The 60,948-nt window shown below is 42.5% G+C and overlaps 1 protein-coding gene across 4 annotated transcripts; it reads right to left on the bottom strand.

Moving 5' to 3' along the window:
* Nucleotides 1–8,217: 8,217 nt before the first annotated feature.
* On the bottom strand, nucleotides 8,218–36,542 carry LOC106610328 (CXXC finger 4). Of its 4 annotated transcripts, none has more exons than XM_014209621.2 (4): nucleotides 35,683–36,542; nucleotides 32,671–33,666; nucleotides 30,229–30,306; nucleotides 8,218–9,848 (listed from the first exon to the last, which is right to left on the bottom strand). In XM_014209621.2, exons 2-4 carry the CDS (start codon nucleotides 33,532–33,534, stop codon nucleotides 9,804–9,806), a joined length of 987 nt encoding a protein of 328 aa, XP_014065096.1. In that variant the 5' UTR covers nucleotides 33,535–33,666; nucleotides 35,683–36,542; the 3' UTR covers nucleotides 8,218–9,803. The 4 variants fall into 4 exon arrangements, with proteins under 4 accessions (XP_014065096.1, XP_014065095.1, XP_014065097.1 ...); XM_014209620.2 differs by having other exon boundaries at nucleotides 35,679–36,542; XM_014209622.2 differs by lacking the exon at nucleotides 35,683–36,542 and adding an exon at nucleotides 35,070–35,565.
* Nucleotides 36,543–60,948: the final 24,406 nt, after the last annotated feature.

Consider the following 60,948-nt stretch of genomic DNA (forward strand, 5'->3'; position numbering starts at 1 on the left):
GGAGGAAGTGGTACTCGCTAAGCACCATGACATCCGTTATACTAACACCTAATCCCTGTAAAGCTGTTTGTGGCTGCTGGGACAGGAGTCTTCTAAATGTAGCTCACAGCAGTAGCACCCACTAGGGCTTTTACTAGCAGTTCCACTCTTGTGTTGGCAACCCTTGATTGCAGCCAGGTGTCAGGGCTCCACAGCTGCAGTCAATAAGATGATTAATTCACCAGAAAACCACACCCCTGGCTACGTCCCAATTCTCCCAAATAGTGGTTAAGGAGGGTGTGAGAGGCACTTCCCTATCCACACGACCCCTCAAGATGCCACAACTGAATGATGAATAAGGACAATTCTATTTGATCCGGGAATTAGTGCGCTTGACATTTACAGGTAATTTCAGATTGAGCCGACATATGCAGTGTTTACCATGAATGTGGTCTCCACGAACGCGGGAACATAGCCTGTAAAAGGTGCGTAGCCGAAAAAGGGGGATATCGGATTAAATACCGGCCTAAATGTATTAACTGAGTCACTATAAATAAGGACATCTACTAAATATTATTGCCGTTATATTTTACCCGACGTTGGGATGTTCCTTCTCCGTGTTATTTTGCTTCTTTTAATATGCTGTCATCCAGCCAATTATCGCGTTAAGACAATGAGACTCTGTGACCTTTCCCCCCCCCTCTTTTTATTCCCCCTTTTCTTTCTCACTCTTTTTCTTGCCCTCATGCCCCTGGGGAGCCTACGGTTCACCGGCGTAAAGCATCCCTCTCTTCTGGATCATCAGTCTTTACTTCTGTTCCCCCCACCTCCTTATTATCCTCCCCCTCTCCTTCTCTCCCCCTTCTTCTCTTCCTTCCTTCCTTCCCTCCCCCTCCTCTTCTCCCCTACTCTTCCTCCCCTCTCCTCCTCTCCCCTCTTCTCCCCCTCCCCCTCTCATCCACCCCCTCTTCTCCCCCTCCACTTCTCTTCCTCCCCGCTTCTCCCCCTCTTCTTCCCACATATCAGGAATTCAGCAGCCTTCCACCTCCAATCACATTTTAATGGGATGCCGATATCCTTTTCCAGAAGAGGGTATCTGGGTCAAGATGAGTCTTTCCCACACACACATACAGAGACACACGCATGCACACACACACACACACACACACACACACACACACACACACACACAGCCCAGTGGAGCTGCCATCAGTCAAAGCGGCACGGTGGGTCTGGGGGCATTTACATAGATAGATGATGGAGCGATTACAGGGCACCAGGGTTATTAATCATGCTGGTGGGGAGAGTGAGAGGCCCACTGTGCTCCTCTATAGGGGGGGGATCTCTACCTAGGGTATAGTCTCTACTGTAACTCCTGAGCCTGGGTCTATGTGCCTAACCACTGTGTTTGATATAAGGCCTAGAAATGCCCTGTTTCCTTCACCATTAACAACGTTTCTATCCAGAGTTTTATGCCAGTAAAGTCATACCGTATTAAAAGAAAATCACGACAGCTATGATGGAAACAGGAAGTTTCGGTACAATTGTATAAACGCCGACAGATCATTTGTTTGTTCGACATGGTGGGATCTTTTAGTGTCGGTAAAATGAATTACGTGAGAAGTGGTGGTGGAAATGCCTTTATGCCCAAATATTGACATAAGAGCCATCGTATGGAAGTAAAGTTGGAGTCACGCGATGATATGGTGTGTGGTTTTCTCCTAGGGAAACCATGCAGTTTATTAGTCTACATATGAAATCATTTATGATGAACTTCCCAGGGGGGTGAAAGTGCACAGGGATGATCTTGATGGTCCTTTCCAATAAATATTGAGGGTCTGATTCTGGTCACATGATGATAGATGCTATGACTTATCCATAATAATGTCATCATGTAGACTAGCCTTTCAGCACAGCCTACCTGTACTGTATCTGCCAGCTGTTGGCTAGAGCGCACGTGGCAAGACCAGAGTAGGCACATCTGCTATTTAACGCAACAGTTTCTGTGACTAAACTAGAGTTGAAAATGTGACGGAAACATATTTAACTTTACATTTTTACTCGATACATGAAAACTTAAGCAAAAAAACACATTTTGTGTGCACTACATCTCATCTCACACGGATTTTTATCCGCAACATGTTCGTGTAGAAAATGCGCATATTTTCTTTTTGCGGGTTCTAGAATATTCACCTGAAAATGTGTCGCCAATCAGAGGGAAACCTAGCTATTGAAGTACTTAAATGTCAGTTTAATTTAATGTCAGTGACAATTTTTTTATGGACATTCTGAAAATTCTGAAAGTTGTCATATGTAATGTTTTCACATGGAGCGACCCCATGCTTACTGTAAGTGTACTAAAACATGCAATCTTCAGCACTTTAACATTTCATACCACCCTAGTTTCTGGTGATTTTATGAATTTTGAATCGTTAGTGGTGGCTCTAAATATGACGGGCTGGGCGGACGATGTGATGGCCTAATCTACAGAGACAGGTGAAGTACTCCGCTCCTCCTGGCCGTTTGCTTTGGTAAATGTATCTGCCATCCCGTGACCTCAATGGGACGTGACACATCAACCCCCACCACCACCACTATATCCCACCACCATGTTTCTAAGAGGGAGACCAGTGTTTTGGCTATACTGCCCCTGATCATTCTTTAAATGGTCTAGGTCTTTATCTCAACCATGTTGTGAAGCCAAAGGCACATTTTCACATGTGGATAATTTCGTTATTCAAATTCCAATGTATTGAATCCAATTTATTGTATTCTAATAACTTATTCTATCTAGTCAAAAATGGCTGCTAGGCCATGCCTTAACAGACATTGATAATGTTCTGAATATCCAAGAAGGGTTGTCTAATATAGACGGACAGATAGATGGATGGATGATAAACGAGTGGATGAATGGATGCATGGGTAGGTGGATATAGATGGATTGACGTATATCTTGGTAGATCAGTCACAGTGACAACGCTCTGTGAAGAATGATGCATATGGGCTTCTGGAAATGAAAATATGATGACTCGGAATTTACATTTGATCCAGCTGGCGAGATTATCAGTCTAGGCTGCTGTCACAAACCAGCGTACGGTCTCCCCACAAGCACAGCTGTGTCATGCCACAACAAGTCAACACATTCATATAAACATAGAGGTTTGAGGTGTGTGGGAGTTATGCGGTAGCCGATTTCATTATTTTAAATTAGTCGGATCCACATCCACAACGACTTTATCGCCACGTTTTAAAAAGATTGCTGTAAATAATTGAATACGTTTCTTGGGGAATTTTTCTAATTTGATGAGTGTAGATATGCGACTTGTCACTCTGCCAATCACTCCATTAGCTCTGAGCCTTGGTAGCGTTGCCCGATGACATCATTCTGTGTCCTTTTGACACAAGTCAATTTGATTACCCTAGGAGGCTTAAAAAGATTGGAAACAACACAATGGTCTCAAATGATATTGTTTTAGAACACACAGATGGACCATTGATCTACTTAACACCTGCCTTCCTATTACGTAAGATTAGATTTGAGTGGTTAAAAACAGAAAATCAAAACTGTGTCCAACCTCAAGCAAGGCAACACTTTGTCTTGTCTACAAGATACAATATGAATGCTATATGAGCAGTTCCTTTACTAACTGCAGGACATTCAGTAATACAGAAGAAACATAAATACATTTCTTTGCATCCTGCAAGGCTCCTTTCCTGTCTTCCATGATGTCCAGTCCCGGTCTCTATCCCAACGTCCACAGGCCACACTAACATACAAATGAGTATGAAACCATGTATCAGAGATGCATTCTAAACCGCGGACATTGGAACACAGCCTCCGTCTGCATAGCGAGCCTCAGTGCTGCCGCCCTGAAATACACCTCCAGTGAGTGACTTTGATTGGCTGATTCCTCAGTGGTCAGTCTGGGGCCTGCCACCGGGGGGAAAGGAGGGTTTAAATGATGTGGAGAAATGTCAGTGGACGTCAGGAGGCTCACCACCCCGATCAATCAATCAGGCTGGCCTGATCCCCCTGTGGTGTGTGTGTGTGTGTGTGTGTGTGTGTGTGTGTGTGTGTGTGTGTGTGTGTGTGTGTGTGTGTGTGTGTGTGTGTGTGTGTGTGTGTGTGTGTGTGTGTGTGTGTGTGTGAGAGATGGTGGGGGACGTACCCTAAACATATTAACTTTCCCCATTCATCAATTACCCTGGAAACTGGAGTCTGTCAGAGGGATGAGCAGATGGTGTGTGTGTGTGTGTGTGTGTGTGTGTGTGTGTGTGTGTGTGTGTGTGTGTGTGTGTGTGTGTGTGTGTGTGTGTGTGTGTGTGTGTGTGTGTGTGTGTGTGTGTGTGTGTGTGTGTGTGTGTGTGTGTGTGTGCGCGCAGGAGCAAGAGAGAGACAGCAGGGTTCAGTACGCTCACTCAGGAGGCTGCAGGATAACTAATCAATCTACCTGCCTCAGAGAGCAGGAGAGGAACAGGGAGAGCCGATGAGCAGAGAGCAAGCCAAGGAGGTGCCTGCACATTCTTCAGAAAGGGGGTGAAAATATGATTCCCTGCATCCTTCTCAAAACACATTGGAGAAGGTCTGCGCTTCCTCCCTAATTTTCTCCAATGTGTTAGAAGGAGAGGAGAGAGAATGCAAGGAATTGAGGCAAGACTTTTGAGATTCACTCAGCATCTAAAGAGTCTATTAAATCAAAACAGAACGGGAGCCTTCAGAGGTTAAAACACAACAACATTTCTTCTGACGCTGCATGAGTACACATCAGATTAATTGAATTGATAAAATCATGTTTATTGTGAGCAGCAAATAGCGAACTGAATATTAATTCAATCAATCAATCACACAGCTTGGAAAGAGAACTGAATGGTCTCCATACATCTGGAAATCGGTACTGATTGAATATAGTAGTCCCCAACACTGTAGAATCCCTTTGTCAGTTTTCGGCCAAACTCTCTCCATCTATGTCTTGTACAGTAATACAGCTACAAATAATTGAAAATGTTAATGCATTTATGTGTGTGGGCTATAAAACATTCAAGAATTTGGAGGCCTACAATCAAATGCTGAAACATTCAGGCAAATGGGTAGGACCCAAAGTAAGTAGTCTCTCCAAGTGCCTGATTTCAACCACTATGGTAAGCAGGAAATTAACTGGCCTTCGAAAGTCCTACCTGGTACATAAAGGCTTGACCTTCTAAGGTCCTTCCTGTTACACCTGCATACGGGTAGCTGAATCTTGTCTTGAGGATACTTCATAACCTCAGACAATATGAGCCCAGGTGATTTTCCTCCCCCCCAAAAAACGTTTTGAAGTTCCTTAAAAACACTTCTCACCCTGAAGACTAAACTACAAACTCCTTTCAGAGGGCAGATGTGTTTTCTCTCTCTCTCTCTCTCCCTCCTCCTCTCCTCCTACCTGCTCTTAAATGTGTACCGGCGGCTCTAGGCCTGTCATATAGCATCAGCGCTCCGCTGATTACTTCCACCTTGTCTCCCTCGTCAGGGAATGATTCTGACACGCACTCACACCCTGCTTTCTCTGCATCAATATGCGTGCGACGGAATAACTGCAGACAGTAAATAAATAATGAAAGAGGAGAGAGAGAGAGGGAGGGAGGGTGGGAGAGTGACACATCGAGCTTCCCTCTCTTTTTCTCTCTGTCTCGCTTTCCTCTCCTGTGTGGTGTGACTCACCCAGAGTGGCCAAGTGTTATGTCGTGCACTGGGGAAGGCGCGCGCACGTGTGTGTGCACTGTGCATACATGAACGATCGCCTCACAGACGGAGTTGGATGTGAGGGTGTAGGTTTGATGGGTTTTGTTTGGAGAAAGAGCCCATTTAGAATACACATTAGGATTAACATAAAACGGGTAGAAAACACAGCAGCTGCATACTTTGAAATGAATAGCTAGCTAGGCCCATCCGTGTACATACAGTACATTAGAATGACCACATGACCTGGTCAGGAAAAACTCTTGGCCCTAAACCACAGCCTGTAGTGATAAACAAATGTCTGGTCAGATCACGTGATGAGGAAAAACACCAGGCCCTAAACTAAAACATTATTTTAGATGAGGTGGCAGTTAAAGATGCACTATGCAGAAAGCACTACGCCAATTTCTGCTTGCTAAAATTGTAATAGTTCGCCTAATTTCAGTTTATGTGAAAAAAGTAAGTATAGTGTAGAGAATCATTGTACCATCTAACCGCTGTGAAATATATTTTCTATAACCAACAATATAGCATTTTCAGCTGTTTGTGGCTGGTGTACAAAACCGAAAGTAAAAGATGCAAAAATATAACTTAAGAACGGGAAGCATAGAAATAATGCATATAGAACAGCTCTACTGCTTCTTATACATGCTTTCAATAAGAATGAATGATCTATAAATCGCATTTCTATGTGAATTTGGTCAGGTCGCCCAAAAAGTGACATATTTCAGCTTTAAAGGATGAAAAAACCTGCACCGTCAGGATACTGACGCATCACTCCCGCCCAACTGGAAACTCCATATTTCCCATCAACAACATTCCCATTCCCTGAGCAGCGTTCCAGTATTCATTCATTCCAAGAAAGTGACTGTGCATTTTCCCTGTGCTAGTCCTGTGTGCCAGGGATAACTCCTTAACGGTGTGAGCATCCCTCCCTCCCCTGCAGTCAGAAATCCCTAAAGGGATTACCAGGAGGACCACAAGGACTCCAAATCTCAGTGAAGGGCATGGTTGGGGGTAAGCATCTAATCTCCTGGATGTATTCCCCCTAGAAGATAAAAGGGCATCACCATAGAAATAGAATCCATAGAAAGGGCTTGCAACGTCCACTCATTGTGCCATCATTTCAATGGAGAAGCCTGTTCTATATTCTGTTTCTATGGGCATCACACAGTAAGGCAACTCACTAATTAGGTGGTGTAGGTTTGTTGTTTAGGGCTGGTTTCCCAGACACAAATTAAGTTTGTAGTCTGGACTAAATTGCATACTGGAGAATGGAATGTCCTTTGTGTATGTTTTTGGGCCCTTGGTCTAGGTTTAATTTTGGTCCGGGAAAATGGACGTTAGAGTTTCCATTCTATGACCCAACTACCCTAATGAAATCCTATGAAGGGGGATGGAAATTATTTTGAACTTTGTAAAACCAGATAAAAAGTATTTAGAAATGATAATCAACCTACATATTTTTAAACACCTGCACTTTTTCTGGCCCGCAAATTGCTTTTGACAAACAAAAAGGTCCGGAATTTTTTTTTTTAATCCCCATGTGGCCCTCGAGCCAAAATGACTCCCCACCCCTGCTGTATAGAGTACTCCTGGCACAGCCTGTCCCACCAAGTCCCCCTCCCCAGCCCCATCCCCAGCTCCATTCCCATCTCCATCCAGATGAGATGAGCGCTGCACACATTTCATGGGAGAATACTCAGCTCATACATCTTCATCCCCGTTTACTTTACCATTTTTCTCCTTTACCCTCTCCCTCCCACTCTCAGTGCAGGAGGGGGAAAACGTTACCACCCGGGCCTGAGGATTTTAAATCCCAGTTTCCAGACTGATCCAGGAGAGGAGAGGGAGGAGAAGAGGGGGGATTAGAAGAAGCCAATCTCTGATATGGTTTAATCTCAGCGGCCAAGCAATCGCCGGCGCTCCCGATGCACGTTATTTATCACCTTCCCATCACCGGCGGTGGCGGGGATTTGCCACACAGACGCATCTGCCGCGGAATGCACGCAGAACGATTTCCAATGTAGCTCTCCTCTCTCAGGCCTTTTGCCGCCAGCAGCTCAAGACGCAGGTTACGGCTGCGTGGGGTTTCGTTACCGAGGAGGAAAAAGTCGGTCCCGGATGATTTCATCTTCCTCCGTCTCCTCAGCGACCCCAGTAATCCACAGCAAACCCAAATGCAACCCTCTATCCCCTCCTCCACTGTCCCCCTCACTACTCTCGCCAAACCCCCCCCAGACCTGGAAATCATTCGGGCTGCACAAGCCATCTCAGGCGCCCCCACCCCTTCTCCTATCCCCCTCCTCCTACCAGTGTGACAAACCACATGGGATTTCACTAGTTCTTTAAAACCTGCTGCCTCTGGGAATGACTCTCTTCCACCATGCGACATTTTAGTATTCCGGGGGAGACGTGACTAGGGATGCAACCAATGCCGTTTATATATCCTCTCCTCGTTGTTGTTTGAGTGATGCTTCGCAGCAGCAGCAAATGAGAGGGGAAAAAACATTGCAGGTGAATCATAATCCAATATTTAATTGTACAATGTGAGGATAAAAATGTTGCGTTATTCGTCGACATTCAAAATATTTTTTTTTAGTCCTTTTTTTATTTGAACACATAAAAGCATCACAACAACAATATACAAATTCTTGTTAATCTTTAAAACCAAAACACATTTACACATGCAACAATAGGGTTTTGAAGACAATGAGTAATTTATTGAATAATTTTTGTAGTTTTTGGAATGTGTTCACTTTTTGCTTCAGCTCAACAGACTACTGCATTTGTTATTGTGGTCTCTGCAGGAGAAAGGTATGGAAAGTCCCGTACTTCCAGAATAGCTGTAGTCAGACATACTCACAGTGAACATATATCAGTTATATTGTATATAACCGTTGTCAGATATGTAAACTGTACTGTTGACTTAATATTCAATTTTAATGTTAATTTAACCTCAGAATTACTTTACTAGTATTATTAATGACCTTTTAGACAGCTTGGGTGTAATAACGGTAACACTTTACTTAGTCCGCAAGTATATATCATAAACCTCAAGACATTGTAACGGATATTACATGCTTATAACAAGTAATAAAGCATTATACCTGCTAATAACAAGCAAAAGCATTATACCTGCTTATAAACAAGCAATGAAGCATTATACCTGCAGGATATAAGTAATTAAGCATTATATCTGCAGGATTTAAGTATAGTGTTACCCATAAGATGACCTTCTGTATTTCAAATAAAAACCAGGAGGTGGCCAAACAGTTACATGAAAAAGCTAATCATAACACCATCTTTGAAGCGTATCGAAACCACAGAGAAACGCAGTCTGGCTCGCAACCACCACTTTGTGCAGTAACTGTAACACAACGATGCTCCTTTTTGTTTTCCAAAAAAGTACAACTCGCTACACAAGACAATGTGCCCTGTTTCGTAACGTGCTGGACAAAAACTGAAAGAAACCCCAAATGAAAGCATCTAAATAATAATGCCGTTCTCTCTGGCATTGTGTGTCACTTATATGATACATCACATTTACCAAAGAGGACCTTATAGTTTCCCTCAGTCAGAGGCACACACACAAACAGGAAATGCAAGCATTAAACAAAAATGACATATTTAATAAAAAATTATTCAGCTTTGATATAATAATTTGAAAACGGAAATAACGGGAAAACACAAGCAGAATAATCAACATTAAAGATTATTGCTCCAAGGTTGTGTGTGACGATCACATGATCAATCCCAGCAGCGGCCATCTTTGTTGTTGACTTATTGGTGATGATTGTCTATTGAGTCCTTTACATAAGATTGACTGTAAACTTTACAGCCAAATGACACTGAAACACATTCATATACACCGAAAATAGACATTATGATACTGTCAAAAGGTACAATAATTACACAGGAAAGGAAATTACAGAGTTAAACCAACACCATAATGTTTATCGTTTCATCTTTTTAGAGTTTCTTCCTCTTGGTTTAAAAACTGCGAGGTTGTTTGGGTTCTCTGAACCCCCAGTGCTTCCTGCAGTGATGTCATCAGAGTTCAAACTGGACCTCTGACCGCATGTTGATGTCACTAAGGTCGGGCACTCTAAAAGAACCACCGGAATGCCTCGCCATTGTTGACTGGTGTCCTCTGTAGGAGAAACGAAAAGAGCAAAGGCAAACGGTTAGCAACAGTTACCAAGGCAAAAGCAAAAGTGCTACATTTCTCTTTTTCTTCTTTTGAGCATTTTAAAACCAAGGAAAAAATGTGAGTACAGTATACATGGCCACTAGGGCACCAGGAGACCTACTGTATGTTGTCTAAGGTGGCCCGGGTTTCACCTTAGAATCTTAATTTTCTCTCACAATGAACACTTTGTTTGTAAAAAGACCACAACAGCTGAGCAGTCAAACCACTCACTTCTTCAACCCAAACATACCTTAGATATCCCCGCGTCTAATTTCCTCTAAGAGCGTCCCAAGGTTAAAGACACCTCCAGTACCTACCACCCACCTCCCTACCAAATACCCACCTACATCCAAATAACCACTACACCATGATGAAATATTCACCACAAAATTCCCATGATGCAACAATGAGGCGCATAATTACGGGAAGCTCCAGCCGCAGTGAGGGGGAACCAGCGCGTCATTTCAATTTGGGGCCGCGCCAGCCCCACTACACTGGAGTGACAGCCACTTCCTTTTTGGAAACCAACTATCATTTATAATTCACAACATAAAAAAATAGTCCACGGAAATCCCCATAACCAATTAGCTGTTTTTTTTTGTGGTTTTTTTTCAGCTCGACAGAAACGGTGGTGTCTGATTGAAACCAAAAATCACTTTACTCTGAGCAGAGAGGAGTGGAAGAGAGAGGAGGGGAAATGTGATATTTCAATATGAGTATAATCACTGACTCTTCACAGAGGAGGTGGATGAGTGTCTTAGGGCTAGGTACTCTGAAATAACCAAGATGTGGGCTGCATTAAAAACAAGTAGCTAGCCAATTCTGGTGCTATGATACAGTATGTCATATAATCCTACGTGGGATGAGCTTAAATATTGGTACGCAAATTATGTATTCATTCAATCACCCGTTCATGTATATAACAAAAGATCCAGCAACATACAATTTATTCAACTTTCCTTCTCTATTTTAATCAGCAAAACTGCCATGTGAGATATACCAGGTACACAACATTATATTGCAAGGATACAACATTATATTGCAACATTATAGTGAAACAATACAACATTATATTGCAACATTACAACAATACATCATATTGAAACAATATAGTGAAACAATACAACATTATAGTGAAACAATACAACATATTGCAACAATATATTGCAAAATTAAACAAGGATGCAAATGTACATTTTCCCACCGCAAAACAGGTGTTTCACTAGAAAGTCACACAGATCTGACCTCAAGAGGGAATATGGGTAGAGATCCAGCACTGTGTTAGTGAACCAGGTGATGGGTTAGCGGCCAAGCATACCGCTACGCACTTGTGTAACAACAACCAACTAATTGATGTACCAGCGAGTCAGTCAGTGAACCAATGACGCAGAGGGAGGGAGGCTACAATTCTATCAATACGGCCAAACACTAACATCACTAAATACAGGCCTACTCATCCAAATATGGAATTACAATACCCCCCCCCCCATCGCCTACATAGTAGAACAGCTTGTAATATATTCTGAGAGAAGCTCACTAATACAGTACGTTGTCTTAGAGGCCACAATAACAGGAGGATTGACGTCCTGTAAACGCTAATACTAGACCAACCGAGGCAATCAAAATGGGTTACAACTGCACAATGGTTTCATCATAACCTCTCTGGTCCGTTATGTCACCCGCCCCTTTCCACTCTACCAAACCCACACAAACACAGTAATGTCTCAACTAATTAGACGGAAAGCATTCATACATTAAATCGCAAGACACTACTTTCCTACAGTATGAATTCCTATAGTACATAGAGAAAGTAAGCAGTTGTACAATTAGAAAATACATATTTCATTCCTACAAATTCCTGCAGTATTTAAGCTGGCTAATTGAAAAAAATGCCACTTTACCACTTTAGTAATGTAGGTTAATTTACAGGCCCAGTTAATGGAATTTACAGACTACCACCCCCTCAGTGTAACCGTCAGCCAACCAGGAAAGCATTTAAAGTACAACTTATGGCAACATTATTCAATTAGTAAGGTTCAACACAACCAGGTATTTATTTATTCAATTAACACACTTTTTAGATGTTTTTTTTCTCTGCTCTTTGGTTGAGTGCTCTGTTTACCATTATTTCAAGTGGGCTAAAACGCAGGATAACCCCACACTTACAGGAACCTATTCCCCCACATCTACTTCCCACTATCTCTGTACTAGCAAGCTAACACTACTGTCACCTGTTGGCTATACAAAAAAAGCTCAATGAAATACTGGACATCACAACACGGTATTGACTGAATGTCTATCCAGAAGAGAAGCTTTGAGGAATCTAGGTGGGAATGGAAGTCAGGACGTGACACAGCAGAATCCAGGAGAATGGACCAGGTCCAGAGGCAGGTAGCAGAGAGTTAGCCGACATCATGTGTCGCACTTCAATATTTGTTATAGCAACATATTGAAAAGAGAATATAGCAAGGTTGTGAAGGTTACACACACACACACACACGGTTCCACAAACGTCTCAAACTATCTATGAATGAAGGCGAGTGTCAGAATAATGTCGGCTAATACAAACTGAAAGAGTGAAAATGTGTGTGAAATTTGGAGTGAAACATGGAGAAAGGGAGACAGAGATTCTTGGCAACAGAAAGAGCTACAGAGCTGAAGCAGACAGCTAGAGTGTGAGAGAGAGAGAGAGAGAGAGAGAGAGAGAGAAAAGAGTGGGAGAGGAGCCTAAAACTAATCTGCAGTACGAGACGCATTTCCATGTTCACACGTAATTAAGAAGCGGCCCAGCCATGGGAAAGAACCTCCACCAGGAGCAGATCCTTGAAATTAAACCCCAAAATAAGAATGTGAAAGAAATAGATGGGAGTGCCGCACTGTATTAGCCCAATAACCAGGATCTACATTCTAAGAGCCAGAAAAAAAACAATACGCAACATGGAACCCTGTGCTGAAGCTCACTCCAACACCACACTCCTAAAACATGATACTTTAACAGAGGGAATTTCACATGACAGAGCCCAACGAGCCATGCCAAACCATGCTGTACTGAGCTAGCCGGGGTTACACATCCACCAAAGTCGCTTGAAACCATGCTAAAAAAAGGACACTGCTAAAATAAATGATCGAGCCAACACTGTTTGCTTTGGGTCGGCACGATAGTGTGCAAAAGGTAGAAGCTTCCCTAGTCCAGAAACATGACAGTTTGTTAGGTAGAAGGCTGAGGCGGTGAGAGAAAGGAGGGTAAGGGGAGGATGTTTATGTTGATCCATATATTTGGTCATTGATCAGTCCCTGGATGGAAGTTTGATGCTCCACTCTCCACAATAATGACCCTGATGTGGGCGCTCGCCATGTCTCCGTTTTGTTAAGTCCTGCGCTATCGATCTATTTGGCGGTGGGGACTCTTGAGTGCTGCTTGCATTGTGTGTCTGAGACTGAGTATGTGTGTGTTCTCAGATTCCCTCGTTCTCCCAGGTCCCTTGCCTTGGCTCACTGCAGTGACCAGGCACAAAGGCAGCTCAATTAGCACAGCTCCACGTCTCCTCGCTCCCCCGCCTGCCTCCGCAGCATCCCATCGAAATCACTCCATCAACCCACCGCCAGAGAGAAAGGAGGCAGAGAGCGAGAGGGGGGAGAGTAGATAAATGGAGAAAGATAAGAGAAATAAGATGGGGGAGGGAGAGAAAGAGAAACGAAACAGAATGACACAGTGTGTGAGAGAGCAGAGAGAGAGAGAGGAGAGCAGAGAGAGAGAGAGGAGCGCAGAGTAGAGAGAGAGGGAAAAGGAGGGTGAGGACGTCTGATAGTGTTGCTCCCCTGTCGTAACACTGAGGTTTCACCTCATATCAAGTCAGGGTAACGCAGCTGCTCAGCCTCACGTCAACACCACTGGCACTCTGACGCCGCCAGCGGAGCATGCATAACTACCTAGCTACAGAGACACACAGGTAAGGAACACAATGCGAGCCACTACTGGGTTAGAGTTTAACCGAGTGAAGAGATTCACAACTCCCCTGAAAAATCCAATGACTCCAACCCCACCAACCAGAAAGGCCCTGACATTTAAAGCAGAGCCACAGAGTTCAGGTAAATATCTTTAAAAAGGGACATGGGGGAGACAGGAAGTCAGAGATCACACGGACTGGGATATGTTCCGGGTAGCCTCAGAATAACACTGAGTTCATGAGGAAGTGTCTGGGGGATGTTGTTCCCATTGTGACTATTAAAACCTACCCTAACCAGAAACTGTGGATAGATTCGCGCAAAGCTGAAAGCGTGAACCACTGCATTTACCATGGCAAGGTGACTGGGAAGATGGTTGAGTACAAACAGTCCAGTTATGCCCTCCATAAGGCAATCAAACAAGCAAAACGTCAGAAAAAGTGAAGTCAAAGTGAGACAAAGAGAAGTCGCAATTCAATGGCACAGAAACAAGACGTATGTGGCAGGGACTCCAGACAATCACGGATTATAAAGGGAAAACCAGCCACGTCGCAGACACTGACGTCTTGCTCCGAGACAAGCTAAACACAGTCACCCGCTTCAAGGAAAACACAGTGCCGCTTGCGTGGGTCACCACCACTCCCGAGGATTGTCAGCTCTCCAACTCAATGGCTGATGTGAGTAAGACATTTAAGCGTGTTAACCCTCGCAAGGCTGCCGTCCCAAACGGCATCCCTAGCCGCGTCCTCAGAGCATGCGCAGACCGGCTGGCGTGTTTACGGACATATTCAATCTCTCCCTATCCCAGTCGGTTGTCCCCACTTGCTTCAAGATGTCCACCATTGTTCCTGTACCCAAGAAAGCAAAGGTAACTGAACTAAATGTCTATCGCCCGGTAGCACTCACTTCTGTCATCATGAAGTGCTTTGAGAGACTAGTTAAGGATCATATCACCTCGACCTTACCTGACACCCTAGACCCACTGCAATTTGCATACCGCACCAATAGATCCATAGATGACGCAATCACCATCGCACTGCACACTGCCCTATCCATCTGGACAAGAGGAATACCTATGGAAGAATGCTGTTCATTGACTACAGCTCAGCATTCAACACCATAGTACCCTCCAAGCTCATTATTAAGTTTTGGGTCCTGGGTCTGAACCCCGCCCTGTGCAAATGGGTCCTGGACTTCCTGACAGGCAGTCCCCAGTTGGTGAAGGTAAACAACAATTCCACTGATCCTCAACACAGGGGACCCCCACAAGGGTGCACGCTCAGCCCCCTCCTGTACGCCTTGTTTACACATGACTGCGTGGCCATGCATGTCTCCAACTCAATCATCAAGTTTGCAGAGGATACAACATTGGTAGGCCTGACTACTAACAACAACGAGACAGCCTACAGGGAGGAGGTGAGGGCCTCCCCCTCAACAAAACGAAGGAGCTGATCATGGACTTCACGAGGCTGAAGAAATTTGGCTTGGCCCCTAAGACCCTCAAACTTTTACAGATGCACCACTGAGAGCACTCTGTCGGGCTGTATCACCATGTGTTAGAGCAACTGCACCGTCCGCAACCACAGGGCTCTACAGAGGGCAGTGTGGTCAGCCCAACGCATCACCGGGGGCACACTGCCGGCCCTCCAGGACATCTACAGCACCCGGTGTGTCACAGGAAGGCCAAGAAGATCATCAAGGGACTCCGCCACCCGAGTCACGACCTGTTTACCCCGCTACCATCCAGAAGGCAAGGTCAATACAGGTGCATTAAAGCTGGGACAAAGTGACCGGAAAAACAGAGACTGCTGCCCTATGTACATAGACATGGAACACTGGTCATTTTAATAATGTTTACGTACTGTTTTACTCATTTCATATGTATATACTGTATTCTAGTGAAGGCTCATCCTATTCAACTATTGCTGTACATATACCATTCAATCCTATGTATTCTACAGATTTACTACGTATTCTATCCATAATGTCTATACATGCCATGACATACATGTAAGGGATAAAAGCTGAAGTGGAAATATTGGATGACGCAGGGCCTCGTCCCTTTACAGAGTTCATTTTTCCAAGGTAATGTACAGAACAGAGGAGTTTATCCCATTTATACCACAGTTGCCCAAGAAAACAATATGAAAGCACACATTTACCGGTAGAAATACAAATGTATACTTTCTCATCTTTTGGTTGCTAGAAACGCGACGCAGTCGTTCGTTCGTCATTTACATGAGCGACCAAGTCGTTCTTTCTTTATGTTCCGTTGTCATGCTCAGTGGCAACATTCTTATCCCTTGCTTGCTGCTAACTAGCTACACAGTCACGACTTCTGCAGCCAGAATAACAGCAAAGTAGCTGTTTTCTATTGACATTCATTTGGATACATCCATAACAATAAGCTGATAATGCCAGATTTTTCCTGGCTGAGCTAGAAAAGTTTGCCTTCGTCAGGACACTCGTCAACACTGATGTTAATTATGAGGAGACCGTATTGGATATCAAAGACTACGCTAAAAGCTAGCTAAATAGTTTGTTGGTGGCAAACTTGCCAATATGACAATCGAATTCAAAAATATCAGTTGCTGAAAACAGCTGGTGAAACTAGAAACATGTGGGAGGATTTGACAGCTTTAATGGCGGAGAGGACCGGAGAAATTAATTCATGTTCATCAGATGCTCCAAAAAAATGTGTCTCTAAAAACAAATCAATGCTAGCTAGCAAATTTTTTTCCTCGTTGGACCTGCATTTACAATGTAGTTTTATGTAGTTGTTGGTTTATCGTTCTGTGACTTTGTAGCAAGTATGGTCTGAATGTGTAAGTGCATATTGCATCATGATTTAAAGGTGTCCGTTATCTGGTTTTAATGTCCATACTAGAATACCCTTCTAGCCAATCAGAAACAAGTATTCAACAATGCTGTGGTAAAAATATATGTATACTCCAGACTCTTCCTAATATTTCTTTATTTCTAATTTCCATTATTTTACTTTATAGATATGTGTATTGTTAGATATTATTGCACTGTTGGAGCTAGGAACACAAGCACTTCGCTAGACCTGCAATAAAATGTGCTAAATATATGTATGCGACCAATAAAATCAGATTTGCACTAGTCTGGCCTTCCTCTCCTGGAAGGACACAGTGAGGTCCTGACGACAGCTGAAGCTGTTTGGCCATGGCAGTGTAGTTAATGGTGGGGGTCTGGCGTGTCCTGATTGAGGAGGAAGAGTGAGGGCGAGAGGAGGATGGTTGAAAAGGGGATGAGGGGGGATGAGGGGGAGGAAGAGAGTTGAGAAGGAGAGGAAGAGGGGGAGGGGAGGAGGGGGGTGAGAAAGGTGGGATGAGGAGGAGAGGGCTGCTGACTCATAATCAACCCCCCTGATCTGATAGTCTGTCAGGGCTGTTGTGATAACACACACCAGATAGCACCCAAACACATCCCTCCTCCCTTTCTCATTTCTCTTTCTCACATTCTAATGTGCCCCCCCCCCCCGGGCAGGCAGGCAGGCTGGCGTCACACAGAGCAGAGCGTAGCATTGGTAGGGCCCAGAGATAAACCACTCAAGGCGATGAGGACGATAATGGGCCACGCCGCAGCACCTCAAATTCAATCAACGCCCGCACGTCAATGCGAATGAGCGTAAAAGTGAAATATGCTCGCCGGCATGCGGTAAAAGACGCCACCCAGGGCCGGGCTTGAAACAACAACATCTAGGAGAGCCGAACAGAGGGGGAAAGAGAAAAGGGGGAAAAAAAGGAGAGAGAAAATGAAAATACTGTCTGTTCCGTCTCTCCCGCCCTCCAGCTCTCTCTACACGGCTCAGCAGCGGCGGCTGCTTCCAGGAGGAAGAATCCCACTGGCATTCAGAACAGCCCTACTTTAACCACAGACGGTGAATAAATTACCCTTTTGAACTTGGGGTGATTGCAAATGTGCCCTGGTTCCCTTGAGACATGTCTGGTACTAACCTTCTCTTACAATCTCCCCTTCTCTTCCCCAAACACACACACACACACACACACACACACTTTTCCCCACCGCTACAGTCATGAAACTTAATTCAGCCGTAATTACGCCAGACAATTTCTGAGCAGTACTAACTCCCTGCTCGGCCATACACTCTCTCTTTATGCTTCTGACTGAACAGAATATTCAAGGAACTTTACTACTTTCTCTCCCTCCCTCTCGCTCAAAGAAAAAGAAACTGCGCTAGGGATGGAAAAAAAAAGAGGCTGGGAAAAATGTGTGAAGTGTCTGAAAAACCAGAGCAGAGGGAGAGAGACAGACAGACACAGAGAGAGAGAGAGAGAGAGAGAGAGACACAGAGACACAGCGAGACAGAGAGACACAGAGAGACACAGAGACACAGCGAGACAGAGAGACACAGAGAGACAGAGACCCAGCGAGACAGACACAGAGAGAGAGAGACAGACACACAGAGAGAGAGAGAGAGAGAGAGAGAGAGACAGACAGAAGCTTCTCAGGAGATACACATAGTTCATTGTCACTGGGCAGACCTCCTTCCCCTCCACACTCTCACCAGGGGAGGCTGAACTGAAGTGAATAGCAGTCTGGGGAGAGTGGTGTTCTGCTAGGCTGCCTGATGTGCTCTGCTCCAGAACGCCTCATTATAAACACACAGCCCCATCCATACGTTACCCTGACACAGCCATTATTTATTAACGGCTAGACTGACTGGGAACCAGGCCACCTTCCAACAACTGCTGCAATCCTTTGGAGGAGTCAATCCTGACAGCCCTGGTGTTCTGCTAATAAAATACAACACACACAAAGCTATGGATACACACGTGGGGACACACACACACGCACCCGCTCGTTGACACTAGGCTAGCAGTCTCTCCCAACGCGCTGCCTCTCAAATGTAATTAAAAACACTTTTCACACACACCGTAACAACTGCAACCCAAACTGAAACTCAAGTACAAGCTAAGGTCAAACAATTTGTTTTGCTTTTTTTCCTCTCCAAAGTTCCTGCTGCCACAAAACACGGCAACGCCACATCAAGGCAAAGCAGGCTGCTACTGTCTAGATAGGCCCCTTCATCATGTCGTAACATCTTGAAATTAAACGGTTAAAACGGGAGAAAAAAAATTACCTTGATGAATTTCTTCACACTCTTAAGTGGAGGCAGACAAAGATAAAGGATATGAAGAACAAAAAAAAGGAATGAAACTCAAGCTGTCAGAACCAACCAAAGTGTAGCCTAGGTAGGAGAGCCAGTCACGGATTCTGGGCCACTCTCCACGGCTGTGTCCCAAATGGCAACCTATTCTCTATATAGTACATCGCTTTTGAACAGGGCCAATTGGCCTCTAGTCAAAAGTAGCGCACCAAGTAGGGAATAAGGTGCATTTGGGACACAGCCCAGTTTTCCCTGCCTGGAAAAAGAAAGTTTCAGCAGCGGTGCAGTCAGCCTTAACTGATGGGTTATATATTGCCTGTCACGTCATTCTGAGGGAATATTGGGGCGTTGCAGAGGCTCACACCTGGACGGTACGGCAATCCATCACCACCTGCACTCTGAGGGGTGTGGGTGTGTGAGTGAGACGTGTGTGTGTTTACGTTCGTGCTTGAGATCTCATCGACGCTTCTAGCCAATATTCCAGCCACCCAAAGCCTGCTTATAACCCTCCTCCATCCATCCATCCATCCATCCAAGGCCGCCATCACGGACAGACCACTCACCTATTCACCCACACGCCATTGCTCCCCTCCCAACACACACACACACACACACACACACACACACACACACACACACCCAACCTCGGCCGCCTTCCCTGCATCAAACATCAGCCATAACGCAAACACCCCCCTTCTACATCTATCTTTAGCCAGAGAGAATATTACCTATGCAACGATAACCATCAAAAAGTGTTGGGTTGGTCTGTTGGTACTGCTGGAGATAAGGTAAAGGGGGAGGGGGGGGGGCTGGGAGCTGAGACGTAGCAAAGGGAATAAACCATTTGCGCTGAGATGAAATCCTCCTCTTCCTCTCCAGTATCAGATGCATCGCTCTTCCTCGTGGATTAGCAGTATGGTTTGTGGCCGAGCCCGTTTTCTCCACTGCACTAGATACACACGTTCACAGTGCAACAGATGAACTAGTGTTAGCCAGAACGGCTGTGCAGCAGCAATAGTCACAGTGCAGCAGCAATATTCTGGCATGTTAATCAAAGACAGTTAGGCTTTTACTTATAAATCTATGAATCATACCAAAATAATGCTCTAACATGTAATTTAACCACAATGACTTATCCTATATTATAAACTGGGTGGTTGGAGCCCTGAATGCTGATTGGCTGACAGTCATGGTATATCACGGGTATGACAAAACATTTATTTTTCCTGCTCTTATTACATTGGTGACCAGTTTATAATAGCAATAAGTCACCTTGGGGGTTTGTGCTATATGGACAACATACCAAGGCTAAGGGCTGTATCCAGGCACTCAGCGTTGCGTCGTGCTTAAGAACAGTCCTTAGCTGTGGTAAATTGGCCATATACCACACCCCCTCGGGCCTTATTGCTTAAATAACATTCTTAAATTCTAAGAGGTGCATGTTTCTGCTAACCCATCTGCTAGTCAGGGCATAAGGGCAGTAAAATCCTTGTCGAGTGCAGCTCAGCTATGGGAATGAAAAAGTCAGGCCAATCCTATAGATAAACTCTTCTCTGTTCAGTATCCATGAGTCCTAGGCCTATCAGTACAGATAGCCATCAGGACATCAACCCCCATATTTCTTCAACAGATGTCCTCAACACCCATGATGACTAAGTGTAGCAACACAACTGTAAAGATCAGTCAGATAGACATATCACCCAAGTAACAAAAGCCTTTTAAGATCTTTATTTCAAATCAAATAAAAAGACTCATAAAATGGTAAATAAATATTAACAGGTCATGAATATTTAAACAATTAAGAGCTCTTGAAATTGAAGCAGTCGAGATTTAAAGCCTCCAGGCAGGTCTTAAAATGGCTGCAGACCGTACAGGTGGTGAACACACACACTGTTATGTAACGTTGTACTTCTATAATGATCCTGTAAGTGCTATAGTCAAACCCCTATAGGACACCTTTAACAAGCCTTTTGAGAGAAGTGTCTCATAAATGTCCTTGAAATGACTTTAGCCTCTTATTAAAACAGGTGATAAAGATTATTACAATAAAACAAACTGCAAAGCGAGACACATGAAATAGCATATTAATAAATGACAGGTATGCAAGTGTCAAACTATTCCATTGGCCCTTGAATAGGCCTTTCCCAAAGCAGCATGTACAGGAAGCAAAACGTCGAAATCAAGCGTGTTATTTTCACCTGAGCCAGATCTTTCTTCCACACCATCTGTCTTCCAATGAGAACGCACGACAGACACCACCTCAAAAAGACATCAACCAACCAATCCCCATCTCAATCTGCAACACTGCACTAATACGAGCAGACAGAGAACCCGAGTTACCCAAGTCACTCCTCTAACAGTATAACAGTGGGTTAAAGGTGCCCCGGCGCGCACCGGGCGAGCGCGCACGTCCCACGCTCCAACTGATCATGCATCCTCGGAGCAAATCAAGCTAAGTGTATTGCGGATGTTTCGTGAGTAATGAGGAATTTGGGTGATTTTTGCTGACCGCTCGATACGGAGCGGAGGGGTGTATGTTGGCGTGCTTAAGAGAGCTGGGGGGGGAGAGTGGTCACAGGAGAGGGATTGAGAGGAGAGCGAGAGAACAGATAAAAAGAGATTGTGAGAAGGAAGAGAGTATGAGAAACAGAAGGGGAGAGAGAGCGAGCGAGAGAAGGAGGGCAATTAGCATAGATGTAATACTGGCGCGGTCCTCCGACTTGATATTTGACCTTCTGCGAGAGCCTTGCCAAATATCGCCCTGAGAGACCCAGACAACCATATGGCAAAGTGCCGCCGGAGGCCCTGCTCAGTTTGACTCTCCTGGGCCACCGTATGCTAATGTGGGGGAACGTAATTACACTACAGTATTCCTATAGGAGCTCTACTTTACGGCGTCACCATAGCAGCAGATTTACATTGAGATAGCCATTGGGACTAATGTCGTCTTGGGGGACGAGTGGAGTGGAAATGTACAGTTTTATCCAGTTTAGCATTGGGCTGGCGATGGAATGGAGGTGGAACCATCGCGTTAGAATGACAATAACAGACATTCCCATGAGTGTACCAGTCAAATTGCCAAGGTATAAAAGGTTGTTTTTACCATTCTAGGGATTCTATTTCTATCAAGTGACCCAGTAAGAGTAAAACCTGGTCTAAACATGGAAAGGTAGTCCTATTCTTTATGCTATATATATATTTTCACAGTATAGCTCTACTGTCAATGCTATAGTCAGTCACACTTCACTGCCATAATGTGTTTTAACGTCCGTAATATCAAAATGGGTATTATTTCAAATGAAAATAGCCTAGTGTAAAATAAAAATCAAACACTCACAGTCCAACATTGATTACCAATGTACTGGCCTGTATCAACCTAGAAACACCACTCGTCATCAAAATCCAATACAATGAAGGGACAGAAACCTTTGAAAGCAGGATTTGTACATATTTTATTCCTTCTTAGTCTGAAGAATGTATTATTTTGAGCACTGTAAAGAAACTAATTCAATATAAGAAGTACTCGCTATTCAGCCTCCCTGCCAAAGAACGAACGAATCACACAGAATCAAACTGCTCCCACTGTTTAAAAAGGCACTCACCGTCTGTGATACATTAGAAAGATATTTAGGTTCAAATTAAAAAAAGTCCTTGTTGCTCTCGAACGCTGCTCAGACAACCACCCCCATTTATCACGGATGGTAAAACCCAACACATACAGTCAGAGGGGGCTGACCCTACTACAGAGGGGGTGGGGGGGTTAGGCCCCTGGGTCAGTCAGACCTTTACGTCTGCAGCCCTACAGAAGATAAGATCACATTGGCTGTGTTCAGTATGGAGAAAACATTTGGAAACAGGGAAGTGCTAGTCTGGAATTCTCCAATAAGAAACTCAATATGTTTGTTTCACAGACCAAAACATTTCTAATACTTTGTACCCTACTACTGACCACGACCCCGTCATAGAGCCACAGCAGCACAGGACTCCATTTACATTAGCCTCACCTAATTCCCCTTGTGAAACTAGCAGTCCGGCCCAGCCTTTCTGAAGAGAGCTATCCAACACTCCACTGGGAGAAAACCCTATCTGGGGTACTTTGGGTTGACAGAGGTTTCCAGAAAACAAAACGAAGACAGAGCGAGAGGGTGAGGTCATTGGCGTTCTAAAATGAAAAAAACAGACAGATGAGAGACACAGAGAGACACAGAGAGACAGAAAGCAAACAGGGAGAGGTTAGATGGGAAGTAAACCGAAAACTAAACTCTGGGACACACGTCAAGTGTGCAGGCGCAGGGCACCTGAGGGATCTGGAGTATAGGAAACTTCCAGCCCTTTGAACGAGCGATGTCAGTGAGCGCCTGTTGGCGTGGCGGCCAGAAGAAGCCATATGTAGCTGGTGGAAAGAGGGCCTAAGGGAGGCAACATATTGCCAGCTCCTCTGAAATGTTAAATCAAAATGCAAAGTAGGAGAGCTGCGTGTGTGCGTGTTGAGTGAGAGCAGCTCTGAGCAGATTCTCCACAGCATCCAGAAGAGGAGGACTGGCTCCAACATACAGGTCTGTACTGGGGGGGGGGCTAAATTAGGAAGCAGGGATATTTATGGAAAAATCTACATATTATAAAGCGTAAAAGGTACAGTTTTAGTTGTGAAAACCCTGATGAAGGCTATGGGCAGACAGTTTCATCAATAAAGGACTGCTGAATAGCCGCTTCACGGTAGTTGAGATGTGAATTATACTGCAGAAACCGGGTACTGTAACACCACACATTAGAGAGGAGGAATATTCTGGGAAAATTAACCAATTAAAATAAGCCCAAAATGTGATATCCATTACCTCTCAATTATGTGTTCAACTATTACCACTAGTTAGCAGACACTATGACCATACAAAAGCTACAACAGCATTTGACCTAACAAGCATTAACACATTCCCGGGCGCCAAAGACATGGATGTCGATTATGGCAGCCCCCTGCACCTCTCTGATTCAGATGGTTTGGGTTAAATGCGGAAGACACATTTCAGTTGAATACATTCAGTTGGACATCTGACTAGGTGTCCCCCTTTCCCTTTCACATGTTTGTGTAACCCAACACGTGGCTAACACACGCTAAGCCACTATTAGTATAGCCCATGGCTAATTAAACGCAGAATCATTCAGTATGCTTAATTATTTAATAGTATTAATATATAGATACATTATCAAATTCAAGACTGAAACCAGAAGACATTTAGACCGTAGACTACAGTATAGACCAGGGTTACTCAACTCTCACCCTACGAGATCCTGAACCTGCAGGTTCTCCGTCCTACCTGATAATTCAATTGTACCCACCTGGCGTCCCAGGTCTAAATCAGCCCCTGATTAGAGGGGAACAATGAAATAAAATGCAGTGGAACTGGCTTCAAGGTCCAGAGTTGAGTTTGAGGGGTGTAGAGACTAAAAATACTTAAAACATTGAACTATACACATTCACAGTGTTGCCAGCCAACAAGACACGGTGATACACTAACGTCATGATATAGGAGAAGCGGTTCAAAACGGACACATTTCGATTGACACCAAGACAGGCAAACTACTAAAACAGACACAGTCGCAGCGTAGCCAGAAAACAGCCAGCCAACGGTGCAACGTGATACGCTGAAGGCAAAGCGTTTAAAACAGAATCTGAGCAGACGAACCCCCCTGCTCGGTCATCCAGCTCCACACCGATCAGACACAGAAAGTGGTCACACCACGTCAAAATAAACCAGCTACTATCCAGATCGTCCCACTGCTCTTCACAGTGGAACTACTCCAACCAGCTCTCTCAAAGTGTGACAACCATAGAAGAATTAATTATATAGTTGGATTCTAGTTCTATGGTGCCAAAAACAACTTCCTTTTAGAATATGAACAACATTCAACAGTTCTATGGTGGATTCTAGTTCTACAACCATAGATATATAATACGTTTTTCATTGAATGGAAACAGCAAAAAGTGACAACGGCTCTATATTTCAACGGACAAGGTTCTTCCTGGTTTGTGAATGGAAAATACGCCACCTGATGTCAGAGGCACCATACATTCTACCCTCTTTGCTCGGGGGGCAGAGATTGACTTCACTCCTCTAGTGACATTCTCTAACCCCGAGGGGTTCTATCACAAAAGAAAAAGCCTTAAAATGTCTCGCTGCACACGGTATCAGATGCTTGGCATGAAATATTCATATTTGAAAGCAGACCCGGAGTAAAGGGAGGTGGTGGTGATAGGCGTGGATCTGACTTGCAGAAATTGAGACGCTTTAACCGCACTGACCGATTTCTATATCCACCACAAATAGATGTCAGAAGCTCACTTCCTTGTCAATTCCCTTGGATGAGAGAGAGAGAGGCAGAGGGATATTGGAAAGTGTTTTGTCAATGGCTGTGTTTGAAATGTTCCCCTATCCTCTACAGTATATTGTGCCCTACTGGTAAATAAGGAATAGGGGTCAATTATAGTGCACTACATTGAGAATAGGAAGCCATTTCAGACAAACAGGTTTTCTCCTGATTCTTCCCGAAAACAATAGACACCTCATCATAGCACCTACCGTATTATAAACGATTAACTATCTGCAATGATAGCTGAGGAACACTATATTACAGTTAGATGAATACCCTTCTGTCAAGCCATGTGCTAAGATCTAAACTGCCATGGTTGACGCAGTGGCCTCGTTGCACTTACTAACATCCGCTCTTCTTCGCTTTTTCCCCCCTCACACAGGTTCCCAGTAATGACGAGATACCTTTAAGTTCTCTGCCAGAGCCGACCATCCATAATTTACCATCTGTTTAAAATTTAAAGGTGCCACACATTAACGTCCTCAGCACCTGCACTTTCACGCTGTCCACCCGCCACGCTCCGTTGCGCTCCCTCCCCCACCTTCTTCCCCGCTCCCTCATCCCTCCTCTCCTATTATTCAGGCCAATGACAACGAGTTCCCCTTCTCCACCGAGCCGTGGGATGTTAAATCAAACGGAGGCAGAGGGAGGGGACTTGCCGCGGGCTGTAAGGGCACCTCCGATTACACCCCAGACTTAATTGGTGGCAGTGGCAAAACTATCAATTCTTTAAGAGCTTTTGTGCTAGCTGCTGGCAGGACTGGGAGTATAGCCTAGCAGCCTAGCCGTGTTGCAAATGAAAGCTGACAGAGCCACCGCTGCTGCAAGACAAATCTTGATAAAAAACATTTTTTTTTTTAAAGACAAGACGGGAACAAAGACAGAGAGACCCTGGCTTCTCATGAGTAGCCCAGGGTAGCATGCAGGAATGCTGCAGGAAGGAGAAGAGAGGCTAGATATGTATAATTAAGCGGTCTGCGTGGCAGCTCGGTTGGCAAAATCCTATTGTCTTGACAGAAGCTTAAGGTTGCCCTTCAGGTTGAGACCACACGCTTGTGAGGAGGCGTGAGAGCCTCATCCCCCGTCTTTTATCCCCTCGCTCAGACCTCCGTCAAATTAAATCGGTGGTTTGAAAAACTCAAATAAATCCCACAAGATAGAAGATCCGCCGATCTAAAAGGCCGTCTGTCCCTCAGGGTTATTTTATTCTCGCCACCCTCCACTCCACCTCGCTACTCTCTGCCTGAAGAGATTGGCTGAGGGGGGGGCGACTCTTCGTTATCTCCAGGGAGGCAAAGGTTGGGGGAGAGGGAGAGGGAAGAAAAGGCCACAGATTGGTCCTTATCTATTCTGAGCACACCTAAAACAAATTAGACCCGGGGCGCAGTCCCGCCGACGCGTCCGGCGATTATTTGGCGCGGCCTCTCTCTCATTAAGAAGCTTGAGATGGATCCCTGGCTCTATTTTCTTCAAGGTCCTGCCTCCCACCATTTTAGGGTGTCTTATCACAATAAAAAGGTTGTTTTTTTTATGCCAGAGGATGTTGTGCCGCTGCTAACCGCCGCCGTTTCATCTCGCCATTTCATGTATATCACAACACGCCACAAAGAGAGAGGAGGACGAGAGAGAGCGCTGCATGCACGCCATTTTCCGTGGCACTCTGTTTTTCCTGGGGCCAATGCCATGGCGGTGGCCTTTCAGATTCGCTAATTGAGAAGCGGTTTTCTATTCAATGGGATTGTGCTCCATTTCTCTCTCTCTCCTGCATGTTAAGACAACCCACGGTATCAGAGATGGCCTGTAAACACCTTTCCAAGGCTAGCTAATCATCTCTTTTCAGTATATAGTGTCGCGGTGAAGAGTGACTCTGTTTACAAGATACAAGGATACATTGGAAGTCTCAAACTCAATCAATAAGATATTACTTGAAATGTCTGAGGAATTGTCCCCTTGTCTCTCAAGCAGGCTAGGAAGACATGCTCTTGCTGTTGACATCTTGCAGTAAACGTGAGCCTTATAACATCTGTGTACAAATCTCAGATGTATTGAATCATTTTAAATGGGATAATATTGATTTATTGGCAAGAGGTTAGATTGTACGACAGAGCACCCAAGTAAAGTGAAGAACTAGCAGATAAACTTGGAATAAAGGAAAACGTAGCAGACCGTCGACCTCCGAATTTGTTTGACTGAAAAGGATACGCTATAGATCTGTACCATGTACTACAATCTGAATGGGGAGTCTTAGGGCCTCACCCTGTACTGAATAGAAAAAGATGCTGTTGAACATTTCTCTGGTCTGCGACATCGCAAAGCACCACGATACACCAACTCACTCAGGGGGAAGAGAGTCACGCACAATGCCTTTACTTCTCAGTGCACAACACAGCAGCCATCTTTAAAACGATCAAGCCAACCATCCATAATCACAGTTTGTCGTCGTCCTAACTCACGTATTGTACTCGTATGAATTTGTGAAGATCGCTCAATGAGCAATAGTAGCTTTAGCACGTGGGGGAAATAGAGTATCTCCTTCCCTCTGACAGCCCCTAGCGATCTTTCAATAATTCATGGTGCATTTAAGCTGCATCTCTCTCACACTTTTAAACTGTTTATGAATACAACCTCTGAATCGGGCTGGTAGAGAAATGGATACACATTAGTCCTGGACTCTGAGTCCTTCCCTAAAATCAACTATAGTGGAACAGTGTGCTAGCGCTCTACAAACTAAGCAGTAAAACTGAAGTAAAAGAAGGGAAGAAATGAAAAATAACATATGGGTTCAGGAAACACTTCAGTAGGAAGGTGGCATCCTAAAGACGCTACAACAGATTCATACCCAGTACTGTATGTGTTCAGAAGCAGGACATAAGCATTTGGGGTATACTCAGAAACGGTCTGAGTCACAGCCCTGGTGAGACCTGGTCTGCAGTGCCAGTGCTACAATAACATTGTGTGTAACTGTAGGACGCAGGGCTCCCTTGTGGAGGAGACTTTGGTCTCAATGGGACTCCCTGTTGAAATAAAGAGGTGTATAGGTTCTCTCAGACACACCAACACCGACTACACCTAGAACCCTAGAACCACACCAGGCAGAGTTAGCTGCTGGGGAAATGTTAGGTTGGATGAGATGCCTCCTCTACGCCACACTAATCCATTATGGGGTCAGACAGAGAGAGAGAGAGAGAGAGATGGAGAGATGGAGAGTGAGAGAGATGGAGAGTGAGAGATTGAAGAGATGGAGAGCGAGAGAAACAGATGGAAGAGATGGAGAGAGAGAGAAGGAAGAGATGGAAGAGATGGAGAGAGAGAGAGAAGGAAGAGATGGAGAGAGAGAGAAGGAAGAGATGGAGAGAGAGAGAAGGAAGAGAGATTGCATTGCTTGCTGTTTTAGGCTGGGTGTCTGTACAGCACTTTAACATCGGCTGATGTAAAAAGGGCTTTATAAATACATTTGATTGATTGATTGATTGATTGATTGATGGAGTAAGAGAGAGGGAAAGAGACAAAGAGAGGAGAGAATGAGGGAATGACAGATTGAGAGAGCAAGAGAAGCAGACAGACTGCTGCAGAACAGAACAGCACAGTGGTGACACGGGGCAATCCTCCAGGGTCCTGCATTAGTGCGCTAAATTAAAGGGGGTATTAGATTAAATTGGCTCTCCGATTTCAGGGGTGTGAGTAAAATTCTGATTTGCATTTATCCAGCGCTACTTAAGATATAATTAGTTCAGGGTGATTCCCATGTGGAAAACACTGACAACCAAATCTAACTGGCTTCTGCCGCTAGCTTATAGTCTCTTCCTCCCTTCCTAGGTGAGAGGTACAAGCTGCTAATGTTTACGTGTGTGTGGAATGGGGGACTGTGAGTGTGACTGTGTGAATGAGACTGAGTGTGCCTGCGTACGAGACTGCGTGCGAGTGCGTGCGACCCCGTCCGTGCGTGCGTGCGTTGAAGTCTATACAAACTCGCTCGAGTGCTGTTTATTTTCACCACATTTATGTCTCAACATGGAACCATGCAGGATTGTTTACAGCACCGAGATGTGGTGAAAAATGACTGATTCTGAGCATATCAAAAATACATCCAAACCAAGTGGGTATGTAACTAACTTCACACCTTCTACAATGCCTTTGAACCCCAACACACACACAGCCTCCTCGGCACAACCTGATTCTATAATTACAGGTACCGGGACAAAAATAATAATTACCGGTACAAGAGGAACCCCATAATCTGAATGACAGAACTCCCAATTCAAGTACCTATCTCTCTTTTAAAAGCAAGTTTGGATTTGTTTTTGTTTTTCACACCCTCCCTTCCTTCCATGGTAATTCCAACGGTCTTAGTTGGCAAATGGATGTTTTTCCCGAACCCAGCCAAACCATCCATCAGGCATGAAAGGGCGTCTTCCTGAACACCCGTTTGAGAACACCTGTTAGGACCTGATGAGCCTCTATGGCACACCTGTAACCTCCAGCATTTAACGACATCCTGCAGTGATTTTTTTTTTACTTTTCCTGTTGAAAAACGAAGTAAACACACATGCTAAAGGATACAAAAAACATTGCTGCGCAAAATAATGCATTTTAGACAACTTCAAACTTCCAAGGAGTAGGGCATTCAAAGAGTTGGTCTGATAGTGACTGGGATGTCATCAGCCTCCCCCTTGCTTGAGGACCACCTATTGAGATCTGCCTTTTGTTAAGTGAACCGAGTGTTAAATGAGGTGAAAAGGAGACTGGAGTAGGACTTTAAAACCCACAACAGACAGGTTTCAGAGGGTGGTTGTGTCTCTTGTGGTTAAAGGAGTTATATGGCGTAAAGCTGATGTTGATGTACTGGTAATCAAGCCAAGTATCAATAACACTAACCTGGTCCCAGGCTGTATAGCCAACGCCTAAGGTCTTTGTCAACAGATCAGGGACCAGTCTAGGAAAACACGGACCTACCTGTAACACGGGTAACAAGGATTGTGTGGTTTAATGGAGGTTGCAAAGTGATCAATATTTTACCACATGCACCATACAGTCAACACTGAATGCAAGCCTGATGTAGTCACTGCACGCTAGAAATATGGGACCAAATAATTCACTTGACTAAAGTGAATGCACTATAAATTCATCCAAATATGACACCTTCAAATGGGGGACTAGATACATAAAGTGCTTTCATTTCTAAATGGTAAAACTGATGTGCATGAAAACACCCGCAAATAAAAGGTGACATGTTGCACTATCCCCTCATAAAATATTTGATCTCAAATCCAAAATACTGGAGTGTAGAGCCAAATTAAAATGTTTATCTTCGCTGTCCAAATAAATACATAGGGTAGTATATGCGTGGACCATACAGTCAAAACTGAATCCAACATTTTAGGTAAACAATAAACTAAACTTCCATAGTGTACCTTTAACACAGAAACCATTAACTCACAACCCTTTAGACAGACCTAGAAGACAGTTCAGGACAGTATCATTACTAATTCCATGATAACATTCAGTCTGAAGCATGGAACCAGCAAATAATCTCACTTTCTTATACACAGTCTGTTGGAACCAAACAGAATCCTGAACAAATAGGTGGTATGATGAGTAAATAATAAAAATATGTCCTGGGCCATTACTTCACTAGATCCACAACATCCCATATCTGCATATTCACGCAGATCCTGTGCATTATCTAGGAGTTATGAATCAATGTTTCCATTGTTTTCTATAAGGTAGGCAAGAAACATCAAGGGAAGCAATCCAGCAATAAGAAAACAGTCTAACAAGGAGCAACATGCTTTCTTTAAGCCGTCTCCTCTCCTTCATCTACACTGATTGAAGTGGATTTAACAAGTGACATCAATAAGGGATCATAGCTTTTCACCTGGATTCAGCCTACGTCATGGAAAGAGCAGGTGTTCCTAATGTTTTGTACACTCAGTGTACGTCTGTGTCTCCAAAGGAACAACAAGCTTTCAACACATTCATAACTACGACCAAGTTCTGAAAAATGTACGGGGGGGAAAAGTAAACAATGACTATTAAACGTTGAAGAGAGACGTACTGTTACAGTAAGTTATTCAACATTAGACCAAGTCATATTATATTAGGACCCTTTTAAAAACTCGGCTCTACCTGCCACTTAACTATTGAACCAATCCCTGGCCCACGCTGGCCTACTGCGCCATAGTGTGTTGTGGTGGTGTACCACAATAGAAACCTGTGTTGTGTCAGAGGAAGTCCGAACCATGAACACAATCTTACATTTTACAACTATCTGTATTCCACCACAGTCCTTTAGAAACAAAATGTCAGGCGTCAAATAAATCAATTCAAATACAGCAATTAAAAAAAAATAACAGCCCTGCCCTCTGAATGTAGAGGGCACTGAAACTAAATGCTCTCGCTAGCTGTCAATTATGTTTGTCCATTTTCTCTCCTTCCTTCCTTGGTCTAAAAACCCAAAAAAACACCCATACTAGTTTTTCCAGCACTATCCCATTACTGTAAGTGCATCACCCAAAAAACTTCCAGACATCTTTGCATCACAATTGCTTTCTAGGGCCCACCATTACTGTATTCAAGTATGTGCAAAGTATCAACCCCTAAAAGATTGATCCACATTCGGTCATAATGGCCTCAAATAGAATAGAAAATGATTTCACCTAAAAAACCCGCTTTCCTCAATCAATCCCTATAGGATCAGGCAAACAGAATGTGTCTGGGGGGGATTTTATTTCATTACACCCCACCCTCCGTATTAAACTAGGGGAGTGTTATGAGACGGACGCCATCAGCGGGCCCTGCCATCACTCTCACGGTGGTCGGCCCTGGTGCTTTGTGGGTAATCGATTTCCGCCGTCCAGAGACGGTCTCCGTAATTGGTTAAAATGACCGGGGTGCAGAGAGGGATGACTCTCTCACCCCCTCTCTCGCTCTCTCTGCTGAAAACCATTTCCCAGCTCCGGCTTGGAGCCGAGCCAAGCCCGGGGTTGTTCGGATGCGTTCCAGCCCCAGCCTGACTGGCAGCAATTACGGGGTGTCTGAGCCAAGCTCAGCTTGCGCTCCACACAAACACCCCTAATTACTGCCAATTAGGCTAGGCGGGTAGGCAGATTGGAGAAGCCGGGGGGATGTTCAGGCATGGGTGGGCATGGAAACTATTTTCAAGGGCTTAGAAAACGTGACTGGATGAAAAGGTTAATACTTTGGAGTGCGAGGAGGGAGGGAGGACGGTGAAGGAGGGGAGAGAAGGATAATAACAAAAGAAAGGAAAAGGGGGAGGGAGTGAAAGCCCCTCCCGGTTTCCTGGTTCTATTTTCTCACCTCCAGCGACGAGCCGGGTTTCTTTTTCAGCTCCTCACATTTCCTGAACTTGCAGATCTGGTGGCCCGTCTTACGGTTCCGACAACTGCTGCACACGCCGCAGTTGATTAGCCGCCGGCAGGGCGCGCACACCCCGCACCGCTTCCTTTTCTTCTTCGCCGGGTTCCCGCCGGACGCTGAGGAATTATTCTGTGGGCAGTCTGCCAGATTGGCAATTTGAAACGCACTGTCTGTAACGGCTGCCGAGGCTGCGGGGGAGTGAAGGGCTGTCATGACGATGACCCCGGGAGGTAATGAGATGCCCCCTAAAGCCGGAATGGCGGAAAAAGTTCCGACACGTTCCTGGAGATTCATTATCTCTGCTTCGCCGGCGCCGCATTTCAGCTTGTTCATGCATTCTCCCGCTAAAGGTCTGCAGTGTTCGGGGGATAAGGTAGAGAGGAAATTATTATTTGCCATTTGCTGTAGCGTTTCTGGCGGCACGCCATGCTTCCCCGGCCTCTGGGAGTCATTCCTGTGCATGCTGGTCCTATTAGGGTTTATTGTCGCCGATTTCCTCCCCCAGAGCATGGCGTTATCGCAGTTCCACGGGGACATGCCTATCCGGGCACTGGGGAAAATGGGTGTCGTGATGCGGGCGATCTTGGACGTCTGGCCGAACGCGCCGTTGGTTTTGTAAAAGTTTGCGAAAGAGCGGTACCGTTCCATCTCTGCGTTATAATCCAAAAGCTGGCTTAATCCACCATCCTGGAGGTTCTGCAAGTTCTGCAGGTTCTGCAGGTTCTGAAGGTTATCCTTTTGTAAGAGAGAAACGTCTGCGTTCTGTCCGTTCTCAATGCAGAGAGCATTGTTTATATTAGACATGGCTGGAGGACGGTTGAGCAGGGTTCACTGGGGAAGAGTCCGGGGTCGCCGTCAACGGTGGCCTTCGTCAAACTAGAAGCTGCTGGTTACCACCAACAATATGTTACCATCCTGCTTCTGTCTCCTCCAGCACTGGAACACAAAGAACAAACAATTACAGATACAACAGGAAAACAACATCCTCAGCCTAATCAATTTCCATTCTCTCTCCAAGTTTTTCCATGAGATAAAAGCTGATAAAAGACGTTTGACCAATCAGCTGGCATGTCGTTCATTTTCTTCTTTCGGACTATTTTATAATGAAACGCATCTCAAACTATAGTGAGCAGATCGTTATCTGGTGACAATAATATAATAGCTGTGACATACCAACATGTCATAACGGGATATAGGAATTAGCATGCTCGAGAAGACAGCACTAGCTTCGTGTCAGAAGAGACTTAAGAGATTTTTTTTTAACACGGTTGTCAAAGGATTCCTGGATATATTTAAATAAGTCTCATCAATTATGTATTTGATGGTATATTCTGGCAAAGGACAAACAAATACATACGGATGGGATATAAATGACACCAGTCACTTAAATAATATAAGCACAATATTCAGCCAGTATCATCCATGCTCACTGAAACTAACTACTCTGGAACGTCAACATAAAACCAACCTGTTTTCAAAAGCAACCTGACATTATCCCGGTGCTCTACAGTCTCCAAAACACTATGCACGTTGAACACCTCACGAGGGACAACATTGTATATTATTTTCACCATCACTGATGTTCTTCTAAAGCGATAAGGTCTCTTCCATGTAAACCCACTCCCGTTCGCTCTCTTAATAGCACCTGGTATTCATTCATGGATCCCGGGTTCTATTACAATGACAGCGGAGAGAGACCACCACTGGTGAATTTCAATCCAACCCACGAAGCCACAGACAGACCTCCACAGACAGACCTCCACAGACAGACCTCCACAGACAACCGTAGTGTCAAGTGCCTTAGGGGGGAGACTCCATTTCCTATCTTCCCTCCCTCTCCTTTCCCCCAGTCTGTCTGGAATTGGTTTCCACTGATAAAAGCCCCATTAGACACTTCTCTCCCCCCCCTCCATTAACTTTTGCAGGCTCTTTCATTCTTTGTTTAATTGCCAAAGCCAATCCATTGCGGGTAAACACTAAAGGATTTTGAGTCACTTCCATGGTACAACCCAACAGCTAGCTCCCAAACCGAATGATAAATATCCACACAGGAACAGTGGAACCCCAGAGAGAGAACATATTGGGTGTCCTTAAAGCACAGCCAGAATAGTAAAGCACATGCCCACTCTCAATACAACTGCCCAGCAAGCAATAATTCTGCTTACATCTCCTCTACCACAAGATGAAATTCCTGAATGATGAAATCCATGCCAAATAATGGATTAACCGTTTTTGTAATCAATATTCAACTTGAGGACAAAGCTAAAATAGATCATTCTTCTAAAATCACAATATTAAACAAATGTAATAGTAACTGTTTGAATACAATGACAGCCTACCTGATAATATGAAGCAAATATTATCCATACAAATGCATTATATAGATATAGATAGTAGGTGGAAACAAAAAACATGCCATGGTGTGCCATCCCAACAGCACCCCACCGCCACCAGTAAACAAAACCGTCCATGCCTCAATGATCGGTCCTGCTCGCAGTCATTATTACTTAATCAATTCACCCCAGGAGCAAAATACGCAGCCCAAAGGCAATCAAGTCAGGGCTATCGATTCTCAGCCTGTAAACAAACTTTAGAAAGGCAGAAATGTTCGATACTTCGAGAAAGAGAGGGAGGGCGAGAGAGGGAGGCAGAGAGAGGACCACAGTAGTGTACGTCCGATGACGACTGACGAGCCCTTGTGTGGCTGCTGTGGCTTCCATTAATTATCGCTAGTCTGGTCTGTCGGAGACACTCGGAGACCAAAGGTCATGCAGAAACAATCCACAGAGGGCTCTGGACAGTACAAATAAACCGTTACAATCAATCCGACAGCGCCTGGATCACTTTACCGCCAGCTTTAGCCGACATAAATCGGGGGGTCTGAGAAAAGCATGAGAAATATCATAAGACGCTGCCTGTACTGGGTAAAATGGAAGAGCTTCACCTACCTACCAGGTTCCTGGCGAGAAGAGATTCCAGACGCCTAGCAGTCTGCTGCCAACACAGAGCGGCACATTACCGCAAGGCGCGATGGAGATAAAAATAACGCGAGGATGTGGGAAGAGCACAGCCACACTGAAAAAGAGCGCTCAAAACAAAAGGAGCATTTTTACAGACTTATTTTCCTGGCATGAGAAAAAAGTAGAAAAATAGCAAACTTAAAGCGATAGCCTATCGAGCTTTTATAATAAAAAAAACCGGTTTATTATTATAAAACCACGGCGCTGTAGGGGGGGAAATAACGGTGCGTTGTAGGTGTTTCCTCTCCTTGGTCCGAGGTGTATTGTGTGTGGCTGCCTACTGTTAGCGCCGTGCTGTCTCCTGTCGCTGTGTGTGGCTGATTGGTGCTGAGGTGAGGACGCTAGGATGTGGACACCTACTGATCATTGGTTAGAAATGACTATAGAAACACTAGGCGCACTCGGGAGGGGGCTGGCTTAGGGCCAATGACTGTGGCTTAGGGCGCTCTGCCGGGAAATAACTGGGAAGCTGCGTCTTAACCTTTTGTCGTTCCCTTTCTCTCCTCTTCTATTTCATTCGGACACGCGAAGCGTTTAGAGGGTTGTCATTTACAGTATGCGTCTTTTAATAGGGATTTGCGCTTCGCGTGAGGGAAATCTTGTCAAATTAATTGGAATTGAGCGGTCCAGTGATGAAGATAAAATGCCTCCTATCAGGGTGGTTTTTTTCTCCCCTCTGGGTTAGAACGACTTCCATAATTACGAAGACCTGCGCGTGCCACCACGGGGATTCATCACGATTAGGCTGTAAATCCCTCCCGATGGCCACAAATGCATGGCTCCCGCGTAGAAACACATGCATGCACGGCACATTTATTCTATGTGCCCATGTGAGATGCACTCCATTTACAATATTATGGAATATAATTTCTCGCTAATGCACGTGAAATATGGTAATGCAATGAATAATGAAATTATGGCGCCAATCAATTACCGAGCCAATCATTCACCAACACAAATTAGGCCTATAGATGTGCAATTGGTGGTGTAGGCTAGCCTGAAATTATTAAACATCCCTCAAACTCAAGATAATTAATTTCATGAATAGACTACGTGAAAAGTGCCAACACAATACGATTTCAATAGATCTGGGCTATTTGTCCAAATAGAAGTTGATCCCAATCTGACCGAAATGTACCTTTTTAAATATAATTTGTGACAAAGCTGTCAGATCACTTGCCAACTTAAAATGTCTTGAAAATAAACTTAAATAAGTAGCCTATTTTAAAACGGCAAACTTTAAAGTAAAAATTGCATGCGGCTAAAACGATGGCTCTCCCAAACAGACAGCAACACACACCCCTGATTACAAATGACAGGCACCTGTGTGGCAATGAGCCACAGCCACAAATCAGCCAAGACAATGAGCGGAGCAACTAACAGAACGTCTGGCGCTATCTGCCACATTCACAACAACTGGGAACTCGAAAAATACAAGGTCAAATCATAACGTCCGTGATCTTCAGGTTGGAAAGTCGGAGCTCTAGAAAGAGGCTCGAGTTCCGGTGTTGGAATTCCGAGTTGGATGACCATTCAAATCGATTTTCCCCAGTCTGAGCAATTTTTTTTCCGGAGTTCCCAGAGATAACTGATTATGGAGAATGATTGAATGGGTAAATTACGTACATAATTGTATACACATATGCTTCATAAATCTATAGTTTAAAAAGTAAAACACGTTTAAATACATTAAAATATTAATTTATTCCATTGTGAAGTACTCCCCTTCACAGTTATACACTATATATACAAATGTTTGTGGACACCCCTTCAAATGAGTGGATTCTGCTATTTCAGCCACACCAGTTCTTCACATTTCTGCCCTGCTAGAGCTGCCCGATCAACTGTAAGTGCTATTATTGTGAAGTGGAATCTTCTAAGCGCGTCAACGGCTCAGCCGTGAAGTGGTAGGCCACACAAGCTCCGAGAACGGGACCGCCAAGTGCTGAAGTTCATAGCTCGTAAATATCGTCTGTCCTCGGTTGCAACACTCAACACCGAGTTCCAAACTGCCTTTGGAAGCAACATCATCACAAGAACTGTTCATCGGGAGCTTCATGAAATGGGTTTCCATGTCTGAGCAGCCACACGCAAGCCTAAGATCACCATGCACAATCCCAAGCATAAGCTGGAGTGGTGTAAAGCTCGCCGCCATGGATCTGGGTTTGGCGGATGCCAGGAGAATGCTACCTGCCCCAATGCATAGTGCCAACTGTAAAGTTTGGTGGAGGAGGAATAATGGCCTCGGGCTGTTTTTCATGGTTCGGCTAAGGCCCCTTAGTTCCAGTGAAGGGAAATCTTAACGCCAAAACATACAATGACATTCTAGATGACTATGTGCTTCCAACTTTGTGGCAAGAGTTTGGGGAAGGCCCTTTCCTGTTTCGGCATGATAGTGCCCCCATGCACAAAGCGAGGTCCATACAGAAATGGTTTGTCAAGATTGGTGTGGAAGAACTTGACTGGCCTGCAGAGCCCTGACCTCAAATACCATCAAACACCTTTGGGATGAATTGGAATGCTGACTGCGAGCCAAGCCTAATTGCCCAACATAAGTGCCTGACCTCACTAATGATCTTGTGGCTGAATGGAAGCAAGTTGCCGCAGCAATGTTGGAACATCTAGAAAGCCTTCCCAGAAGAGTGGAGGCTGTTATAAGCAAAGGGAGACCAACTCCATATAAATGGACATGATTTTGGAATGAGATGTTCAATGAGCAGGTGTCCATATTGGGGCTCCCGAGTGGCGCAGCGGTCTAAGGCACTGCATTTCAGTGCTTGAGGCGTCACTACAGACACCCTGGTTCGATTCCAGGCTGTATCACAACCGGCTGTGATTGGGAGTCCCATACGGTGACGCACAATTGTCCCAGCATCATCCGGGTTTGTCCGCTGTAGGCCGTCCTTGTAAATATGAATTTGTTCTTAACTGACCTGCCTAGTTAAATAAAGGTTAAAATAAATAAAAATATATATACTTTTGGTCAAGTAGTGTACCTAAAATGGTCAAATACATTGGCCCATATTAATGAAATGTATCAGAGGAGGTGCGCTGATCTAAGATCAGTTTTCCCTTTTAGATCATAATGAATACGATTGTATGGACAGGGTGGATCTGATCCTAGATCCGCACTCCTGAATAAGTTGTCTGCCTGAGCCAGTGGGATGCCAGTGTGGCTTCTTCTATAAAAGGTGACGCATACTAATGGTTTGCCATCATTTTAATTTATAGTGTTGGCACTCGCCAGTGTAAGGGACAAGCCAAATCGACAACATTGTATTGATGGCAGTGTAGCCGTTGCCTTTAGCCTATACAGAAAACCATGCGACCTATACTCAAAAGAATCTTTAGATGATACATACATTAATATTGCCAAGTCATGCATCCTACTATGAGCTTACATTTTGCAGAGATTCCCCCCCCCTGGACTATTACTAATAGAAACAACAGCAGTCCTTGTCATTGGACACAGTGAAAGCATGTGGTGGTTAGCTATAACTCCTCAACATTACTCGTATGCTCTTATTTCTGCCTCGAATTAGGGCTGGATTCAATCCATATTGCCGAAGTATCGCGGAAGATAAGAGGTGAAATTAAAAGGTTATTTCCGATTGAGCCGACATATGCAGCGTTTACCGTGAGCGAATTGAGTCTCCGCGACCGCGGGAACGTTGCCATTTAATTGTCAATCGCGCTATAAAGCGGATCTTCAGTGCTACGGATTGAATAGAGCCCTTAGTCCTTTGGGAGTGTTTCTTGGTTAACCCTTCTATTACATGTAAACCATCAGTATCAGCCCGCTGCACATTTACACATCACATCTGTGTCTACGTAGCCTAACCATCAACGACTGAAAACCATTTAATCTTACCAGCGTCCACACCTCCCTGGGGAAATCTGCCTAGGTGGTCCTAACCTCTGTTGAGCTAAGCCACACAGGGCATTAGGAAGCAGGGTCTCGACTGGGGCGGCTGGGTCTCTAGGCTAGTTGTGGGAGGAATGGGCCTCACGTGGCAGGCCTTTGTTCCTGGCCGTGTGCCCCAGAACCCCCCCCCCCCACACACACACACACACAGACCCTCGTCCTCCTCTGGATTTTAAGTGAACTCTAAGGAGTAATTAATAATGCCGATGCCAGATTTAAGTGTAGCCAGCGTTTAGTCGATGGAAATGGGATCCAGGAAGAGTAAGGTCATGGTATGTGAGACACGGGCGGCTGGGCCAGGCGGCCTGGGCGTGTGGAGGTGGGACACGGGCGGCTGGGCGTGTGGAGGTGGGACACGGGCGGCTGGGCGTGTGGAGGTGGGACACGGGCGGCTGGGCCAGGTAGCTGGGCGTGTGGAGGTGGGACACAGGCGGCTGGGCTAGGCGGCCTGGGCGTGTGGAGGTGGGACACGGGCGGCTGGGCCAGGTGGCTGGGCGTGTGGAGGTGGGACACGGCGGCTGGGCCAGGTGGCTGGGCGTGTGGAGGTGGGACACGGGCGGCTGGGCCAGGCAGCCTGGGCGTGTGGAGGTGGGACATGGTCGGTTTGACCATGCGGGCTGGGAGTGTGTGTGTGTGTGTGTGAGTGACAGAGCATCATCTTTCTTGTTCTCCAAGTCCTCATATCTGTTGTAAGAGCCTCTTTAAATGAATGAAATTAGTGAGTATATAAATGGCAATTCAACAAAATCATGAAACTATGGACATAAATTACACTCCAGGTTAAACAATACATGTGAAATTATTCCTAATATTGGTTAATGAATTCTATAAAAATAGAATGGCACAGTCTTATCATTGGAGCTGTTTCTCAATGGAATGATGAAAAAAAGAGATGGAAAGGGGGAAGAGGAGGAGGAGCAACGTTATAGTGCTATTCATCCTGGAGGTGCATCTGATGAGCTCATCCAGTTTGCCTGTTATGGAGACTAGCATCCCCCTGAGCCCCCTAGAGCATGAGGAGAGAGAGAGGTAGAGCGAGAGAGAGACAGAGGTAGAGCGAGAGAGAAAGGGGGAGAGAGATAGAAAGGGGAAAAAGAAAGCAAGAGGGGTGAGAGAGAAAGAGGGATGAGACAGAGAAAGTGTAGAGTAAAAACAGAGAGTGATAGAGAGAATGTGAGAGAGAAAGAGAGAATGTGTGTGAGAGAGAGAGAGAGTGATTGACTGCAGGCAGGGAAGGGAATAAACAGTGTGAGGAGATTACTGCACGGCAGTAGCGTCGGCAGTGATGCGCCTCCTCAGCACGCCAGCGACCTTGGCTGGTGTTTATTTAGAAACCTGCCTCATTTCCCCCTCCCCTCTGAGGTAATGTATGGCGCTGTCTCACCTCACGCACATTATCCCTCCATCTGTGGCAACATGATGCAGATCACCTGTATTCACCCTGGCTATCTCTCTCTGATATACTGGGGCGCACAAGCACGAGTGCGTGCACACACACACACCGGTCTACCATTTCCCGGCTTAATTGGAGTGTGTAGAGCACCCTTAATTATCTTAAATGCAGCTTTGCTGACAGTGACACCGTGACCTGACCAACTATGACTCCTGGCACGTAGGCTGTGTCTCAATCCATAAGTAGCATGTTAAGATACCTTGGAAATGGGACTTTAGAAGGGCTATTTTAACTGCCTCAAAAGACAACATCCTTGTGTATTGAGACACAGCTGTAGTCTGCATGGAAACGATGACTCCATCTAACCTCAAGGCAGCCAGTGGTTGGAAAGTACATTGTTGGAGGGCTAGTGTGTGAACAAGAACAAAACATTACCAGCCACACAGATGTAAACAATAGGACAATGCAACAATGATGAGCTTCCTTAGACGCCAGAAGGTGATTAACCTGACCAAAGATAACAAACAGGAAGCTTATTGAGGTAGAAAGGGTTGGATGTGTTTGTATGAAGAAGGGTGAGAGAGTCCAGACCAATGCCAGGTTTGGAAACTACACGGCACATTACACAGCGGGCAGAATTTGGCATGAGACGTCATAATGACGTCATCATCGGGTTCAAAGCTGGTTTTGGGATTGTAAAGACGTAAACCACATTACAACCAGGTGAAGACTTCCTATTTCTTGATGATGTCATAAAGACACTGTTGAAAGTCATATTTTAGTTGTTACCTGGTCATACAATCAGTGAAATATGAATCTAAAAACGTCCTTTTACAACCAGTATACAACCTGACCATGATTTAACATTCACAAGAGATGTCGTAATTCCAGTTTTACCCGTTGAGTAGGTGCTTCCTCTGTGTAGATTAGATTTTTGGACAATATCTGTTGCGTGCTTACTGTCATCTGATCTGATCCAAATATCACTAAACTAGTATTACGCACCAGTTTACCTGTCTCCTTTACTAACGTCAGTGTATTACAATGTCATCATTCTTGGAGTTGAGCTATCATTTTACCTAATCATTTTCTTACAAGTGCCAGCTGTTGGCATTTGGAATTGTATAGACATCCACCTCAAACCAAGACGCTCTCTCAAACAACAACGTCTGACCTCATTAAACAAGAGTCAGTGCTATCCGGGTTCCTTGGGACGTCCCTACCCTAAACCCTTACCCTAAACATAACCCTTACCTTACCATTTAACATTTCAACTTCAATGGGGTAGGGACGTCCCAAGGATCCCGGCTAGCACGGACCATTAAATAAGTGACTGCCACATGTAACGGCCAAAGTGTCCCTCTTTGCAATAGAACAGGGGCGTAATCATTAGTCCGAAACATTTTGCAATGGAAATGAGAGTTTCTATTTGACAAATTCCTCTAGGTCCCTCCCCGTTTCGCTCCATTTGGTTCTGTTTGGTTCCTAGTGAACACACTGCGGGAGAATGGGAAAGTGCTCTCGCTTTGCCTCCGTGCCAATATCAGCAAACACGTCGTGCTCATCTGAGGAAGCAGGTGCGAAAGCAACCTTGGCAAATACAAAGACTTAGGAGACGCGATGCTAAGCCAACCAGTCACACTCAGAATGTGGCTCAGGAGGACAAAGCTTGAAATGTGTATATTTTACACACCTTCTGCTCTCAGGAAGTCTTTACACACAGTGATTTTGCTCTTAGAAGGTATTTTCTTACTATCCACCATTATGTTATGTTTCACATCCGTACAGAACCGTCTTTCTGTGCTCTGTCAGAGCTGTGGAGTGATAGAGAGGCTGTGGTGTAGTGTAATGTCTGATTTAACCTGAAGGGCTGCTATAGGTAGTTTAAGACAGGAAAGGCACTACCTGAACACTGGCCTATCTGTAAAGGGAAATAAATGTTCAGTGAAAAGAGAAAAGAGCAGGTCATCTCATTCTGTCCCAAAACTGGCAATGTTTTGAACCTGAACTTAGGTAAAAAGACAGTACTGTCAACACATTTGACATACATCTGTGTCTGTCCCTCATTTTATGTCATAGAGACGGACAGGCTGGCAATATTCCATCATGCTGTCCCACTAGACGGCGGGTCAACGGTGTCTTCCATAAAATGGAGGAAACAGATCATCATAAAAAGCCTGCCAGCTAGATCAGGAAGAGGTTCAAAGACAAGGTTGGAAATGTACACACAAAACGTCATGAGTGCTCTACAGGCTGCAGAAGCCGAGCCACAAACATTCTGGATCAGCTGAAAAATGTAGCACACGAACACACACACTTTCACAAACACGTGCACACCTGCAAGCATGAACACACGTGCATACCTGCACGCCCAAACACACACACACGCACAAATACAACGAATCATCATCTTACATCAACATCAAGCAACGTGAACACAACTTTTGATTCCTCTCCGTCAGAACGTCCAACCATAACAAGCTTCTATTTATCTGACTCGATCCCTGCATTGAAGTCTCGGACAGACAAAGTCGACAATGGCAGACTCAGTGTAAATCGGTACCGAGCACAATGGTGAGAGAAAAGAAAATCGATGTAATAGAGGAAAACAGTCTAAAAGCACCGCTCCTACAATGAGCGGGCTCCGAGAGACGCAGTTTACTGCCACCGCTGTAACCTGCATAGCATGTCTGAGCAGCAGTGTTCTCTGAGATGCAGTTTATCCCTGCACGTTGTCAGCTTCCGTTTTATTTGGATTCGGATGCATCTGGGAGCTTGAGGTTGGAGACTTTGTGATATTGTCCCATGTTTTACTTAGGAAGTGAATGCAAGTAGGCCTACACACCAGAGCACAGCCAGACATCATTACCTCATGGTTTGTGGTTGTTGGAGAATCCCATGTAGAACTAGAGAGGACAGTGTTGAAATGATTTAAACGAGAACAATGTCTTATCAGTTTTTTTCGCACTAATTGTTGGATGGAGTTTGTAGCAAAAGTGTAGAAGCCTAGTCTAATTGTAAAAACACCAGTGTGTGTGTGTGTGTGTGTGTTATTGGGGGTTTTGGCCCGGGGCTAGCAGTAAAGAACAACATCAAACAGGTAGCTATCAACAGTGAATAAGTAATAATCTCCACGCATCAAAAAGTTCAAAAACACAAGCTAAGTAGAAACATCTCAACTAGGCCAGCTGGGTGGGAACTGCACCTCTGGCTCTGAGGTGTCAGTCAGTCCATCTGCATTGGTGAGCGTTGATGATACACACACACATACACACACCACCCTGTCATAGTACATGCACACACACTTCTCCCCTCAAAATCATGGATGGATGAAGCATCTCTGAGGCAGACATGTCGGCAGCCCAGCCCATATAACAAACATGGGCAAAATGGAGGAGAGACTTGCTTGCTGCTCACGCTCACTGCCGCATGTCACAATTCTCTAATGAGAGGGCCTCCCTTTCCCCTCTTTAGAGAGCGCCAAGTGAGGTGCGAGGCGAAGCGGGAATTAATTGTGAGGGGCGATGCTGGCAAGCGAGGAGTAGATCATTACCACACGCCTCCTACCGGAGCGCCGCGGGCAGGGCGCACAATTCCCATGATTCTACAGGAGGGATAGGATAGGGGGAGAGACGGGGGGGAGGGAGAGAGAAGGGAAAGAGAGAAAGAAACGGTCCCGTGTGGCTCAGTTGGTAGAGCATGGTGTTTGCAACGCCAGGGTTGTGGGTTTGATTCCCACGGGGGACCAGTACGGGAAGAAAAAAGAAATGTATGCATTCACTACTAAAATGTAAATGTAATGTAGAAATATACTGAACAAAAATATAAAAGCAACACGCAACAATTTGAAAGATTTTTCTGAGTTACAATTCATATAAGGAAATCAGTCAATTGAAATAAATAAATTAGGCCCTAATCTATGGATTTCACATGACTGGGAATACAGATATGCGTTTGTTGGTCACAGATACCTTTAAGAAAAGGTAGGGGCGTGGATCAGAAAACCAGTCAGTATCCGGTGTGACCACCATTTGCCTCATGCAGCGCGACACATCTCCTTCACATAGAGTTGATCAGGCTGTTGATTGTAGCCCGTGGAATGTTGTCCCACTCCTCTTCAACAGCTGTGTGAAGTTGCTGGTTATTTTGGCGGGAATTGGAACACGCTGTCGTACATGTCGATCAAGAGCATCCCAAACATGCTCAATGGGTGACATGCAGGCCATTTTCAGCTTTGTGTACAGATCCTTGCGACATGGGGCCGTGCATTATCATGCTGAAACATGAGGGGATGGCAGCGGATGAATGACACGACAATGGGCCTCAGGATCTCGTCACAGTATCTCTGTGCATTCAAATTTCCATCAATAAGATGCAATTATGTTGGTTGTCCATAGCTTAAGCTTGTCCATACCATAACCCCATCGCAACCATGGGGCACACTGTTCACAACGTTGACAATCAGCAAACCGCTTGCCCACACGATACCATACACGCTGTCTGATATCTGTCCGGTACAGTTGAAACCGGGATTCATCCGTGAAGAGAACACTTCTCCAGCGTGCCAGTGGCCATCGAAGGTGAGCATTTGCCCACTGAAGTCGGTTACAATGCCGAACTGCAGTCAGGTCAAGACCCTGGTGAGGACAACAAAAACGCAGATGAGCTTCCCTGAGACGTTTCTGACAGTTTGTTTTGTATAGAAATTATTTGGATGTGCAAACCCACAGTTTCATCAGCTGTCCGAGTGGCAGGTCTCAGACAATCCCACAGGTGAAGAAGCCGGATGTGAAGGTCCTGGGCTGGTGTGGTTACACCTGGTCTGTGGTTGTGAGGCAGGTTGGACGTACTGACACATTCTCTAAAATGGCTTATGGTAGAGAAATTAAAATGTAATTCTCTGGCAACAGCTCTCATGGACATTCATTCAGTCAGCATGCCAATTGCACACCCCCTCAAAACATCTATGGCATTGTGTTGTGGGACAAAACTGCACATTTTAGAATGGCCTTTTATTGTATTGTCCCCAGCACAAGGTGCACTTTTGTAATGATCATGCTGTTTAGTCAGCTTCTTGATATACGACACATGTCAGGTGGATGAGTTATCTTGGCAAGGAAGTAATGTTCACTAACAGGGATTTAAACATATTTTTGTACATCACTTGAGAGAAATACGCTTTTTTTGTTGCATATGGAACATTTCTGCGATCTTTTATTTAATCTCATGAAACATGGGACCAACACTTTACCTGTTGCATTTATATTTTTGTTCAGTGTAGATCGAGCGAGCAAGACGAGGAGGTAAGCTCTCTCCTCCATGTGAGGGGAAATTAATGCTATACTTCTTCTGATGAAATGGAGATAGTAGTTAAACCACACTCCCCTTCCCCTAGAGCTACAGTATTAGACATGAGGACAACCTGTCATTATACTCTCCTTTGGACATGGAGAGAAGGTCCTAGAGCTACAGTATTAGACATGAGGACACCCTGTCATTATACTCTCCTTTGGACAAGGAGAGAAGGTCCTAGAGCTACAGTATTAGACATGAGGACACCCTGTCATTATACCCTCCTTTGGACATGGAGAGAAGGTCCTAGAGCTACAGTATAAGACATGAGGACACCCTGTCATTATACCCTCCTTTGGACATGGAGAGAAGGTCCTAGAGCTACAGTATTAGACATGAGGACACCCTGTCATTATACCCTCCTTTGGACATGGAGAGAAGGTCCTAGAGCTACAGTATTAGACATGAGGACACCCTGTCATTATACCCTCCTTTGGACATGGAGAGAAGGTCCTAGAGCTACAGTATTAGACATGAGGACACCCTGTCATTATACTCTCCTTTGGACATGGAGAGAAGGTCCTAGAGCTACAGTATTAGACATGAGGACACCCTGTCATTATACCCTCCTTTGGACATGGAGAGAAGGTCCTAGAGCTACAGTATTAGACATGAGGACACCCTGTCATTATACTCTCCTTTGGACATGGAGAGAAGGTCCTAGAGCTACAGTATTAGAGATGAGGACACCCTGTCATTATACCCTCCTTTGGACATGGAGAGAAGGTCCTGGTGGTCGTGTATTAGTGGTTCTGGGCTGCTTATGAAACTACAGGAACAGACTATTAGATGACGGTGGATATGAGGCTGGATATTGGATTTGAACACTGTAATGGAGATGTAATACGCTATTAAGGAACACACACGCACACATTTTTCCTGCGTGGTTGAGTTTCATGGACGACCCTTAAAAAACCTATCGGTACGTGACATCAGGTTGAATACATTGGACACATTGCCCTCTGGTGGCGTTTTGACACATTACTAATACCTACACAACAGGATTAGGGAGCAGTTCCTATTCCTTTAATTGCAAAAAACACTCAGCTCGATTCCCATGCAAGGGAAATGCAATTGACTAATGTACAATACAGCATGTTGTTACTAGTGTAATACCAGTGTTATTACATACAGCATGTTGTTACTAGTGTAATACCAGTGTTATTACATACAGCATGTTGTTACTAGTGTAATACCAGTGTTATTACATACAGCATGTTGTTACTAGTGTAATACCAGTGTTATTACATACAGCATGTTAGTGTAATACCAGTGTTACTACATACAGCATGTTGTTACTAGTGTAATACCAGTGTTACTACATACAGCATGTTGTTACTAATGTAATACCAGTGTTACTACATACAGCATGTTGTTACTAGTGTAATACCAGTGCTACTACATACAGCATGTTGTTACTAGTGTAATACCAGTGTTATTACATACAGCATGTTGTTACTAGTGTAATACCAGTGTTATTACATACAGCATGTTGTTACTAGTGTACTACCAGTGTTATTACATACAGCATGTTGTTACTAGTGTAATACCAGTGTTATTACATACAGCATGTTGTTACTAGTGTAATACCCGTGTTAGTATATACAGCATGTTGTTACTAGTGTAATACCAGTGTTATTACATACAGCATGTTGTTACTAGTGTAAAATCAGTGTTACTACATACAGCATGTTGTTACTAGTGTAATACGAGTGTACCTACATACAGCATGTTGTTACTAGTGTAATACCAGTGTTATTACATACAGCATGTTGTTACTAGTGTAATACCAGTGTTATTACATACAGCATGTTAGTGTAATACCAGTGTTACTACATACAGCATGTTGTTACTAGTGTAATACCAGTGTTACTACATACAGCATGTTGTTACTAGTGTAATACCAGTGTTACTACATACAGCATGTTGTTACTAGTGTAATACCAGTGCTACTACATACAGCATGTTGTTACTAGTGTAATACCAGTGTTATTACATACAGCATGTTGTTACTAGTGTAATACCCGTGTTAGTATATACAGCATGTTGTTACTAGTGTAATACCAGTGTTATTACATACAGCATGTTGTTACTAGTGTAAAATCAGTGTTACTACATACAGCATGTTGTTACTAGTGTAATACCAGTGTACCTACATACAGCATGTTGTTACTAGTGTAATAACAGTGTTATTACATACAGCATGTTGTTACTAGTGTAATACCAGTGTTAGTATATACAGCATGTTGTTACTAGTGTAATACCAGTGTTACTACATACAGCATGTTGTTACTAGTGTAATACCAGTGTTACTACATACAGCATGTTGTTACTAGTGTAATACCAGTGTTATTACATACAGCATGTTGTTACTGTGTAATACCAGTGTTAGTACATACAGCATGTTGTTACTAGTGTAATACCAGTGTTACTACATACAGCATGTTGTTACTAGTGTAATACTAGTGTTATTACATACAGCATGTTGTTACTAGTGTAATACCAGTGTTACTACATACCGCATGTTGTTACTAGTGTAATACCAGTGTTACTACATACAGCATGTTGTTACTAGTGTAATACCAGTGTTACTACATACCGCATGTTCTTACTAGTGTAATACCAGTGTTACTACATACAGCATGTTGTTACTAGTGTAATACCAGTGTTACTACATACAGCATGTTGTTACTAGTGTAATACCAGTGTTATTACACACAGCATGTTGTTACTAGTGTAATACCAGTGTTACTACATACAGCATGGTGTTACTAGTGTAATACCAGTGTTATTACATACAGCATGTTGTTACTAGTGTAATACCAGTGTTACTACATACAGCATGTTGTTACTAGTGTAATACCAGTGTTACTACATACAGCATGTTGTTACTAGTGTACTACCAGTGTTACTACGTACAGCATGTTGTTACTAGTGTAATACCAGTGTTAGTATATACAGCATGTTGTTACTAGTGTAATACCAGTGTTACTACATACAGCATGTTGTTACTAGTGTAATACCAGTGTTATTACATACAGCATGTTGTTACTAGTGTAATACCAGTGTTACTACATACAGCATGTTGTTACTAGTGTAATACCAGTGTTATTACATACAGCATGTTGTTACTAGTGTAATACCAGTGTTACTACATACAGCATGTTGTTACTAGTGTAAAACCAGTGTTAGTACATACAGCATGTTGTTACTAGTGTAATACCAGTGTTACTACGTACAGCATGTTGTTACTAGTGTAATACCAGTGTTAGTATATACAGCATGTTGTTACTAGTGTAATACCAGTGTTATTACAAACAGCATGTTGTTACTAGTGTAATACCAGTGTTATTACATACAGCATGTTATTACTAGTGTAAAACTAGTGTTACTACATACAGCATGTTGTTACTAGTGTACTACCAGTGTTACTACATACAGCATGTTGTTACTAGTGTAATACCAGTGTTAGTATATACAGCATGTTGTTACTAGTGTAATACCAGTGTTAGTATATACAGCATGTTGTTACTAGTGTAATACCAGTGTTACTTTATACAGCATGTTGTTACTAGTGTAATACCAGTGTTACTACATACCGCATGTTGTTACTAGTGTACTACCAGTGTTACTACATACCGCATGTTCTTACTAGTGCAATACCAGTGTTAGTATATACAGCATGTTGTTACTAGTGTAATACCAGTGTTACTTTATACAGCATGTTGTTACTAGTGTAATACCAGTGTTACTACATACAGCATGTTGTTACTAGTGTAAAATCAGTGTTATTACATACAGCATGTTGTTACTAGTGTAATACCAGTGTTACTACATACAGCATGTTGTTACTAGTGTAATACCAGTGTTATTACATACAGCATGTTGTTACTAGTGTAATACCAGTGTTATTACATACAGCATGTTGTTACTAGTGTACTACCAGTGTTACTACATACCGCATGTTCTTACTAGTGCAATACCAGTGTTAGTATATACAGCATATTGTTACTAGTGTAATACCAGTGTTAATTTATACAGCAGGTTCTTACTAGTGTAATACCAGTGTTACTACATACAGCATGTTGTTACTAGTGTAAAACCAGTGTTATTACATACAGCATGTTGTTACTAGTGTAATACCAGTGTTACTACATACAGCATGTTGTTACTAGTGTAAAACAAGTGTTAGTATATACAGCATGTTGTTACTAGTGTACTACCAGTGTTACTACGTACAGCATGTTGTTACTAGTGTAATACCAGTGTTAGTATATACAGCATGTTGTTACTAGTGTAATACCAGTGTTATTACATACAGCATGTTGTTACTAGTGTAATACCAGTGTTATTACATACAGCATGTTGTTACTAGTGTACTACCAGTGTTATTACATACAGCATGTTGTTACTAGTGTAATACCAGTGTTATTACATACAGCATGTTGTTACTAGTGTACTACCAGTGTTATTACATACAGCATGTTGTTACTAGTGTAATACCAGTGTTACTACATACAGCATGTTGTTACTAGTGTAAAACCAGTGTTAGTATATACAGCATGTTGTTACTAGTGTACTACCAGTGTTACTACGTACAGCATGTTGTTACTAGTGTAATACCAGTGTTACTACATACAGCATGTTGTTACTAGTGTACTACCAGTGTTACTACATACCGCATGTTCTTACTAGTGCAATACCAGTGTTAGTATATACAGCATGTTGTTACTAGTGTAATACCAGTGTTACTTTATACAGCATGTTGTTACTAGTGTAATACCAGTGTTACTACATACAGTATGTTGTTACTAGTGTAATACCAGTGTTATTACATACAGCATGTTGTTACTAGTGTAATACCAGTGTTACTACATACAGCATGTTGTTACTAGTGTAAAACCAGTGTTATTATATACAGCATGTTGTTACTAGTGTAATACCAGTGTTACTACATACAGCATGTTGTTACTAGTGTAATACCAGTGTTACTACGTACAGCATGTTGTTACTAGTGTAATACCAGTGTTACTAAGTACAGCATGTTGTTACTAGTGTAATACCAGTGTTAGTATATACAGCATGTTGTTACTAGTGTAATACCAGGGTTACTACATACAGCATGTTGTTACTAGTGTAATACCAGTGTTATTACATACAGCATGTTGTTACTAGTGTAAAACCAGTGTTACTACATACAGCATGTTGTTACTAGTGTACTACCAGTGTTACTACATACAGCATGTTGTTACTAGTGTAATACCAGTGTTAGTATATACAGCATGTTGTTACTAGTGTAATACCAGTGTTATTACATACAGCATGTTGTTACTAGTGTACTACCAGTGTTATTACATACAGCATGTTGTTACTAGTGTAATACCAGTGTTATTACATACAGCATGTTGTTACTAGTGTAATACCAGTGTTATTACATACAGCATGTTAGTGTAATACCAGTGTTACTACATACAGCATGTTGTTACTAGTGTAATACCAGTGTTACTACATACAGCATGTTGTTACTAATGTAATACCAGTGTTACTACATACAGCATGTTGTTACTAGTGTAATACCAGTGCTACTACATACAGCATGTTGTTACTAGTGTAATACCAGTGTTACTACATACAGCATGTTGTTACTAGTGTAATACCAGTGTTAGTATATACAGCATGTTGTTACTAGTGTAATACCAGTGTTATTACATACAGCATGTTGTTACTAGTGTAATACCAGTGTTACTACATACAGCATGTTGTTACTAGTGTAATACGAGTGTTCCTACATACAGCATGTTGTTACTAGTGTAATACCAGTGTTATTACTTACAGCATGTTATTACTAGTGTAATACCAGTGTTAGTATATACAGCATGTTGTTACTAGTGTAATACCAGTGTTATTACATACAGCATGTTGTTACTAGTGTAATACCAGTGTTACTACATACAGCATGTTGTTACTAGTGTAATACCAGTGTTATTACATACAGCATGTTGTTAGTGTAATACCAGTGTTATTACATACAGCATGTTGTTACTAGTGTAATACCAGTGTTACTACATACAGCATGTTGTTACTAGTGTAATACTAGTGTTATTACATACAGCATGTTGTTACTAGTGTAATACCAGTGTTACTACATACCGCATGTTGTTACTAGTGTAATACCAGTGTTACTACATACAGCATGTTGTTACTAGTGTAATACCAGTGTTACTACATACCGCATGTTCTTACTAGTGTAATACCAGAGTTACTACATACAGCATGTTGTTACTAGTGTAATACCAGTGTTACTACATACAGCATGTTGTTACTAGTGTAATACCAGTGTTATTACATACAGCATGTTGTTACTAGTGTAATACCAGTGTTACTACATACCGCATGTTGTTACTAGTGTTATACCAGTGTTACTACATACAGCATGTTGTTACTAGTGTACTACCAGTGTTACTACATACCGCATGTTCTTACTAGTGCAATACCAGTGTTAGTATATACAGCATGTTGTTACTAGTGTAATACCAGTGTTACTTTATACAGCATGTTGTTACTAGTGTAATACCAGTGTTACTACATACAGCATGTTGTTACTAGTGTAAAACCAGTGTTATTACATACAGCATGTTGTTACTAGTGTAATACCAGTGTTACTACATACAGCATGTTGTTACTAGTGTACTACCAGTGTTACTACGTACAGCATGTTGTTACTAGTGTAATACCAGTGTTAGTATATACAGCATGTTGTTACTAGTGTAATACCAGTGTTATTACATACAGCATGTTGTTACTAGTGTAAAACCAGTGTTACTACATACAGCATGTTGTTACTAGTGTAATACCAGTGTTATTACATACAGCATGTTGTTACTGTGTAATACCAGTGTTATTACATACAGCATGTTGTTACTAGTGTAATACCAGTGTTACTACATACAGCATGTTGTTACTAGTGTAATACCAGTGTTATTACATACAGCATGTTGTTACTAGTGTACTACCAGTGTTACTACATACCGCATGTTCTTACTAGTGCAATACCAGTGTTAGTATATACAGCATGTTGTTACTAGTGTAATACCAGTGTTACTTTATACAGCATGTTGTTACTAGTGTAATACCAGTGTTACTACATACCGCATGTTGTTACTAGTGTACTACCAGTGTTACTACATACCGCATGTTCTTACTAGTGCAATACCAGTGTTAGTATATACAGCATGTTGTTACTAGTGTAATACCAGTGTTACTTTATACAGCATGTTGTTACTAGTGTAATACCATTGTTACTACATACAGCATGTTGTTACTAGTGTAAAACCAGTGTTATTACATACAGCATGTTGTTACTAGTGTAATACCAGTGTTACTACATACAGCATGTTGTTACTAGTGTAAAACCAGTGTTATTATATACAGCATGTTGTTACTAGTGTAATACCAGTGTTATTACATACAGCATGTTGTTACTAGTGTACTACCAGTGTTACTACATACCGCATGTTCTTACTAGTGCAATACCAGTGTTAGTATATACAGCATGTTGTTACTAGTGTAATACCAGTGTTATTACATACAGCATGTTGTTACTAGTGTAATACCAGTGTTACTATATACAGCATGTTGTTACTAGTGTAATACCAGTGTTATTACATACAGCATGTTGTTACTAGTGTAAAATCAGTGTTACTACATACAGCATGTTGTTACTAGTGTAATACCAGTGTTATTACATACAGCATGTTGTTAGTGTAATACCAGTGTTATTACATACAGCATGTTGTTACTAGTGTAATACCAGTGTTACTACATACCGCATGTTGTTACTAGTGTAATACCAGTGTTATTACATACAGCATGTTGTTACTAGTGTAATACCAGTGTTACTACATACCGCATGTTCTTACTAGTGTAATACCAGTGTTACTACATACAGCATGTTGTTACTAGTGTAATACCAGTGTTACTACATACCGCATGTTCTTACTAGTGTAATACCAGTGTTACTACATACAGCATGTTGTTACTAGTGTAATACCAGTGTTACTACATACAGCATCTTGTTACTAGTGTAATACCAGTGTTATTACATACAGCATGTTGTTACTAGTGTAATACCAGTGTTACTACATACCGCATGTTGTTACTAGTGTAATACCAGTGTTACTACATACAGCATGTTGTTACTAGTGTACTACCAGTGTTACTACATACCGCATGTTCTTACTAGTGCAATACCAGTGTTAGTATATACAGCATGTTGTTACTAGTGTAATACCAGTGTTACTTTATACAGCATGTTGTTACTAGTGTAATACCAGTGTTACTACATACAGCATGTTGTTACTAGTGTAAAACCAGTGTTATTACATACAGCATGTTGTTACTAGTGTAATACCAGTGTTACTACATACAGCATGTTGTTACTAGTGTAAAACCAGTGTTAGTATATACAGCATGTTGTTACTAGTGTACTACCAGTGTTACTACGTACAGCATGTTGTTACTAGTGTAATACCAGTGTTATTACATACAGCATGTTGTTACTAGTGTAATACCAGTGTTATTACATACAGCATGTTGTTACTAGTGTACTACCAGTGTTATTACATACAGCATGTTGTTACTAGTGTAATACCAGTGTTACTACATACAGCATGTTGTTACTAGTGTAAAACCAGTGTTAGTATATACAGCATGTTGTTACTAGTGTACTACCAGTGTTACTACGTACAGCATGTTGTTACTAGTGTAATACCAGTGTTAGTATATACAGCATGTTGTTACTAGTGTAATACCAGTGTTATTACAAACAGCATGTTGTTACTAGTGTAATACCAGTGTTATTACATACAGCATGTTATTACTAGTGTAAAACTAGTGTTACTACATACAGCATGTTGTTACTAGTGTACTACCAGTGTTACTACATACAGCATGTTGTTACTAGTGTAATACCAGTGTTAGTATATACAGCATGTTGTTACTAGTGTAATACCAGTGTTAGTATATACAGCATGTTGTTACTAGTGTAATACCAGTGTTACTTTATACAGCATGTTGTTACTAGTGTAATACCAGTGTTACTACATACCGCATGTTGTTACTAGTGTACTACCAGTGTTACTACATACCGCATGTTCTTACTAGTGCAATACCAGTGTTAGTATATACAGCATGTTGTTACTAGTGTAATACCAGTGTTACTTTATACAGCATGTTGTTACTAGTGTAATACCAGTGTTACTACATACAGCATGTTGTTACTAGTGTAAAATCAGTGTTATTACATACAGCATGTTGTTACTAGTGTAATACCAGTGTTACTACATACAGCATGTTGTTACTAGTGTAAAACCAGTGTTATTATATACAGCATGTTGTTACTAGTGTAATACCAGTGTTATTACATACAGCATGTTGTTACTAGTGTACTACCAGTGTTACTACATACCGCATGTTCTTACTAGTGCAATACCAGTGTTAGTATATACAGCATATTGTTACTAGTGTAATACCAGTGTTAATTTATACAGCAGGTTCTTACTAGTGTAATACCAGTGTTACTACATACAGCATGTTGTTACTAGTGTAAAACCAGTGTTATTACATACAGCATGTTGTTACTAGTGTAATACCAGTGTTACTACATACAGCATGTTGTTACTAGTGTAAAACAAGTGTTAGTATATACAGCATGTTGTTACTAGTGTACTACCAGTGTTACTACGTACAGCATGTTGTTACTAGTGTAATACCAGTGTTAGTACATACAGCATGTTGTTACTAGTGTAATACCAGTGTTACTATATACAGCATGTTGTTACTAGTGTAATACCAGTGTTATTACATACAGCATGTTGTTACTAGTGTAATACCAGTGTTATTACATACAGCATGTTGTTACTAGTGTAATACCAGTGTTACTACATACAGCATGTTGTTACTAGTGTAATACCAGTGTTACTACATACAGCATGTTGTTACTAGTGTAATACCAGTGTTACTACATACAGCATGTTGTTACTAGTGTAATACCAGTGTTACTACATACAGCATGTTGTTACTAGTGTAATACCAGTGTTACTACGTACAGCATGTTGTTACTAGTGTAATACCAGTGTTACTACATACAGCATGTTGTTACTAGTGTACTACCAGTGTTACTACATACCGCATGTTCTTACTAGTGCAATACCAGTGTTAGTATATACAGCATGTTGTTACTAGTGTAATACCAGTGTTACTTTATACAGCATGTTGTTACTAGTGTAATACCAGTGTTACTACATACAGTATGTTGTTACTAGTGTAAAACCAGTGTTATTACATACAGCATGTTGTTACTAGTGTAATACCAGTGTTACTACATACAGCATGTTGTTACTAGTGTAAAACCAGTGTTATTATATACAGCATGTTGTTACTAGTGTAATACCAGTGTTATTACATACAGCATGTTGTTACTAGTGTACTACCAGTGTTACTACGTACAGCATGTTGTTACTAGTGTAATACCAGTGTTACTAAGTACAGCATGTTGTTACTAGTGTAATACCAGTGTTAGTATATACAGCATGTTGTTACTAGTGTAATACCAGGGTTACTACATACAGCATGTTGTTACTAGTGTAATACCAGTGTTATTACATACAGCATGTTGTTACTAGTGTAAAACCAGTGTTACTACATACAGCATGTTGTTACTAGTGTACTACCAGTGTTACTACATACAGCATGTTGTTACTAGTGTAATACCAGTGTTAGTATATACAGCATGTTGTTACTAGTGTAATACCAGTGTTACTACATACAGCATGTTGTTACTAGTGTACTACCAGTGTTATTACATACAGCATGTTGTTACTAGTGTAATACCAGTGTTATTACATACAGCATGTTGTTACTAGTGTAATACCAGTGTTATTACATACAGCATGTTAGTGTAATACCAGTGTTACTACATACAGCATGTTGTTACTAGTGTAATACCAGTGTTACTACATACAGCATGTTGTTACTAATGTAATACCAGTGTTACTACATACAGCATGTTGTTACTAGTGTAATACCAGTGCTACTACATACAGCATGTTGTTACTAGTGTAATACCAGTGTTATTACATACAGCATGTTGTTACTAGTGTAATACCCGTGTTAGTATATACAGCATGTTGTTACTAGTGTAATACCAGTGTTATTACATACAGCATGTTGTTACTAGTGTAAAATCAGTGTTACTACATACAGCATGTTGTTACTAGTGTAATACGAGTGTACCTACATACAGCATGTTGTTACTAGTGTAATACCAGTGTTATTACATACAGCATGTTATTACTAGTGTAATACCAGTGTTAGTACATACAGCATGTTGTTACTAGTGTAATACCAGTGTTACTACATACAGCATGTTGTTACTAGTGTAATACCAGTGTTACTACATACAGCATGTTGTTACTAGTGTAATACCAGTGTTATTACATACAGCATGTTGTTACTAGTGTAAAACCAGTGTTATTACATACAGCATGTTGTTACTAGTGTAATACCAGTGTTACTACATACAGCATGTTGTTACTAGTGTAATACCAGTGTTACTACATACAGCATGTTGTTACTAGTGTAATACCAGTGTTACTACATACCGCATGTTGTTACTAGTGTAATACCAGTGTTACTACATACAGCATGTTGTTACTAGTGTAATACCAGTGTTACTACATACCGCATGTTCTTACTAGTGTAATACCAGTGTTACTACATACAGCATGTTGTTACTAGTGTAATACCAGTGTTACTACATACAGCATGTTGTTACTAGTGTAATACCAGTGTTACTACATACAGCATGTTGTTACTAGTGTAATACCAGTGTTACTACATACCGCATGTTGTTACTAGTGTTATACCAGTGTTACTACATACAGCATGTTGTTACTAGTGTACTACCAGTGTTACTACATACCGCATGTTCTTACTAGTGCAATACCAGTGTTAGTATATACAGCATGTTGTTACTAGTGTAATACCAGTGTTACTTTATACAGCATGTTGTTACTAGTGTAATACCAGTGTTACTACATACAGCATGTTGTTACTAGTGTAATACCAGTGTTATTACATACAGCATGTTGTTACTAGTGTAATACCAGTGTTACTACATACAGCATGTTGTTACTAGTGTAATACCAGTGTTACTACATACAGCATGTTGTTACTAGTGTAATACCAGTGTTAGTATATACAGCATGTTGTTACTAGTGTAATACCAGTGTTATTACATACAGCATGTTGTTACTAGTGTAAAATCAGTGTTACTACATACAGCATGTTGTTACTAGTGTAATACCAGTGTTATTACATACAGCATGTTGTTAGTGTAATACCAGTGTTATTACATACAGCATGTTGTTACTAGTGTAATACCAGTGTTACTACATACAGCATGTTGTTACTAGTGTAATACCAGTGTTATTACATACAGCATGTTGTTACTAGTGTACTACCAGTGTTACTACATACCGCATGTTCTTACTAGTGCAATACCAGTGTTAGTATATACAGCACGTTGTTACTAGTGTAATACCAGTGTTACTTTATACAGCATGTTGTTACTAGTGTAATACCAGTGTTACTACATACCGCATGTTGTTACTAGTGTACTACCAGTGTTACTACATACCGCATGTTCTTACTAGTGCAATACCAGTGTTAGTATATACAGCATGTTGTTACTAGTGTAATACCAGTGTTACTTTATACAGCATGTTGTTACTAGTGTAATACCATTGTTACTACATACAGCATGTTGTTACTAGTGTAAAACCAGTGTTATTACATACAGCATGTTGTTACTAGTGTAATACCAGTGTTACTACATACAGCATGTTGTTACTAGTGTAAAACCAGTGTTATTATATACAGCATGTTGTTACTAGTGTAATACCAGTGTTATTACATACAGCATGTTGTTACTAGTGTACTACCAGTGTTACTACATACCGCATGTTCTTACTAGTGCAATACCAGTGTTAGTATATACAGCATGTTGTTACTAGTGTAATACCAGTGTTATTACATACAGCATGTTATTACTAGTGTAATACCAGTGTTAGTATATACAGCATGTTGTTACTAGTGTAATACCAGTGTTATTACATACAGCATGTTTTTACTAGTGTAAAATCAGTGTTACTACATACAGCATGTTGTTACTAGTGTAATACCAGTGTTATTACATACAGCATGTTGTTAGTGTAATACCAGTGTTATTACATACAGCATGTTGTTACTAGTGTAATACCAGTGTTACTACATACAGCATGTTGTTACTAGTGTAATACTAGTGTTATTACATACAGCATGTTGTTACTAGTGTAATACCAGTGTTACTACATACCGCATGTTGTTACTAGTATAATACCAGTGTTACTACATACAGCATGTTGTTACTAGTGTAATACCAGTGTTACTACATACCGCATGTTCTTACTAGTGTAATACCAGTGTTACTACATACAGCATGTTGTTACTAGTGTAATACCAGTGTTACTACATACAGCATCTTGTTACTAGTGTAATACCAGTGTTATTACATACAGCATGTTGTTACTAGTGTAATACCAGTGTTACTACATACCGCATGTTGTTACTAGTGTAATACCAGTGTTACTACATACAGCATGTTGTTACTAGTGTACTACCAGTGTTACTACATACCGCATGTTCTTACTAGTGCAATACCAGTGTTAGTATATACAGCATGTTGTTACTAGTGTAATACCAGTGTTACTTTATACAGCATGTTGTTACTAGTGTAATACCAGTGTTACTACATACAGCATGTTGTTACTAGTGTAAAACCAGTGTTATTACATACAGCATGTTGTTACTAGTGTAATACCAGTGTTACTACATACAGCATGTTGTTACTAGTGTAAAACCAGTGTTAGTATATACAGCATGTTGTTACTAGTGTACTACCAGTGTTACTACGTACAGCATGTTGTTACTAGTGTAATACCAGTGTTAGTATATACAGCATGTTGTTACTAGTGTAATACCAGTGTTATTACAAACAGCATGTTGTTACTAGTGTAATACCAGTGTTATTACATACAGCATGTTATTACTAGTGTAAAACTAGTGTTACTACATACAGCATGTTGTTACTAGTGTACTACCAGTGTTACTACATACCGCATGTTCTTACTAGTGCAATACCAGTGTTAGTATATACAGCATGTTGTTACTAGTGTAATACCAGTGTTATTACATACAGCATGTTGTTACTAGTGTAATACCAGTGTTACTACATACCGCATGTTGTTACTAGTGTACTACCAGTGTTACTACATACCGCATGTTCTTACTAGTGCAATACCAGTGTTAGTATATACAGCATGTTGTTACTAGTGTAATACCAGTGTTACTTTATACAGCATGTTGTTACTAGTGTAATACCAGTGTTACGACATACAGTATGTTGTTACTAGTGTAAAACCAGTGTTATT

This window comes from Salmo salar, chromosome ssa04 (genome assembly GCF_905237065.1).
Source record: "Salmo salar chromosome ssa04, Ssal_v3.1, whole genome shotgun sequence".
NCBI classification, from domain to species: Eukaryota; Metazoa; Chordata; class Actinopteri; order Salmoniformes; family Salmonidae; genus Salmo; species Salmo salar.

What these genes read in the sequence shown, in the direction of transcription:
- LOC106610328 (XM_014209621.2), bottom strand. Translation starts at nt 33,534, where the DNA reads ATGTCTAATATAAACAATGCTCTCTGCATTGAGAACGGACAGAACGCA. An exon ending in AACCCGGCTCGTCGCTGGAG is followed by an intron (nt 30,307 to 32,670) that starts GTGAGAAAATAG and finishes CCCGTGTTACAG; the next exon opens with GTAGGTCCGTGTTTTCCTAG. An exon ending in GCTATACAGCCTGGGACCAG is followed by an intron (nt 9,849 to 30,228) that starts GTTAGTGTTATT and finishes TTTCTCCTACAG; the next exon opens with AGGACACCAGTCAACAATGG.